At 43.5% G+C, this 69,709-nt stretch overlaps 6 protein-coding genes and 1 pseudogene across 20 annotated transcripts; 4 read left to right on the top strand and 3 right to left on the bottom strand.

Moving 5' to 3' along the window:
• LOC100827848 overlaps positions 1–10,449 on the top strand; it is a 24,095-nt pseudogene extending 13,646 nt beyond the window's left edge.
• LOC100827546 (ATP-dependent DNA helicase PIF1-like) lies at positions 3,732–4,577 on the bottom strand. The gene has a single exon (XM_010231722.1). It carries the CDS (start codon positions 4,575–4,577, stop codon positions 3,732–3,734), a length of 846 nt encoding a protein of 281 aa, XP_010230024.1.
• Positions 10,450–15,422: 4,973 nt separating the features above from the next.
• Positions 15,423–21,656, bottom strand: LOC100827607 (ylmG homolog protein 1-2, chloroplastic). 3 transcript variants are annotated; one of them, XM_024457243.1, is made up of 2 exons: positions 20,990–21,656; positions 15,423–15,771 (listed from the first exon to the last, which is right to left on the bottom strand). In XM_024457243.1, exon 1 carries the CDS (start codon positions 21,511–21,513, stop codon positions 20,992–20,994), a length of 522 nt encoding a protein of 173 aa, XP_024313011.1. In that variant the 5' UTR covers positions 21,514–21,656; the 3' UTR covers positions 15,423–15,771; positions 20,990–20,991. The 3 variants fall into 3 exon arrangements, with proteins under 3 accessions (XP_024313011.1, XP_010228265.1, XP_003557462.1); XM_010229963.3 differs by lacking the exon at positions 15,423–15,771 and adding an exon at positions 17,065–17,353 and having other exon boundaries at positions 20,990–21,655; XM_003557414.4 differs by lacking the exon at positions 15,423–15,771 and adding an exon at positions 17,511–18,019 and having other exon boundaries at positions 20,990–21,652.
• An 8,339-nt stretch (positions 21,657–29,995) lies between these two features.
• LOC100827305 (protein WVD2-like 2) lies at positions 29,996–35,779 on the top strand. The gene is made up of 7 exons (XM_003557413.4): positions 29,996–30,228; positions 31,602–32,034; positions 32,650–32,735; positions 32,976–33,072; positions 33,165–33,236; positions 34,087–34,197; positions 35,089–35,779. The coding sequence occupies exons 1-7, from the start codon at positions 30,140–30,142 to the stop codon at positions 35,359–35,361; spliced, it is 1,161 nt and encodes a 386-aa protein (XP_003557461.1). The 5' UTR covers positions 29,996–30,139; the 3' UTR covers positions 35,362–35,779.
• Positions 35,780–41,167: 5,388 nt separating this feature from the next.
• Positions 41,168–51,028, top strand: LOC100826935 (AUGMIN subunit 3). Of its 3 annotated transcripts, XM_003561287.4 has the most exons (19): positions 41,171–41,603; positions 42,229–42,265; positions 42,459–42,562; positions 43,453–43,648; positions 44,157–44,223; positions 44,360–44,463; positions 45,191–45,230; positions 46,999–47,053; positions 48,120–48,251; positions 48,590–48,659; positions 49,096–49,153; positions 49,244–49,299; positions 49,386–49,541; positions 49,649–49,760; positions 49,845–49,986; positions 50,196–50,271; positions 50,359–50,454; positions 50,569–50,720; positions 50,799–51,028. In XM_003561287.4, the coding sequence occupies exons 1-18, from the start codon at positions 41,425–41,427 to the stop codon at positions 50,695–50,697; spliced, it is 1,809 nt and encodes a 602-aa protein (XP_003561335.1). In that variant the 5' UTR covers positions 41,171–41,424; the 3' UTR covers positions 50,698–50,720; positions 50,799–51,028. The 3 variants fall into 3 exon arrangements, with proteins under 3 accessions (XP_024317114.1, XP_024317112.1, XP_003561335.1); XM_024461346.1 differs by having other exon boundaries at positions 41,168–41,603; positions 50,196–50,454; positions 50,569–50,703; XM_024461344.1 differs by having other exon boundaries at positions 41,170–41,603; positions 50,196–50,454.
• A 3,309-nt stretch (positions 51,029–54,337) lies between these two features.
• LOC100826792 (c-Myc-binding protein homolog) lies at positions 54,338–56,500 on the bottom strand. Its single transcript, XM_003557412.3, has 5 exons — positions 56,291–56,500; positions 55,635–55,707; positions 55,498–55,546; positions 55,175–55,298; positions 54,338–54,758 (listed from the first exon to the last, which is right to left on the bottom strand). The coding sequence occupies exons 1-5, from the start codon at positions 56,291–56,293 to the stop codon at positions 54,699–54,701; spliced, it is 309 nt and encodes a 102-aa protein (XP_003557460.1). The 5' UTR covers positions 56,294–56,500; the 3' UTR covers positions 54,338–54,698.
• Positions 56,501–60,346: 3,846 nt separating this feature from the next.
• Positions 60,347–69,448, top strand: LOC100826621. 11 transcript variants are annotated; one of them, XR_729780.3, is made up of 8 exons: positions 60,347–60,492; positions 60,593–60,789; positions 62,241–62,351; positions 62,431–64,661; positions 66,711–66,783; positions 66,929–67,088; positions 67,271–67,381; positions 69,014–69,448. XR_729780.3 is itself a non-coding variant. In XM_010229962.3 (7 exons), exons 1-6 carry the CDS (start codon positions 60,390–60,392, stop codon positions 67,076–67,078), a joined length of 2,865 nt encoding a protein of 954 aa, XP_010228264.1. In that variant the 5' UTR covers positions 60,347–60,389; the 3' UTR covers positions 67,079–67,088; positions 67,271–67,641. The 11 variants fall into 11 exon arrangements, 2 of the variants coding, with proteins under 2 accessions (XP_010228264.1, XP_003561334.1); XR_001405639.2 differs by having other exon boundaries at positions 67,268–67,381; XR_001405640.2 differs by having other exon boundaries at positions 66,704–66,783.
• The last annotated feature ends 261 nt before the right edge of the window (positions 69,449–69,709 follow it).

The following is a 69,709-nucleotide window of genomic DNA, read 5'->3' as shown; positions in this document are numbered from 1 at the left end:
AAGTTTGAATTTCGGTGCTATGCTCATACGCCAGAATTTTTGTCAGCTTAAAAGGAAAGTGTTGTGGCCGGCGTGATTAAAGAAACAAAGGATTTCACGCAGGGAACAAAAATCTTGTTATCCAGAGATTTACTGTACAAAACTTCCTCTCTCGTAGCCTTCCTTTCCGAAAACTTCCTCTCTCCCACGGGCAGGTTTTTAGGAAGGCATCTAAAACGTCGTCAGTTATTAAGGGTACCACGTTTGTCTAGCAAATCTTAAATCTTTCCTTGGTTATAAATTGAGACGGGATTGAGACGGGATTTGTGCTGCTGCTCTTAAATCTTTCCTTGGTTAAGGGGATTTTAGATTGAGGCCTTACAGAGTATATTTATAATTTTTTATACCATAGTTTGGGATTCAGTAGCTCGAAATTATATGTAGTTTTCTTTAAATTAAGTGGCATGTCAGCTAGTTCACTGATAGTAATAGTTTGGGATTCAGTAGCTCGAAGTTAGGTGCCCGTGCGTTGCAACGGAATAAAAAAAATGATACATGTGAGACTCAAGTACACTGCCATTTCATGTCAAAGATATGTATATCAACATTGTTTTCTCGACATGTCAAAGATATGTATATCAACATTATTTTCTCGACGTTGATGCAAAAACAGTCGATTCTACTTCTCATTGTTTCTTTTTGACAACAACCAAACAACCCCTTTGAAAATCTTGGAGCACTTGTCAAACAAAAAAAAGGTTGATACTGTAGCTTCAACAAGGTTCATGACTTTGTGCCTCCTCCTCCCGCCCCTTCTCGGCGTCCACTATATGAACAATTCATCACCAATCTTCGGCTGTAGGAAATATAAAAGATTCTGAAAAGCTAGTAAATGATCAAGTGCAAATTATAATTGGCTTGGAAACGAGTGAGTCGACTAAATATGAAGAATCATGTTTATCTTCATACACCTATGGGCAGTACATATTGGTTTTACATGTCATAGATCATGAAAGACGAAGTAAGAGAAGTCATTACAGAAATCCTAAACAACTATCCATATATAAGGATATAAAGTACCTCTAGTTACATTATAGGAAAATATTTATCTGTATATCTTTCCGTTTATGAGGTAAATATGGCGACCATTCTATTCATCAAATAATAAAATAGTACAATCTTTCAAGAAGACTGAATACGGTTTGGTTCACAATAGCAATCTTTCTCTTCCTTGTCGTCCGGCTCCACCTTCCTTTCTCCCCTTATCTTAGTTGGCGCCCCATCTCGTTCCTTCCATACTATATGACTATGGACATTAACTTGCCATTAAAGAAAAACAGGAATTCTGGTGCATTAAGCCATTAACTACCTAACTTTTTTTTTCAACTTTGAAGCAAAAACCAATTCTCAGATGACTACTAACTTTTATTGCTTCGAAACATGCAAACCTGGAGAAAAGGAAAACGATAGTTATGCAAACCTGGATGTGGATGTGGTAAAAAAAAAACCTGGCATATATATGATATTGTGATGCGTATGGACATTAGAGCACATGTATAAACTTCCTGGCTGCAACAGACATGCAAACTTCTAAAAGGACAGATAAGAGACATGGAAAATCCAGAGGGTCATTAAGACAAATGAAAAAGAATAGGGCATATACAGAGGATTGTCAACTCTGATGGTTGATCTTTGTTAAGGTCTGAAAGATGCAATGAACAAATACGTAATCTACCATGTCATGCCAAAAAAGAAGCAAGGACAACTCAAACTAAAACCCGGAACTGAAATCTGTACACTCACAACTTCAGAAAGGACAATTTTATTTCATAGTTTCAAAAATAGCTATCTTTATATTCTGGATCTTTATATATGACGGTTTCTGTACACACAGACACACTATGTCCAGTTAAAAGCATGGTGAAACACATAAAAGAATCAGTGACTTATTATGGAATTACCAGAAGTGCCAGTTGCAGCTCTCTGCTCCTGTGAACTATTTGTTCACTGCTCTGAACTCTAGACAAGATAGCTTATGTCCTCTGCTTCTCATAATTTCAGGCAACATGAGGGAGTTTTGTTACAACTTTAATTAGTCTAAGAAGACTGCAACTTGACAAGTTCTTGTGAACAGCTTTGTTGACATGGATTGCTAAGTAATTTCATGAACTGAGAGGAACCATATGATTTTTTGCAGGGAGCTAACAGAAAGAGAATGACCAGTAGTGAGAAGATGGGAAGCATGGATGTTCTTTCCAGTTATAAAACTGCAAGTTTGATCATGAATAAGCTTAACATGGAGAAGAAACCAATTGAGGTGAGAAGTGCAACAAATAAGTGAAAATGTATGACTTACTGACTGGAACGAAAACGATTGCTAATCCACATCTTTACTATCTTTAGAGGGCTTACAATGAGATCATCAACATGACCTGGAGATACCATTTGCATTGTAATCATATTTTCTCTGAAAGGACACGTTGTAACTGAAAGGACATGTTGTATACCCGTGCAGAAACTGAAGGGTTTTTCTTCTTCTGTCAGGCAGCAGACTGTGTATATAAGTTGTTGGATCCATTCATGGTTACGATGATGAAGGTTCTGGCGAGTCATGTCATGTGTGTAATTACCAGAATGGTAAGACCTTACTCGTTTTTTATTCTGCTTGGCAAGATCACACACTAATCACATGATTCGGTTTTTCAACTGCAGCAAAGAGAAGAGCTGGAGCAAGAGAAGTGCACTCAAACCTCTGCCGGTTCCATTCTAATAATCAAGCTGCTATTATTGTCTTTCAGGTGCCTCTTCTGTACTTGGTATATATTTTATTGCCTATTTCTCAATTCTGTCTGAACCTCTTAGTCTGTATGGTTACACAAAGAATTTTGCTACAGAAATACAGTAGGCTAAAACGCACGGGCACATATAAACTGAATTGTCATCAACCGTACATAGAAAGTAACCATGTCAAACCACTCCAACTTGACCCGGAAAGGACACAAAATAATAACTATTAGGCCATGCAACATATAAGAAACGAGAGAACATGGGAATTAGAATCGGGTACATTACAGGCAGCATCAAGCATCGCTCAAACAATCCACAAAAATGACAGAACATACAGCAACACGGGTATGAAATATAAGTATAGATGGCTGAACTCAAAACATCTAACATGAGAAAATGAACAGTGTCAGCATACATGTTGAGGCCAACAAATTCGCAAGGAAGAAATCTTTCAGCGACAATATAGTAAAACCAACCAAAAAAGTCATGCTGGAAAGGAGATGCAGCAAGGCAGAAACCAACATATTAAATTGAATTGAATGGAAGCTGGTTATTTTCTTTCTTATCCATCATGCAGTGAGTACTTCCTTGTACACTATGTTTTTAGTGGTGGACACCACTGACATCTTTTGTTTCTTTGGCTTCCTTTTGTATGACTTGTTCGTATTCTCATCATCCTGCACGGCGAGGATCTTTATGTTCCCTCTTGCTGTTGCTCTGGACAAGGCCACATACAACTGGCCGTGGGAGAACACCGGGTTCGGTAGGTACGCGCCGACAATTGGTATGGTCTGCCCTTGTGCCTTGTTGATGGTCATTGCGAAGCTCAGTCTGACCGGGAACTGCTTCCTCTTGAAACGGAATGGAAACATGTCATCGTTGGAGGGGCAAAGCGGAATCCGGGGAAGGAACACCCTTTTCCCGTGTTGCTACCCTACCACGATCTCGGCATCAATTGCATTTCTCTAGAATCCCCGGACTATGAGCCGTGTGCCGTTGCACAATCCGTTAACCGGGTCAATATTCCTCAGCAGTATGATGGGGCAGTTGATCTTCAATTTAAGAACATGCGGAGGCAGCCTGTTTGGGGTAAGTGAGTTCAAAAACTCGGGAGGGTAGTAACCATGCGGATCATCCTCCGCGCTGTCAAAACTATGGTACACCATCTCCTCTCCATTGAAACACTCTATCATTCGCATGTTTATTTTGTCGACGCAGTCGTTCTTCGTCGAGAGGATAGCTCTGGAAGTAATATAGTTCGGGTCGGCCATGCTGGTGTTTAAAGCCGGGAACACATGGTCGATCAGCCTCTCTATGTCACTCTCCTTGTCAGTGGATGGCACACAGACGTCTTCAGGGAGCTTTATGTTTCCTTCTTCATCGGCCTCCTCGGTGCCATTACCGACGTGCAATAAGAAGTCAGCGAACCACGGGTCGGCTTGAGCCCTCATGTTTGTCATGAGCTTGAGCTGCCGCATCTTCTCCCATAGATAGGAACTACGTAGGCTCACGTCTATTATCTGACCCCGTGTGCCCTTCCTCACAACCGGAAGCACCTGCCTGAAGTCGTCGCTGAACACGACAGTCTTCCCGCCGAACGGCCGGTCTCGTTGGCCCATGATGTCGCGCATGCTGTTGTCTAATGCCTCGATCGCCTGTCGCTTGGTCATTGTGGCCTCGTCCCATATGATAAGAGAAGCCTTCGATAGTAGCTTGGCCGTGCCACTCTGTTTTGTGAAGCTGCATGACGCGCCGTCATCAATGGTCAGGGGTATCTTGAACCTCGAGTGGGCGGTCCTCCCTCCCGGCATGATGGAAGCAGCGATACCCGCAGTTGCTTTAGCCACTGCTATCTTTTTCTCACCTCAGAGCTTAGCGAGCAAGGCCCTATACAGGAAAGTCTTCCCGGTGCCTCCTGGCCCATCAACAAAAAACACTCCTCCAGCACCGCTGTCAACATCTGCCAGTATCTCATCGCAGGCGGACCTCTGCTCTGCGTTAAGGGAAGACGCTAGAGAAGTGTCTGCCACGTCGACCTGGATATTGGACTCCTCGATTATCTCCCTAGCCTCGCCCCCAGTGTCGTCGTATGTTTCATCAATACTCGGAAGAGGGAAGGACGTTATTTCTTTGCCCATGGACTGCAGCATGCCCCTTATTTCAAGCAATACCTTCTGCTCTACCTCAATCGGGCAAGTGAGGGACCGTCTGAAGTCGTCTGACATTCCGTCGAGGTGCCTATCCCAGAGACCACGCGGATCTCCAGGCTCACAGAATACCAGAATTGTTGCGAACAACCTTCGCAGCGATGATGGCATAGCCCACTGTTCCGCCTCCGTCAGGCACTCGTCGAGCGTGTTGTCGGCCTCGATAAGACCCCTCCTTTCGGCGGCCTGCCGAAAGGTTGGACATAGGACGCCATCAACTGTTCGTAGGTCTTCAAAGGAAGTAGAGCCTGCAACATGGTTAAGCAACACCCTCAGATAGTATCTATCTCCCTCCGCCGGATGGGCTGACACGATTCGGCCTACCTGGGGCCATTGTTCCCTTTCCTTCCAATACTTTTCTGCTGGCACCCATCTGAACCATTCTGGAAAATCCTTGTACAATATAGTTCTTGCCTTCTCGTGTATTTTGTTGGCCTCAAAATACTCCGTTAGCATCGACTTTGATGCTTTCTCCTGCGCGGCCACATCTCTTAAGGTCCTGATTTGCATTGAACGACACCATATGCATACCCGGAAGAAGAAGCGGCAGCTGCAGCACCGACGGATTGTTATCATGGAGGTCGAACCCAAAAATCCTCCAACAAGCTTCTGGCGGGGTAACCCACCTCGCGTCAACATATCTTTTAATCTCGTTGATGTTGCCTTCGCTGTCAGGCTGTTCCCAGTTCATCGACGTGCGATCCCCTCCCTTGTAGATGTACTTGTACAGATACTTCACCGCGCAGATGCTGGAGCACACCTCGACGTTAATGTGACAGTTGAACATACGAAGCAGGTAAGGGTTGTACGGCACGACCCATCTGTTATCCAACGTATGGCCTCGTACACGAGCGGTGCGACCGTTGTCCCGCCGACGATACACTGGATAGGAGTCTTTCCCCTGCATGGTAGTACCGTTGAATGTTCTTGGGTATTTGTTTTTACACAACCCGTCCTGCATGCACACGTTCTTGGGTTTGAGAACACCACACGGGCCATGCATCATGTGCTTGACAACCATGGCGTAAAGCTCTGGGTACTCTTGTCTGGGAGCTCGGCCGAGAATAGGCGGTCATATTGCTCAGGCATCACGAGCTTATATCTGGAATCCATGATTAGCAGGAAGTGGGCATGTGGGAGGCCTCTCTTTTGGAACTCGACAACGTAAACATACGCTTTGACAACTCCAAGGATGTGTTTCTTCAGAAACATCTCCTTTAAGACTTCAAGCTGGGCTCTAAATACACGAACGACAAGATCCGGTCGGTTCTGAGGAGTCTAGCCAGGCAACAACTCTTTGACAATCTCGTCCCAATTGGGGTTGCAGGTCATTGTCAGGAAGATGTCCGGCTTGCCGTACTTTTGCACCAACGCCATTGCATCCATGTGCCTTTGCTTCATACATCTGTCACCCCCTTGGAATGACCGTGAGAGCACAATTCTTTTGCCGATCTGGCTCGCTCGAGTCTCCCCGGCTGTGATGCTATCAACAACTCCTTTGTACAGGTCAGCTCGAATCAGTGGCTGGTTGTCCCGAAACCATTTCAACCTCGTGCCCTCGATCTTTATATACATGTCAACTGCGTACTGCTGGAACAGCCGTGCTTCGTGCAGTATCGGGTTGAATATCGCAGGTCGCGTTTGTAACCTGTAACAGTAGTAGTCCCCAACAGATACACATAGATGGTGACTTGCATCTGCGTAATAAAAAAGGTGGGAGGAGAGTTATAAATGTAGTATAATGCATTAAACAAACGGATGTGCTAGATCATGTCGTGAAGGCCAACCTGAATCGTTGTTGCTAGACGCCCTTGAACGTTGGGCAAGCTCCCAATTTACGCCTCGTTTGGGTATGTTGGGATGCCACCCGAGCTCCCCCTTTGGGAAGAATAGCGGGTATGAGAGCGGGTCATAGCAGCCTTGCGTGGCTCATGTATGCCATACCTCTCGTTGTCCCCATACAGAGTTATGCTGCGTTGAAACCTCCTCGCCAAGTCGGTGCCCTCCACCTAGATAGCAGCCACCTCTGAAGCAATCGGTGTGTTGTATGTCCGTTGATCCAGCTTCTTGTCAGTGTTTAGGTCGATACGGTACTCCGCGAGGCTGCCCTCACAAGCCCCTAGACTCCTAAAAGTCTCGGAGTAGGGGTTTCCTCTCATGATATTGGCTACCTTCTTGACCACATCTTGGTCCAGTATCTTTGTAGCTCTGTGCGATGAATTAGACTTGGGTCGTCGTCGTAGAAGTAGAGTTGTAAATGTTCTGACTTCGACCCAGGCCCAAAAGAATGCACATTATGGTAAATTGTTCCGTGAGCCGGAAACGTGTATACCCCAGATCTCATGTCTGTATAGTTGTTGTCTAGACTGACGCCGAGGGTCGTGAAGGAGAAGTGACTGTTGAAGTACCGAATGTTGTCCCGAAAATGGCGCGAGTCCGCATCAGCGCTAGACCAGAGCCTCATAAACTCCGGGTCCTGATCTGGCACCTCGTAGGTGAGCTGTATCTTTCCTCCCCGACAGCAGAAACCATCGGTCTCGTGCTCACACTTCTTGGCTTTACAGTGCCTGCAGGCGTCGACTTGCTTCAGGCTATGGGTTCTTTCGGGAACGTTGGAGTAGACGAAATCAAACGGGTCGATGACATTGCTAACGGGAGAGTCCCCCAAAGGCGCGTCGATGTCCATGTTTTCGTCATTACAACCTGCAGGTGTAGAGATAGAGACATATATTATGTATATGACCATTTGACACAACATATAACATCGAGAACAACAAGGAGGGGGCGTACATTCAGCAGAAAAAATATAGTACTCAACATCCATCAAATCATCGGAAGCGGCATCCCGGCAGGCGTCCTTGTCACATGTTACACGGCTAGAGGGCGTTCCTTCCTCGGCCTCCATGACCCGCTTGAGGAAGGCGTCCACGTCACCTATTAAACAATCTCGGTCAGTGAAAAACAAACCAAGGATCCTACGAAAAGAACTGGCCATAAATGTGATCATTACCGCCAGTTCCAATGGTAAACGTTGGCGCTGAAGCCACGTTTGTAGCTAATTCCGGGCAGGGGTTTGCAGTTAGTTCCGGGCAGGGCATTGCTATGGATTCAGGGCATGGTGTCCCTATCCTAGTTGCCAGTGTCGCTCTATATCGTTCCCTTCTACGGGCACTGCCTGATTCCTTTTCCTCTGGTGTTTGATTATCCCGACATGATTTCTGTTGCTCGCTTCTTCGGGCATTGTTGGCCTCCTTCTCCAAGGCTGTTTGCTTATTCCGGCGTGATTTGTGTGCCTCCCTTCTCGCCACAAGCTCGTCGGGTGTCAAACTATTCCGTCGTGCTCTGTCTCGCTCCCTTCTACGGGCATTGATGGCCTCCCTTTCCTCTGGTGTTTGCTTATCCCGGCGTGCCTGGTCTCGCTCCCTTCTAGCCTGATTTTTTTTCCTTTATGTTTGCAACATTGTCGACTGGAGCATCATGTTTCTGAAATTCCTGAATGCACGAGGTACCTGGCAGTGTGGCCTGGTTTAGCTTCGCAAAACAGAATGGACTAGATGATAAACTACAGCACTGTAGACTATTTTGTTACCATTTAGAACAGGGACACACGGTGTTGCATCCTGAAATGTGATCGTACTTTGTGACGGATGTTGAGCTATCAATTAACAAAACAACTATATCCGATTAGAATTATATACTTCGTATAACAAGTTGCATTAGAATCCTATTGTAAGGAGTTGGGGGTCTGAAGATATATGTCAGTAATATCTGCCCGCTTAATGTTGTTTGAAATCACAATGTAAACTACAAATCAGTCGCCTATATTCTGGTGAAACATGCGTGTTGACAGCAATGGTATGAGAAATTACCTTGATCCGAATCGGGGGACTGAGCACACCTGTTAGTAATATCTTGCAGAGCAGCACGGCCATGATTAGCATATCCAACTTCAACCTGCATCCTGTTGTCTGAAGGAAAAATATCATGCAAAGTCAGGGGGACTGTCTGTTACTGTATAGATCAGAATTGGATAAATATCATGCAAAAATGCAAACATGCAAACAAAAAGTAGGCTGTCAAATTATATGTCAAAACTAAGAAACGTAATGATGGTTAGATTCGATGATGTGGAGCAGAAAGTCAAACTTCTGGCCTATACAGTAACAGACAGTACATTAGGAATCTGAATTTATCCAATAAACTACAAACCTGCTTTGCATGAATTCATTTGCAATGTGTCAACTTATTTCAGCAGTTCTTCCTGGGATTTCTTCTTCTTTAGGGCAATCAAAGCTCTGTCTCTCTTCTTTTGTTGAACCAACTGCCGTGCAGCTTCCTTTTCTGCTTCAATCACCTTCTCAAGCTGGAAGTGAACCACACATAAACATAACTCATCAGGACCCCCTTAATTGTGGGGCAGATTACAATGACTTGATGCAAGACAAGCCAATTAGTCCAGTCAACATAATCAAACACTTCACTACGGCGCCACAAAGTACATTCACCTAAAGCTTAACTAATGGGTCCAAACTTCTAGCCTATACAGTAACAGACAGTACATTAGGAATCTGAATTTATCCAATAAACCAATAGTATGATATTTTTGCATGATATTTTTGATAGATATGAATTCATGCAAAGCAAAAGATGGCATGAACTTTCACTGATGTATTTCTGAGACCTAGCATGTCAGGTGAACTAAAGCTTGCACCAGGAATGTACTGACCGTTTGTTGTTTGATGTGGCCAGGCCGTCGATGCCTGCACCAGCGGTCGCGCTCAGCACTGCTGCCGCTGGAGACGCTCAGGGGTCTGGTGCTGGGGGACGTGCGTTGATTAGCATGGATGGAAGGTGGAGGTATTTTGGGGGACCAGCGTTGATCAGGGGTTGATGGGGGACCAGCATTGATCAGTGGCAATCATCTGGGGTCGTGCATTGCTGAAGTTGGGTTTGGAAGGTGGAGGTAATGTGGGGATGGGAAGATATCAGGTCTTATTTTTTATATGCCCACAAAGGTAACGGATTGAAGGGAAGCCCGCGAAGCTGTTATGATCGGTAAGCCCGGGAAGGGAATCGGTCGTGGTCGGCCATGCGTGGGGGAGGAGGAAAGCCCAGAAAGGGGATCGGAATCGGTCGTGCGTGGGGGGAGAAGGAGGACGTACATAGCACTAACTAAACTGAGAATTAAGTAGTAAAGAAATCTGCATGTATGCACATAAAATACGTACGTACCGCATGAATGCAGCGACCGTTAGCCATGTCGACGGTCCGGAGGAGATAAGATGAGCTATGAGCTAGCGAGCAAGGGAAAAAGACTTTTGTGTAGTAACCCGACGTATGCCGGGTACATATATACATGACTCTGGTCAGGCCCTAGCGCAGATGGATTCCATCCTTTGATCCATCACCTTCCGGGAATACTTTGTAAACCTTCCCTAAAAATTCCATTTCATTTCCTAAAATATTGTTTCCATAACGTCAGTGTGTGCAAGATTTTGGTACGATGCGTGCGTAGTTCTCGGGCCTGCCCCGCGCACGAAAACAAATCCCGCGCGCCACTCCCTTCTTTCCAATCCCGCACGGAAAAACTCCCAGTCTCCAGGGACGTTGACCTTATTGTGGATACTAGATATTACCATCCATGAAATTCTTGATTGATTTTGTAGAGGATATGATGGGCATTCTTGTACAATGGTAATCTTACGTGAATGATAAAACTATTTACAAACTCGATGGATTCCTTGCAGTCCATGTATTAAATCTAAACTTTTTTTAGGGAAACCTAAAACTGTTTCTTCCATATGTTCAGTAGCTAGTCACGCCCGAGAACTACGCACGCACGCATTGTACCAAGATCGGTGCACACACCGCCGTTATAGAAACAATACTTTACTAGGAGGAAATAACCTGGAGTATTTACGGAAGGTTCACAAAGTATTCTCGGAATTGAAGGTGTTGGGTTACCCACGGGATCCATCTGCCTTTAAGGGCCTGGCCGGAGCCATATATATGTAGCAACGCGTCGCAGCCGCCACCCGCGTTACTACACCATTAAGCTGGTCTGATCTCTCCGGCCTCCGGACCGGCGACATGGCAGGCGACGATGAAGGCCCTAGCGCGTGCTGCATTTGCCTTCGTTCGTTACGTACTTACTCTATGTGCATATATATATATATATTGTACAGATTTATTGTTTTATATATATATATATATATATATATATAGTACAGATTTATTGTTTTACGGTGGAATCGTAATTGAAATTTTCGACACATGGAATTTTCTCGAAGCAACTCATGGAATATGTAAGATGTTTTTTTGAAAATTATACGGTGTAGCCTCTCTTAGTTTGCGTCGATTGTATAACTTCCTAACATATGTAACTTTTGTTGAATAAGTTTGTTTTGGAGAACACTGATGCATGATACACACATTGTTATTAGGTATAGGTATGAAATTTGACTGTTGACCAGATGAAAAAAAAGGAGTTGTCAAAACAACTCACTGTGTATATGTATGTGTGTGTGTTTTGTGGCTATGCCTGAGTTTCCAATTAAGGGCCGATCAGGTTTAATTAATGTCATCGCATTCATATTCTTCTTGTCTTGAACGGCCTGCAGGCGTTTAAAATCATTTTCTGCCTGCTGCTGGAGGCGGCGACTGTCTTTCTTGTGCCCAAGATAATCGACAACACCAAGGACAGGCTGATTACGATCATCTGTTTCTCGCTGGTGCTTTTGCTCGTCATAATATTTGCGTGCTATGATTTGTTTAAAGCCAAAAAAGGGGGTTAACTGATTGTAATCCGTACGTACGCCAAATAGCTTCTTTTAGATATTGGAGGATTTTGTCTTTTTTGTTGAGTAATGATATGGGAGGATGCGCAGCGTTATAGTATCAATTGTTACCACACATGGATTCGATATTTAGTCGTCTTGTATCCTCGAGTCGTATCCCTATGAAGCTAGACACAAAATACACCTGTTTTTTTTTTTGCTGGAATAAATACGCATGTGTTGATCAGGTGATTCGGTTATTGTTGATTTCCAGTGCTCAAATTTACTTTGATCTGTTTGGGCTAAATGTTTCCTTTTCTAGAGTGGCTAATTGACAGATCACTCTTTGTGAATTGTGAGATAAGTTACAACACTTTGCCACGTGGATAACAAAGCACGCTTTATTAGTACTACCTCTCTTTCTGAATGTGAAAGGCCATGTTTTTATGTAAAGTCAAACTTCTTAAATTAACAAAATTTGTAAGGAAATCTTCCAACATTTACAGTGGGAATGCTCATACATTACTTTGGTTGTTTACGGAATTAATTTTATTGAACCAATCCATCATAATATGTATTTTCATACTTCCTCCGTCCAACATAAGATGTCTCAATTTTGACTAAATTTGAATACATCTATACACTAAGTCATGTCTAAATACATCCAAATTTTGACAAACCTGAGACATCTTTTGTTAGACCTAGGAAGTAGTATATACTTATTTGATATTCTAGATAATGTTGATATATTTTTCTATAACGGAATTTATAATGGGAGAATGCACGCTTTGTTGAATACATCTATACCCTAAGTCATGTCTAAATACATCTAAATTTTGACAAACTTGAGACATATTTTTGTTGGACGAAGGGAGTAGTATATACTTATTTAATATTCTAGATAATGTTGATATATATTTCTAGAACGGAATTCATAATGGGAGAACGTACGCTTCGTGGTCTCCCCGTGCAACGTCAGCTGTGTTGTTGAGCTACTCACGGTGGTGCTCCCTGGTGCAGTTACTTTTAGTGCTGACATAAAAGGCTCTCCACTCGCGTCCCTCGTTCCGCGTATAGCGCGGCTGTTTTGTAGATCGTAAGGGCGGAGGGGTCGAATTTGGGGATCCGCCGTCTTCCAGCCATGTCCCAGATACCATTTCTTTTAAAGAGCTAGCTTTGACCAAACACGTCAAAATTTTAAGAGTTCCGGCCAAATTTATACAAAATACGAAAAAAATATCTACTCATCGTCGTTGCCGTCCAGCCAGGCGTCATCCTACTCCTCGCCGTCCTCCTCGTTGTTGTCACCGAGATTGATGGTGACGTCGAGGTGGCGCGCGTGCTCGACCTCCTCCTTGTTCTCCGCTTTGGACCAGGCCATGTGTAGTCGTCAATCACCCTGCGCAAAACCGAACCGGAAATCGAAAACCAGAAAAATAACCGAGACCGAAATTTCGGTTTTTCCGATTTTCGGTTTCACGTCCGGTTTCAAGAAAGCCGAACCGAATGACTTTCGGTTTTCTCGGTTAGAAACCGAACGATTTTTTGTTAAACCAAATTAACCGAAACCCACCCAGCGAACGAAAAATACGAGTGACTGAGGAGGCATACTCCCGACCTGTCCCTCTTGACAACATATTGTAGTTTCGCGTTTGAATTTACGTGTGACAAAACGTTATGTGTTGCTCAAAAATTCACGTCAAATTTGGTTATTTTGGTTATTACCGAAACCGAATAGTTAAAACCGAAACCGAACTGTATTTTTATACGTAACCGTATTAACCGAAGTATACAAACCGTGTTAACCGAACCGCACCGAACCGAAAAACAGAACTCACACCCTGAGTTGTCGGCGGCGGTGGGGACGGTTTCCATGCTCGCCTCCTCCGAACTCCCCCGGGTCGTTCGGCGAGACGGAGCTCCAGCGCCGTCCGCTCGTACTCCGGCAGTGGCGTCCAGGGCGGGACCTCCTTCTTGGGCCGGACGAGGTGGAGGTGGCCGTGGGAGGAGACGGTGCCTGACGGGCACCATGCTCGCGGATGACGAGTGCGCCGCCGGAACGCGCGCGCGGCTTCTCCTCGCCGGGCGCGTCCTTGACCCAGAGCGCCAACAGCGAAGTGCGCGCCGACGAGGACGCCGACGACCAAGAGGACCCGGAGCGCGGCGTCCAGCGGCATGCATCCAGCCGACGGTGGCTGCGGGTACTGGAGGCAGGGGGATTCGCCGGCGGTGATGTGCTCTGCCACCACGTCGGGCGTCCTCCCCGGCAGTCCCCACCAGTGCCGCCGTCCGGCAGCCCATCGCCCTTGTAGCGAGCGAGGTCCTGCGCGCGGCGGTGTCGTTGCCGTGATCCCACTCGGCCATGAGGCACTGCTCCGGTGATATGAGCGGAAGAAAAAAACTGAAAACAACGAATTTTGGGCACGGTTGGATTTGTTTGGGATTCAAAACACGTTCCCAACCAGGGCCTTGTGGAATAAAAGACTTGGAAAGAATTAGTACAATGTAAAAAAGACAATGTCAGTGTATTAGCGTATTAGTACAGTTCGATGTTCCAAAGTGGGTTCCCCTCCTCGTCGATGATGAGCGGCAGTGATGGTAGAATATAATCCCTCGGTCCCGAAAACAAGTAACTCTGATTTATCTGGATTCACATCTGAGTTTATATATACACTAACGAGTCTAGACATATAAATCCAGACACATCCGAGTCACTTATTTCTGAACGGAGGGAGTACTGCGTTGGTTTGTTTTGACAGTTTGTACCAACAATGATCGAATCACCCGATCAACACATGCACGCGTATCTATTTCACTCCAGCAAAAAATATGTGATACAACTCGAGGCAGATCTAAGAGACTAATTAATACGACTGACTATCGCATCCAAGCGCTAACAATCAAATACTCACTCCCTCCTATTTTATGGGGCGTCTTAATTGATTCCTATAGTCCAGCTTTAGGAGGCGTGTAATCTTTTTTGGTGTTTGGATACCAAAAATGTCCTAGTTTTTCTATTCCAATCCTACATGCATGTATCTCTAGTCTCCCTTCACACGCTCTCTCTTTCTTCCCACCCTGCATACAGTGCACACACCGCCTCTCTTTTATTTCAAGGAGCATGCTCAAAAATTTATGCTCCTTGAACTCGTGGGACTTCAACTCGTGGAGCATACACTGCACACACTGCCTCTCTTTTCTTCCAAAACTTGGTCCCACGAGGTTGCTTTGGTACTCCCTCAGTTTCAAAAAAATTGGCACGGCTTTTAGTTCAAAGCATGCCAATCTTTATGTAACGGAGGGAGTACCAATGGAGAAACTACTATGACTCCTAAATTAGAACGAAGGCAGTACTAACGAACCTAAATTCGGACGGAGGCAGTAGTAACGAAGGAATCACAGCATCCATACCATTACTCAAAAAGAAGCTACTTCCTCCGTCCCATGAGAGAGATGTTATACGTACGACAAAATTGTTACTATACTTGTATGATTAGACACAATCAGTTGGTGGGCCAAACAAACCAAATCAGCAGGTTCAATAGAAATCACACGGTCGTAGTAAAATCGTACAAATCATTTGTCGTATCATAACTCTTGTCGAAATATTACATGTATCTAAACGTTTTTTAGAAAAAGATACATCCATTTATAGGCAACTTTGAGACAAAAATTATGGAATGGAGGTAGTATTTGACGTACTTATGGATTAAAATCAGTCCTACTCCCTCCGTCCAACAAAAGATGTTTCAAATTTGTCAAAATTTAAATGTATCTAGATGTAATTTAGTGTATAGATACATTCAAATTTAATCAAAACTGAGACATCCTTTGTTGGTCAGAGAGAGTACTTATTTTGTGGGTTTATAGAAATCATAGCACAGAGCGATAATGATCGACAAAAGCCCCAACGACACAGCGACCGTCACAATTATCCTGGCCACGGGATTATTGGGGATTATCTCGGGCCCAAAAAGGCAAAGCAACACCTCCAGCACCACGCAGATGATGATGCACAATGCCTGCATGAAGTTCAAGACGAGAAGAATATTAATTTAGATATTATCACGAACCCGAGCTAATTAAAACAAATTGACAACTCTCTTTTTTCAGTTGGCCAATAGTCAAATTTGCATAACAATATAACAATATGTATGATGCATCTCAACAAATGTTACGCATACGCTAGTAAGTTACAATCCACGCAAACTAAAACTGCAAGAAAAGTTACTGCAGTTTCATAATGAGTTGCTTCAGAAAAATATCTAAAAAAAATTTAAAAAGAGTCCACTGTAGGATAACAAATCTGTATCTATACCTCGCAAAAAAAAAAATCTGTATATTTATATGCACATAGAGCACGTACATACCGACCAAATGCGACTGCAGCACGTGTCGCGCAGTCCCATGTCGCCCCGGCTCGGAACTAATGGTGTAGTAAGTAATAATGCGGGCGGCGGCTGTTCGCGACCTATATATGCTGACTGCTATCGGGTTGCTGCATATATGTATGCCTCCGGCCAGGCCTTGGAGGAAGAATGGAAGATGAATCCCGTGCTTGATTCATTCACCTTCGGAGCAAAATTTGCACATTTCATGGGAATCATTTCTAACCTTCCGTAAACAGTCCATGTCATTTCCTAAAGTATTCATTCCATCACGGCAGTGTGTGCGCAGATTTTGATACGATGCGGTAGGTGCCTACTTAACTCTCGGGCGTCAGCGAACATATGGAAGAAAGAGTTTTAATATATGGACCGCAAGTATAGATAGACATATTTGTAGGAAAATATTTTTAGGGATCCCAATATTTTATCCTTCCGCATGCATCCTTGTATTTGCTTTTGGATAGAATAGGAGAAGGTGGGAAATCAATTAGTCCAGGATTTTCCGCGGCCATGATTTTCGTTGTGTTAATGTTTAGAGGGGCAACATCTATACCGTAGAATACTCAGATTTGGAAAGAACTAATCATGGGTCTAATGAAAACTTTCATTTTTTTTGAGTTCATGAAAAATTTCATTTATTGGCCCGCCCCCGCCCCCGCCAGTGGAAAATGGAAGCAATCTGACAGGACCATTTTGCCCCATTTTTTGAGTTCTTGTGCGCTTCAAATTTATGTACGCGGGCGACATACATGCATGCATGTGGTGCCCAAATTCTCTGCCATAATAATCAAGTTCCACCTCATCTGAACTTTAAAATGTTTTATTGGCCAAACAATTCTTACAATTGAAAATCTGTTTTCATTGTTTAGCTCTTTCTGACAAAAGCTTCAAGACAAGATCCTATTTTGATATGCCGACAAAAAAAAGTTTAGATCAAATAGTTAGCATGCAGCTATATGCGAATTAAAAAATGATTATATCAAATTTCAGCCAGTCAATTTCACAAGCAATGCTTGGGATGGCCTTCTCGACAAAATTACCATCGTTAAAAAAGAATCAGATGAGCGTAGCACACATTTGACATGCGTCAGCCCTCAGCTGCCTGAAAAAACGTTGAGATGGCGTTGGAGCCATTTTTGATATGTCTCAGCCCTCAGGTCCCAATTAGATGCTTCCATTTTTGAATTCTGGCCATGGAAGAATCAGTTCTGCCACCCTAAGATATAAGGAATCGAGTTAGGCAGCTGGCTGCATTTTCCAAGGAATATACAATCACACAGCCCCAGGACAGCAACAGGTAATGTAACATGCATAGGAAACTTATGGGGCGGCTGTTACATAAAGCTCAAACGAATAATCAGGAGTCTCAACTCTAAACCAGAACAGAACAAGTGCATTTGCAGGCAAACACATTTGCCAAGTCAGAAAATAAGATGGGAATACTCATCATGATGAAAAGTAAAGAAGAATGAAAATAAAGCACAAAGATCAGAGAGCATGCATAATTGCATATGCATGGGCCTGTGCCTGGTATTGTTTGGGATTCCTTAGAAGTCGTGACAAATTGTTCAGGACCTGTTAGCTGAATATCTCCGAACAGATGTGCAGATTGTACCACGATATAGTAGATGAATTTGGTCCCGGAACGGAGCAGAATTGCAGATTGTATCTAGCACATATACTACTTGTACAATCCTTCAGTACTATTAATGACAGAAGCTTTATCTAGGGAGCTACAGTTGTCTACATAACAACTCAAAATAACTCAAACAGTGCTATCTTCGCATTGCAACTCTGGTTGTCCAACCAATCCAGCAACGACCCAAAAGAAGCATGTGCGCACATAGTAGAACCTAACATACCAACCACTACCCTTCAATTCCTGCGACATCATACTACATTGTAAATAAGGATGACAACAATAAATTGTTTCTAACAAATAAAGTATTTCATGGATTTGGGATTAATGCAACAGCTGAAAAAGAACATGAGATTTTCGGCAGCTGCGGTAACAATAATTTGAATAAATTAACTGTATTTTCTATCTTCTGTTGATTACAGAAATTCACAGAAAAATATTTACTGATCCTATTTGAACCTCTACCATTAAGTTACAGGGGCAAATATTTGGGCTCTAATATGCACAATTATTACCAGACTGTCAATTTGGTCATCCCACCTTCATACCAAATGAAGATTTATAGTGTTTGACCTACCATATGTTTCCTTTAGATAGTCTCTACTTATAAAGCAGCCAACTTTTCTTCTCTAAAACCACCACACAAGACGTACAATAACCAAACACAATATAACAGCTATCATTAGTCTATGGTTTTGTCAATTGTGTGTTTAGCAATTTCATTTAGCGGACTGTACTCTGCCACTCCCTCACGGCGGATTTTTTTCTCTCTCGAAACACCACCTCCTCGCGCTGCAGCTCCTCAACCCCGCCCTGATGCCTCATCGCACCGGACTCCTCCTGCCCCATCGCATCGCAGCTGCTGGAATCCTCCTGCCCCGTCCCTACACAGTCCTTGCGCCGCCACAGCAGCCACGTCCCTCCCACGCCGCCGCCACCTGTTGCAGGCAGCACCACCGCAACCCTGTCCCTCCTTGCGCACCTCCGCCGCCGCGGCCACCACAGTGTCCCTTCGTCCACTCCCTCTCCATCGCCGAGACCCTCGCGCACCTGAGCGTCCCCAACATCAAGCAGTCTGCGAGCATCCCAGTAATTGACACCATCCGCATGGTCGCCTCCGGCATCGTGCTCGACGGCATGGCTGTCGCTGCCAGGGATATGAGGGTCATGGTGTCTGCATCGTTTTCTGGTGTTGACCTAATCATGGACCAGAGTTACTCCTGCAGCTCCTGGATCGATACGATCTCTGACGGTGGGAATGCTTTGATTCAGTCATTCAGATATAACCAGCAGCCTTCATACATTACATTGGTTGTTTACTTCCTGATAGAGGTGTCTAGCTAATAGGTGGTTCTGTTGTAATCAAATTCAATAATGGTTGCCAAGGAAGCATCGTCGAAATGTTAATGCTGAGAAATAAAGTTAATTCAATACTCATGGGAAAAGAAAATTTGGTAACTGAGAACTAACTCAATACTTGTCAGTTTTACATGAGACATGTATAGATTGCAAGTATGGAAGCTTCCTCTCTTCTGTAAGTAGATGGGTACCTTATGAACTGACCAATGGACTGATAGCCTATGTGTATTCTTCAATCTTCAGTACAACCGTTTTTACTGAATTCTGATATCTTGGTTGTTTTATGAAAGCTTCAATGAAGCTATAGATACATTGGCTACCTATTAGTAGCAGCATGGCTGCCTTTGTCTTAAACTTCAACTGAAGTTAATTCAATTATCTTTTGCACACAGCATCCAGGATCAATAAGGTCAGGTCTACATTATTTTAGTTTAATGAGGTTTATTAACTAGACTTAGAGTCTAGCTCGTATAAATCACTATGACACTCTGCTTTCTATTAGAGCCTTGTATGCGTTATAATGATTGAATGCTCATGTTCATTTATACTTTTTTGTTGATGGATACTTTAGAAATTTTGACTTCAGGCAAAATTTATATGCCTTAAATTTTGGAACAAAGGGACTACATATTATTGTTGAGCAAGTGATTTGCGTGTAGAAAGAGCAGAATGAGGCTATTCCTTCCTTGAATGTTAGTTACCTCATAAAAACTAATATGGTAATGAACCTGGTAAATATCAACTTTGCTTCTCACAATTTTACAGAATCATTTGATGAGAAACAATTGGTTTCTTGTTTTTTGTCAAACTGCAAAGATTTGTTCTAACTGGCTTCTATGCATGTCGTTGAGAGGACATGTGTTGTTCTCCTCCTTGCTCACTCATGCTCTCTCTTAAAGATAATTGTGCTGCAGATTTTGAGTTTGCGTCAGCCTCATGAGGTTTCAGGTGCTTGATTTGTCGGCATTTAGTCGTCGCCCTCTATAAAATATTTTCTGACAAGACTCACTTCTTGCAGTCTGTAGTTTTGCATTGCGAAGGTGAGAAGGCCAATTATGTATAGGGTCAATAACGTATTGCATCCCTGGGATTGCAACATTGTAGACTTCCATGGTGCCGCTCAGAATAAACAGTCTGGGATAATTTTTTGAATGTGTCATATGGGCTAGGAAAGAGGTAAATTGTTTAATTGCAAGTGTCCAATTTATGAACTCGAGAATGCCATCCTAAGATGTTTAATTGCAAGTGTTGAACCAGAAACTTATTACGTGAGCTGCACAGAAAAGGAGTTAGTCAGTTAGTTTGCTTTTCCGCTAGGCGAGCGTTTTGATTTCGACCCCACGAAACTCTTATTTGTCATTTCGACCTGTTGATTCTTGCAGGGGCAGAAAGAAGGGAAACAACGGTGGTCGACATGGACAGAGGCGAGATACCAACTGGCTGACTGGCATCCGGCTACGCAACTGTACCCCTCTTTTCTCCTGTGACAATGGTAGTGGCTACCTTAGTATGGTGAACCGGAGAACCCCAATGATCCCCTGGGACATGCATAATCTTCTTCTTTTTTAATTCCTTCGATTTATGCGGTTATTGTTATTGTATTACTCCGTAGCAGAGTTGCCAGAATTTGAAAGCTCACTTGAAGATTTGCACATGAATACATTTCTCTCCTTACTGTTATTATAGGGTAGCACATATGCAACACAACTAATCCAACATGTCATCACTGCAAGTGCAGACCATATCGATCCAAAAACATCCTACAACTAAGATCACTGACTCAAAATCTGATTAAACTACATAACTCATGGGCGCGCAGAACAACCATAGCAAGAAAAAAGAATCGGCACATACCATCACATGCGCGGCTGTGGGCGAAGGATCATGATGAGGATGTCGATGGCCATGAATGCGACGAGCGGGCTAAGGTCGAGCTTGCGGCCAAACACGGGCGGCATGACCTCGCGGCAGAGGGCGAGGAAGGGGTCGCAGAGGTCGCGCAGCGCGGAGAAGGGCTGCCGGTCCCAAGGGATGTTAGGGAACCAGGAGAAGAGCACCCCGACCAGAAGCACCTCTCTGTAGACGCCCAGCCACCGCACGGCCGCCGACATCGCCGCCGCGATCGGCGGCCGCAGCGGCGCGAGGTTGATGCTCCGCAGCCCGACCTCCAGCGCCGAGAGCGGGGCCAGGAGCCCTCCGACGGCCGATGCCGCCACCTGCGCGGCGGCACGCGGCGGCGGCGGGGATGCGCGGAGGCCGCGGGGGAGGCGGAGCGAGCCGGGAGCTAGGGTTTTGGCGGGGAGGAAACGGGTGGCGGGGCTCGGGAAGGGGCGGAGCAGAGGCGGCCCCGTACACGGGGACGCGAGGAGGGCGTTCATCCTCGCCGGTGGGGGTTCCGGAAGGTTCTAGAAGGATGGGGCGAAGAGGAGGGGAGGTCGGAGGGAGCAACGCCGGGAAGAGAAGGTCGCGAGGGGAAAGCCCGAAAGGATAGGGAGGATTTTGGTGGGCCCTGCTTGTCAGAGGAAATACGATTCTTTCGAGTTTTCGGTTAATCTAACCACAATACGTGCGCACTCTTGGCTTGTGCAGCGGATTTCCAATTGAGCTTCTACGGCTACGTGGAACCCGAGCATGCATGTACAAATGTTAATTTGTAGAGTAAATCTGAAGTTTCAAAATAATTCATCTCCTAAACCATTAATCCCCAATTGAAAATCCGTTTTCACGTTGAGTTCGTCTCAACAGGGGCTCCAAAACAATACCACATTTTATTATGTTTTGACAATATATTATTTGAAATCACTGGTTATCAGATTACACTATCATGGTTACCATGTTAATAATTGGTTCATTAATAACGGTAAAAGGGCATTTTGTCTTAGTGTTTTCATGTTGATGAGTTATGACAACATGCATGATTTGTGGATTTATAGTGTGTGTTGAAATGTTTCAGAATTGATATCAAATGACACAAGATGATTCGTCGACTCTCAAAAAGAAAAGAAGTGTAGAGAGTTCAGCGGCTTTCCGGTTTGTTTTGAGTCATAGAAACTCCATACTATTAAGAAAGAATTCACAAGAAAAGGTTTAAAGTGAACCTATTTCACGTACACTAACTACATTTTGCACCCATATAAAATTTTGCACCCATATGAAGACTATCCCAGAGTGTGAGAGATCCTGCGTCAAAACCTAAGTTATGGCTTTCTTGTACTGCAAGTACATAGTACCTCCCCCTCTAGAGCGGTGCATCGCAGGTGGCCGAAATCGAAACATGAAGCTCACGTTCTAGTCAGGCGCTTTCTTTCTTTTCAGCAAGGTCACCACGTTTGATTTTTTGCCCCCGCCATCTTTCCTGCACTACCTCCTCTGTTAAATATAAGATGTTTTACTTTTGTCATAAGTCACCAAGTTTATCTATAAGGTCATATCGTTCCCTCAACACAAGAAAAGGGGAAAGGATATTCTCAATTTTCAGTTTGAAGCTCAAAGTTCATACATAGTCCAAGCTAGCTAGAATTAAAATAATAAAGAAATTTGTATAGATGACAAATCAGAAGAATTTTTTTTAGGAATTAATAATACACAAGTACAGTAAGGCTTGCCCTTTTTCAGAGAAAATTACGCAAACCACCACATTTGAGGCAACTGTTTAGGAAAACCACATTTTTCTTAATTTTTTTCAAATTACCACCACTTTTGAGGCAGGCTGTACTCCCGCGCACTGACTCGTTGGTTAAGTGCGTTTTGACGGAATTCCTGACAAAGGAACCCACATATTAGTGCCATCGTGTGAAAGGGCATTTCTCTCCTAAGTGGTTTTGGTGGTGATGACAACGTGTTTTGTTATCTAATCTTATGCTAAGCATTTTAGGATTTATAAAAAACTCGACACAAGATGAATTGTGGACCCTCAAAAAGGAAAGAAGCGTAGTGGTATTTAGCGGCTTTTTCGGTTCATTTGAGTCATAGGACATCCGTACTATTAAGAGGGGATCCACAAGGGAAGTTAACGGGTGAATCAATTTCACGTACACATCTACACCAAAATGCACCCACTAAAAAGCCTACCCAATAAGGTGTGAGAAGAAAACATTTTTCAGTGTGCTGTTATGGCGTTTCTGGTTCACAGGCGGCGGAAATTCCAGGTGAACTTCCGTCCGAACCTCCGGGTGCTCTCTGTTAGTCCCAGGGGATTATGCGGAACTTCCGGTTGACCGGAAGTTCCGGCTATCCAGCGGAAGATCGGCCTATCCTGACCAGTGCCTAACGGCTAAATTTTTTGGGGACCCCATTTATATACCCATTCGTCCCCAACGAGCAAACTGAGCAAACAAGCAGCCAAGAACACCACCTCTCACCCCAAGAACACCTCAAACTTAAACCTCCAAGATCTCCCTCCCTAGCCACTCATAACTCTTGATTCTTTGAGAATTGGACGAGAAGATCTTGATCTAGGGTTTCACCAAGTCAACAAGTTGACTCTACTTGTTTTCTTTGTGGATTTCGTTTCTCTTGGGTTGTTGGGAACCCTAGACGGAAGCGGTTACCTCAAGCTCTCCCTTGGTGATTGAGGAGCTCGGGGCTTGGATTGGGAACCTCCGATTGAGTTGTGGAGTTTGCCCCAGTCAAGTTTGTAAGGGTTCGGCGTTCGCCCTCAAGGAAGCCATTAGTGGAACTCACCTCACATTTGTGGTGTTGTGAGCGCTCATCTCACCTTTGTGGTGTGGTGAGTTGGAGAATAAAGTGAGCCTTCGTGGCGTCTCTACCTTTGTGGTAGAGCACTCCTCTAAATGGAGACGTACACCGATCTCAATAGGTGGAATTCCGCTGAAATCTTCGTCTCCGCGTGTGGTATCTTTTCCCCTTTACATTCTTGCTATCTATTGTTGCTTCGGCTATTGCATTTCATTATAGGGTTGCATTCACTTTAGAAAATCTAGTAAACCCTAGGATTAAGTGTTTGTATCTTTCAAGAAAAGAAAAAAAAAGGTATTGTTAGTCACCTATTCACCCCCCCCCCCCGTCTAGTCGACCATACTGATCTTTCACCGTGGCGCTACGTTGGACAAGAACCTTCTTTGTGGATCTGCTCCTCTTCGTGGTTGCCATGCTCCATGTCCGTGCTCCTGCAGTCCACTCTAGTGTGCAGGGCTATCTCGTCTGATCCCTGCCAGTGCAGTCCACTCCTTTATCCTCGACTCCTCGCTAGCCATGGCCAATTCCGCCGAATAGCTCTGCTCTTTTTCATGGCTGCCATGCTCCTGCTGCTCGACTTCGTGGCGCCCGTGCTCTGCGCCACCGCTGCCGCCGCTCTCCCGCTCGCCGCCTCCGTTCGCGCGCGGCCACCGCCGCCCTCAAGCTCGCTTGCCCGCCTCCGTCCAACCGCGGCTGCCGCCGCCACCCTCAAGCTCGCCACACCTGCCTCCATCCGCCTGGTGGCGCTGCCGGTGCTCAGCCCCCCTTGCGGTACGAGCCCGTAGAGGTACGAAATCTCGGTGAGAGCAGCGCGTGGCGAAGTAATGCCGCCCGCGCACTTTGTAGAGATTTTACGGGCGGCGACCCTAACACCCACTCTTGAGGACCTTTGCATACTACACTACTTGGGATATCAAACTTGTGGGAACTCAACACTTTATTCACTATTTCAATGTTGGTACAACACTCTCTTTAGTGGCTACCCTACACACAACCCTACCATGGTAGCTCACTTCTCTACTTGTGGTGATTGTGGTACACCTATGAGGTGGGGAGCACCCCTATTTATACTTGTACAAGACCATGTGGTACATCCCACTACAATTCTCTAGAATACTCTACATGTATTCTAGTTCTAGAGAATTCTCACTTATTCTTGAAACTTACCCTAATTAGGTCCTGCCATGATAAATTGCAACACTCTTCAAGTAACCTCTCAAGTCCTCTAGAATATTCATATCCTCTCTCATGACACTAGATGGCTCCTTGTAAATATCTTCTCCTCTAATAATCCAAATTATTCTGGAATCTTCTCAAATATGCATAACCAATTCCCAACACTCTCCGATTATCCAAAGTGGTCCAGAATATTCTCAAGTATGCATTGCTATTTCTCAACACACTTCCTTCTCTAGAAGCACTAGTCGTCCATGGCCGCTGACCTAGCCGCCTCCAGATCCGACGAGGCAGGGCTGCAGCTGCCGTCTGCGCCCGAGGACGACTTGGATCGCCCCGAGAAGGTGCCGCCCCCCGAAGGCCTCAGCTTCCTCCGCTGCTGCTTCGGCGCCGCCGCCTACGAGGCTGCCTCCCCTTTGCAGCCCTCCGCATCCCCCTTAGCTTGCTTCTGGATCCGTTGTCGCTGTTCCTCGCTGCCCCCGACTTCTTCCTCTCATCTACCACGGTTTCTCCGATTGCTTCGCCTTGCCTGCTCGTCAGATTCGTGGGAAGAGAGCATGGCATCGAAGGAGTGGCCGGGGTCGGAGGGGATGACGAGGGCAACGTGAGAAGAGACATAGATGAGGGAAGGGTTTAGTCCAGGTCAGACCAAAATGGCCAGCACAGCACCACTCTGGCCCTGAAAAGTGGGTCCCACCATCAGATTCGTTGTCAATTCGCTTTCAACCATGAGATTAGTGGTCGGCGTAACGGGTAGCGTCAAAAGCGGTGGTGATTTGGATTTTTTTTAAAAGGTGGTTTTCCTAGACATTTGTCCAAATGTGGTGGTTTTGTGTAATTTTCTCTTTTTTTTCATTTTTCAATACATTCCGAATTCTCAAGTTAGAATTGATCTTTTGACCGGTGCATCGTAATCATGCATGCATGCATGATGCATGGTTGGTATCATGGTGACTTTGATTAATTTTGACCATGTTTTTGGACCCATGTTGGTTCCTATTACACCACATTCAGTTCTATCGATCCATTGGTTAATGAACTGGCACACAGACTAAAAATTTGTCGATGCTGCACGCTGAAGATTAATAAGCTGCATTTGCGTGACAATGCAAACGGCCGGGACTACCGGATCGATGTAGACTTCTATAAAAAAATGTCTTATATTATTTCTTCACCTAACAGCAAGATTGGATTGGGATAAGAGAGGCTGCAGGCATGCCTGCAGCCTGCCGACTAGAGAATAACCATGGAAGCACGCCACGCAAGAAATTGGATTGGTGAAAAAAAATAGATTGATTATTTTGATGAGCAATGAAGTTGTACAGACATTTCAATCAATTTAATTGTTGCGTGCATATTAATGGATTATCATGCTTTGCATGCACTTATTAAAGCATTGTACGTTAGTGTGGAAAATCAGCAAAATGCATGTGTAGTACTGTACTGCTCCTCTATTAATGAGCAGTGTTTGCTTGAATGTGTAGCTTAATTTGTCCACCTTTTGCTGTTCTACTACATTTGTTGTACCGGATGAGTAGATGATGCACGCGTGAAGCTAATTAAGGGTCCTCATGAGTTATAGCTTTAGAGCCTAACCTTTGCCTAGCAAGCAATTAATGTTATATTTATTTATTTTGTTTCAGCATTTTGTCCAGGATTTGAAGAACTTATTTGGATGGAACACAAATATACCACACAAATTAACACCCATTTCGGAGGGGAGGAAATTAATTAAGCTAGCCAGGGCATGTCATGATCGATGCTTCCATAAAAAGCAAAAGGTGTTGTTTACCTGCCTGCATGCATGATGTGAGAAATATCCAGTGCATGAGCATCGATCCACACTGCAAGGTAGAGATCAGATGGGACAACATGGAGGTAGATGTGCAAGGGAACACATCAGTTTAATGGCCAGAGAAAGAAAATCAAACCCTGCCCCTGCAATGTGCTTGCTCTAAGGGAAGCTAGAAATAGGGATCATAATTAAGCAGAGTAACAACAACCAAGTGTGTGTCAATTCAAAGCCCACATTATCATGATAGCCACCTGACATTAGTACCCATCGGTTGACGTCCCTTTTGGATATGCGGAAAGGTTCGGTACTTCGTCCTAATCAGGATATGTAAGACGCATTAATTTTATTTGTGCCAAGCAAACGTGTTCCTATATAATCCAGCTAGCGTGCTTGCGTGGCTGAATCAACAATTTCACAACCAATTAATGGAAACAAATTGGTTTACTATTTAAGCTAGCTAGTATAGTTAGATGGCAAAATGCATATTAGTAATTAAGTAATTTATGTTAAAAGTAAATAATGATCAAATGAGCATATTTTGAGACCGTTAAAAGTCAAAAAGCTTTGTCTATAATTTGAAAGAAACTAAAAGAGAACTTTATTTGTTTCAGTGCATGGTTACACAAGCTGCAAAATTGTTATGCTTATTTCTACTTTAGCTCTCATTTCTCCTGAATAATGTTCTTCAATCATGACATACAGAGAAAGAACTCAAGAATATGCTACGTACGTACTACATGGGCCGGTTGTATACATAGCCTGGACCCATAGCGTTTTTGTTCAAAGCATAGGACATCCAGGACCATATTTGTAGTTGTTGTATAACAGTGTATACCCACTACCCGTAGAAAAAAACCAACGAAAATTCAATAGCGTCAAGTATACATAAGAGTCAGGTATGAAAAGGAAATGCTACCATATTTCAACTAACTAGTACAAAACAGGGAAATGAAATGCTAAAGGCTTCAGATGAGTACGTGGTACTAGTATTTTCTATGCGAGATCTAATTCACATCTGAATTAAATATCAACGACTTCACCAAGAAATGCACCTCTTCTAAGGGATGCATGTATATATAATTTGGATTGCTTTGGTTTCTTGAACAGTTAAATTGATCAAGTTGATCTCAGGCTTACCAAAAAAATAATCCCATGCCGCAAACAATTAATTTCAATATATACTCCGTATATGTATACATGTAAATATTTGTTTCACCTGATTTTGAAAATTGTATGTACATATTTCCGTACATACATGCAGGAGTCGGTTTGGAAGATTCTGGAACTTCGAAAAGACATACTCCCTCCGTCCCATATAAAGTGACTCAAATTTATCTAAACATGGACGTATCTGTATATTAAAATACGTCTAGATATATATAATAAAAGGTCACTTAATATGGGACGGAGGCATGAGACGGAGGGAGTATATTTTTTAAAACAAAGTACAAGGGCAGGTGAGCCCAAGCTGATCTAGCATGTACGCATAAAACATCAGGACAGTTACAGTTGTATACTCCTGCAACTACTCCCCGTAGAAAAATCAACATGAATTAATTCAGTGACATCAGGTACATAGTCTTTTATACGGAAGAAAATGTCGTATTCTCCGTTACTTTGAAGCAACTTTGAAACAGTTCTGGTTGCCTTCTTAGAAAGATACTCTACAGGTCATCAGATTGCAGGGACAAATATGCTAAGCTGTAACAGTCCTCAGAGTGCAGGGAAGATATGCTAGCTGTAACAAACCTCCATCACGATATCCATTAATTAATTCATTTCCAAAATGTATTATCTTCCGGGGTGAAAACCTCAGCCCATTCATAAACTGACTAACTACTCCACATAGGTGTTACATGATGGCAAGCAGATCAAATTAGCGGTTAAGAATGGAAAAAAAATATGAGTTTGAATTTAGCTCACAAAAATCCTGGCTAATTGCATTTTTAGCACCCATGATGCATAGCACATATATATGTCGTGGGAAAAAGATATCTTACATATAGATTTCTAAACTCATAAAGCATGTTATCAAACCAAAACCGTAGGGATCGGTGAACTCACGATAAACCTATGGATCAATCGACTGCACACATTTTCTGAAGCCGTGCCAATATATTTATCGGCACAAGGTTAGCAAAATTGTTGGCGATGGGCACATGAATTTGGACAACAACAATGTGTAGAGATCCCAATAATGCCCCCCCGATCCGACCTCATTTTTTTTCTCCTACCCAACATCTAAATCCAAAAATTTCTTCACAATCTTGCCGTTCGTAACTCTCTCCTTCTCTCCCCTCTCACAATCTTTAGCTCAAGATCTAGGCGTTACTGAGGAGAGGTTCGAGTTTCGAATGCTCGGATGTGGGTGTGGTCATCACCCATGTCCTTCCGTGCCATCGTCAACCTCGAAGAAGCACATATTTTATTTCCTTGGTATTTCTTATGAAAAATGTATTCAGGACCTGAAAGGTTATTTAGTCAAGATTTGCGATGAGTTTGGTTGAAAGTTGGTTTGCATCAAGTTCTTTTATTTTTATTTCCCATAGTTGATATTCTTGAGACTGAAGCCGTGTTTGTGGGGTAAAAAGCTTCAACTTGCAGAGTGAAAGGTTAAAGTTTTTTTTTCATAAGTGAAATACGGAGGTTAAAGAGTGGGAGCTCGTGGTGTTAGGGCATAAGTTGCCCTCTACACCACTCTTTTTTTTTTGGTGGGAAATTTGCTTTATCACAAATGTGATAAAAAGTTGGCTAGAAAATAAACCGAGCAAGGGGCTAACATGCCACAACTGAGATTACAACCAAGCACTTGCTCACTTGTGTTGTCTACAAGTCTAGCATGATCATGCACGCAAGGTAAGGCATCAATTCGGGTTATACCTCCCAACCAAAAAGAAATGATAGTAAACGCTTACCAACAGCGAAAACACTATATTTACACACGGAGAAAATCGACTAAACACTATTTACGCTCCAAAAAGTCCAAAGAAAAAACACCTGGAAAAACTCGTGGTGGCCAACCAATAAATGCCACGTGGCTAGCCAAAACAAACCATCCCCAGCCGCTTACCCGTTTCTGTCTCTACCCCTCCCGGGCGGTAACCTCACCGCCGGGCCCACCTGCAGCGCCCCCCGCCTCGCCCCCACAAACAGCCGACCGCTCCTGGTCGTGACCCACGCCCAAACGCACGAGCTCACACCAGCGGCAGCGAGAGAGAGGGGACTTGGGGAGAGGGAGAGGGAGGGAAGCTAGCGGCGGGGCGCGGCGGCCTCGTCGCTCACGGAGGGCGTCGGTGGCAGGCTAGGGAGGGAGCGGGGCGGCCAGGTGCCGTTCCATGGCGGCGGCGGAGGCCAACGGCGGGGGAGGGGACCCCGCGGCGAGGCGGCGGTGGGATCTGCCCGGCAAAGGGGTCGACAGCAGCATGTAATGGCGCTTCGCTCTTTTGTCTGGTGGTCGTGGTGCTGTTGGATAATTTTTTGTGGGTGTTCTGTTGATACTGGTTGCTGGATTTGGGTGGCCTAGTGAACGATTCTGGCGAATTTTTTGGTGATTTCTGCAATATTTTTGGTTGGTTTTTGCTAGCTCGGGGTGGCTAGGGTTTCGCGTGTGCAAGGAAAGCTTTGGCTTTTTTATGTCATCCTTACCAGTCAAATGCATGTTATTTTGTTACCAAATAATGGTACTAGGATTTGTCGGGGCTTTAATCGCAATTTTTGTTCGCGTCAATGACGAGCGTGGAAATGGTTTCCGTGCAACCAACGCGTTTTGGAAGGGTGCGTTCGTGCGGATCTTTAAAAATAATTCGTGCAGATTGAGGCTTTGACTGCAATCATTAGGTGTGTATTTTTGAATTTTTGTGAAATGATACCTAATGGGTGGGCCTGTGATTGTGCTAGAAATTCATGAAGACCTCTAATTTATTTACGTGGTATTGAATTTAGTGGTAGCTAACGATATACGCCTCGTGTTGTGCCTTGTAGGCATTCCTTTTGAAATGCAGATCATGCTGTTTCTATGCTATTTGTTGTGACCGTAGTGGCCATGGTGTTAGTATTGTCCTGTCGAAATTTTAAATTGCACCCTTGGAATATTGTATGGCGCCTTGAAATACTGTTGGTATTTATTGCCAGGTGAACTTTTGTTCCTATAGGTAATGGTTAGCAATCTTGAATATTCAAAGTGAATTTTGGTGTTTTCTGCAGTGTGTAGAAAACTAGTGGCTCTCTTGAGGAGTTCCGGACCTGTCATAGTTAATATTCTAGGAGTTGGTTATGGTGACACCTATGTAAATTAATATATTGCCATTAGGAATTCCTGCTGCTAAGCAAATAATACAGTGTACTAGTTCACGGTTGGAAGTTGGAGGGATGAAGAGACAGATCCCCAATGCACCGAATATCTTCTAGTTTAGATAAAGTTCTTGATTAAGACTTAAGGAATACATGTGTAATACTAATATTTGTGATTTATGCTGGTAGGAAGTTTAAAATAATAACCTGCCTGCTTATGATTGCCCTTACCGTAACTCTTGTTTAGCAAATTAGCATTTTAGTATAGTTGGAATTCTTCTGCTTGCAACAGGGCATAGTTGCTTGCATGTCATTGATAACTCATATGATTGACTGACTTGTTATTATCCTAGTTAATTGTAAAAATGTAGTTGAAGAGCTACATTTGAATTTTTTAACTCTATGATTATGGATTGTTATTTTATTCTCTCTGATTTAAATTAGACGTGGCTTCCAGGCACCAGCTGCACAGTCTTACATGTATTTATTGTTTTTAATTTGCTGCAGACCAACGGGGAAAGAGGTTGTAGAAATGTCCACAGATGAAGAATCAGATTGTGTGGTTATATGTCCATCCAATGGAAAAGCTGATAACGAAGAAGTTATGAGTGGCAGCCATGATGAAGATTCTCTGAAAGGGAAAGAGGCCCCTTCTCTTATAGGCTCACATATGGATAGTAGTGCACAGGAAGACCTGCCCGCAAGTCGTTATTCGGCGAAGCTTATTGATGAACAGAAGTCTTCTCTTCCCAATTCACCAACAAAGCCTGGTATAACTGGGCAGAAGGGGTCTAACCATACTGTTCCTCAGCCATTTTCTCTTGCAACTAAAAGGAGGGTTTCCGGAGAAGTATCTTGTACTTCAGTGTCTCATTCCACCAGCAACGGAGAAAAACTTTCTGACAGAAGTAGCACCTCACCGGCAAGCATGGCTAAGAAGGTATTTTCTCTTGTTTGCATCATACTATGCATGCTTCATCTGCATCTTTGTCACACTAGCCCAATACCCATGCATTGCTACAGACTTAAAGGCTATATGTTTAAAGAGGATGTTGTACTGTCATTTTCTGTGACCTCAGATCAGATAATTCATACCCACAATCATCTCCATGATTTGAAGGCGGTAGACCACTGCCACCAATTACATCTTTATAGGAGTAAAGATAATCTCATGTGTGTTGTTGTTTCTTTGAAGAAATCTGCTGATTCCTTGTCGTGCTCTTATTACCTTGAGAAGTTTTTAATAGATAGTTTTGCGGATAGGCTCTTTCGTCAAAATGGTACCAAGATATTTCCTTTTTTTATTGGAATGGTGTCTTTGGACTATCTTCAACAGCTATCTGTTAGGAAAGAGCTGCCATCTTTATTTTTCACACTTAAGAGCATCTTGACTTTGTTTCATCAACCTGAACCTCCACATCAGACTTCTTATCAGCATAAAAGTCTTTTCTGCTTACATGGCTGTGGTTCTGAGTGGTACAAACTGTCGTAAGCTTTTCTAGAGATGAAATCAGGCTGTTCTGTTAACGCAAAGTTACTGTTTTGTGGATTGCAGAGTCCATCGCTGACACCCAGGAAGCCTCAACAATCTGACAATACTTCCCACAGTCAAGAAGAGGACTCATATTCGATTACTTCTTCGTATCCTTTTACCCAGACCAGACATTGTTGAGTTTCTTCTGTGGGCCTTATTTTTGTCATGTTAATGTTGCTTCCAGTTACATCCACACTCTTACATGGCTATGTCTGCATCTTGGTTAACAGTTGTTATTTTAACCCCACAAAATTGCCTAGATAACAAATTTTTCAGATGTATTCATAACTGATTGCATGGATTGCAGTTTCCTCATTTATATTAAGCTTTTCCTGAGCTGCATACAGAACTGTAACTTCAGCGAGAGGTGGAAAAACTAAGAAGACAACAGTTCCTGTTCCGCCTACTTTTATATGTGGCAACCGTGCTGAGAAGAGGGGGGAGGTATGTATGCCATTTCAGCGACTGTATGTACATGCCATTTGACTTGGTTATCAAGTCTTGAGAATAGTAATAATATTTTCTGAATTGTGCAGTTTTACACAAAATTGGAAGAGAAGCGCAAGGCTTTGGAAGATGAGAAACTTGAAGCAGATGCAAGGAAAAAGGTATGGCTTATTTTGTTTATAGTATTCCTTTTAGTTGCCTGGTTGCAATTTTTCTGTTTCTCCTTTTTCATGGAGCCATCGGAGCAGTGGCATCCTGAATCATGTTAGCTGGGTACATTCCTATTATATTGGAAAGATACAATTGATACAATTTTAAAGTATGTTCCCTAAAGATTCATTTTGTACTTACAGTTTTGTCTTTATGTATGGGATAGCAAAACTTTACAGCTTGCATTTGGCTACTTGGTTAAAAATAATGATTTGGGATATGCTTGCAGTCTCCTGGACTCTTGGTAACTACAAACTATTGGACAAACATGATGATTGTTTTTCCTCACAAGCATCCAAGTGTACATAGTGTATGGATATGTCAAGCAGCTAAATAAATAGACTCTCCTTTTTCACGTTAACCCTGGAAGTCCTCCAAATTTCCAATGCCATGTATACTTACATGACTAAGGCAGGTGTCATGTAACTGGACGTGCCTCTTGCTGTGTTTTGTACTCCCTCTGTCCCATATTAACTGACTCAAATTTGCCCATATATGGATGTATGTATGCTAAAAAGGTGTCTAGATACATGTAATAGAAAGTCACTTAATATGGGACGGAGGGAGTATGACTTTGCTCTGAGTATGGCTTCTACCGTGTTCTTAGTGATCCTATTCCTACAACACAGCTGGGACAAACCATGTTTTGCTTGTAAGATCTGTTAATTAATTTGTTTTCCACCAATATGATGAAGAAACTCATGCACATTGAACCTGTTTATATGATATTTCTATTGGTTCAAATTCGAACGGTTTGGTATCTGTTGAAAGAATTATTTCTCATTTGTGCCACTTCTGTAGGAAGAGCAAGAAACAGTGCTAAAACAAATGAGAAAGAACCTGGTTATTAGAGCAAAACCCATGCCAAGCTTCTACCAAGAGGGTCCCCCTCCAAAGGTTGAACTTAAGAAGGTAAGGTCCCTCGTTTTATCTTGCCATGATATCTAAAAATGTGTTATATATTATTTTCAACTTGGTTGTAACTTCTGAAGTATTTTAACTTCCTACTATGCAAGATGTGTCCTGTTAAATAGGAACATATACATACCATGGGTGACTGAGATTATGTGATGTCTTCTGTTTGTTTCACTAGTTATTCTGCCCTATTTTCTAAGCCGTGTAATCACTTTGATTCAGTTAGCACTTTTAGTACAATGGTTTGTTTGGAGGGAGAGAGGGTTAACGATTTGTTATCTAACATATTTTATAATACTCGCGGTTTCATATCTTACAAGCCACATATTAATAGAGTAATTCTTGGTCAAAGCTTTGTCTTAATGAAAGCTAATATGCCCTCTTTCAAGGAACGGAGGAAGTATTTTCTTGATGTATTGGTACACTACACACATTATGTATCTGCTTGAGACAAAATGATTATCCTTTCTCCTTAATGTATGTTATCCATTTACCATTGTAGTTTTTGTGGTTAAGCATAATTTTAGTTGCAGCGGTAATTTGCTTTTCTAAACCCATTGCTGTTCAGAGGTTTCCTATTTGATTGACTTGATCAACAAAACAAAAGAGTTTTTCGTAGTTCGTACTCAATAACAGTTCATTGCCCTGTTCTAAAACTGGTATGTAGATTGTTTTACTAAACATACAGTCAAATACACTATATCTTGTCTCTTGCATTACCGAATTGTAGCTAGTCTAAATGCACTATTATGTCTTCATCTTAATGCTGTAATGTTGTCTGAAGAAGCACTGGCATGCAACCTGCAAATTCGACTGGTGATAAGCAAGATAAGTATGCCAGTCTTTAGCACATGGTCGTTAGTCTTCATCTTTGCTGTTTATTTATAGGTGCCACCAACACGTGCCAAATCACCAAAATTGACACGGAGAAAGAGCTGCAGTGATACCCCTCTTACGCCAGAGGGAGGAAATAGCAGTGCATCATGTTGTCGGTTGCATCGTCACAGCATCGGGAACTTAAAAAATGGTAACAGTGCTGCTCAGTGTTCTCCAAAGAGCTCTCCAAGGACTGGAGCAGCTACGAAAACCAGAGCGACCAAGTCCACCATGAAGAATGCGGGTCAGCCAGGTGGTGCTGCGAATGTTGCTGTACGGACCTAAATACAATTCTCATTGCCATGCCATTTTTCATTCTAATTTATACCTCTCATCACCAGAAGACAGTGTTTGTGTCCCGACAACATGTGTGTTGGTTGCTGGATTATTTTTGCATTCTCCCTGTAAGAACCTTGGTACTGAGAGCATGTGATGTTCGATGTTGTAAATTTCATGAGGGTTTTGTAAGGGGTGACTGAGTCTGTTCTTTCTGCAAGGGACTAATCTGGCAGCCGATAAGCTGTTGGAATGACATTGTTGATGTTGTACTATGGCGGATGGCACTGTATGACATTGTTGGTGTTGATGTATGGCGGATTGCGCTGTCCACAGATCCTATGGTGGTGTATGTAACCAGCAACTTATTATGAGCCAAGGAATTGTGAATGTTTGGATTGTTGCTAAATACATCCTGAGTTTCATCTTTTCGGAACAGTTGCGGTTTGAATTCTGGAAAGTAAAATGTTGAAATGGTAATCCATGTATTGGATGTTCTCATTGAAGACAAAAGGTCCAAACTAATACAATCAGGTTGGTAAGATCTGATGTTGTGCAAAATTGACCCTGCAGCTCCTCTCATCTTTCCTGAATTTTTTCTGGTATGCATGTGAGCTAACTGAGAAGCTATGCGAAAGGCAAACTAACGTCCGACCCACTGTAAAACAGCGACAAGTATTTAGGAGAGGGAGGACATGAGACCCTGTGGAAACAAGAAGTGCTACTCCAACTCAAACAGCGTGACCTGTACAATTCCTGCAAGATCAAAGGCCGCAAATCAATAGAACAACGGATTACTCTCTATCAGGTTCAGTGCGCGGTCGAGTCAACTACCGTCAGAAAGCTAGTTTAATGCATCAGAGAGTTAGGCCCTTTGCCATGATGGGGAGCACGATCGGTTGGTTATCCAGTCCTCCAAGTCTTGATTCAGCAAAGTCCATCCGATCAGGCGGTGGAAATAGTAAATTAGGCCATGTTTTGACATCTGAGACAAGCAGCGCCTGCACGTAGCTCTCCGGCTTGACACGCCATTAAAGGTTCCTGGATCGATCGCTCTCTTTTCTAAGAAACGTCCGGTACAATTAACTTGGAGTAGCATTCTCTAATCAGTTTAGCCAAGAGTTCAAACTGTGAAGAAAATGTGCAATAACTTTAACAATTTCTCATCTGTGGGTAGTGTTATGTCTTGGACTAGCGATTATAAGATACATGGTTTCGGGAAAGCATAATTACCAGGGCCTGGTACCTACCGGTGCTCCCAAGTCCCAACCAACGAGAAGCCAGGACTAACGTGGGACCAACCAAAATCAGGAAAAAAAAGCACGGTACCTAGCATTTTCAGCGGTAGCACCTAAAACAAGGCCTAAATCATGTTTAGGAGATTTCTCCTAAAATTTTCTAGTCCCTATTTCTGATCGAGCTTCGGTACCGCCTAAATTCCAGCCCCTATTTATTTTTCCTTGTACAATGACACATGGGACCCGTATGTCAGTGGAACATTCTTCTTTTTCTTTCTTCTCCGATGGCACAACAGCGGGCACGACCAAGGCAGAGCAGGCCGGCTGCGCGAAGGCAGAGCAGGGGCGGCGGGCGCGGGCATGGGCGACGAGGAAAGGCGGGCGCGGCCTTGCGTGGCGGCGCGGAGGCCGGCGGTCGGGGCCAAGGGGCGCGGGTGCAGCCAGGGCACGAGCGGCACGGAGTCGGGCGGCGGCGCACCGTCGACAGAGCTGTGCGCCAGGTGCGGCGACGGGGGATGGCACGGCAGGGAGCGCACGAAGCCAGGGACGCGGCGCGGCCGACGGCGTTGGAGTTGGGGGCGGCCCGACGCTAGAGTTGAGGGGGGGGGGGGGGGGGGCGCTGGAGATGTGGGCGGCCGGGCGCTGGAGTTGGGGGAGGCCGGGGGCGGCGGGCTGGCCGGCGACGACGGAGGTTGGCTAGGGGAGGCGAGATGCAGCGGCTGAAAGAGGAGGCGACAGGCTAGCCGGCGGCAACAGAGGTCGGCCAGGGATCGTGGAGGAGTGGCAGGAGAGAGAGAAGTGACGTGGCAAGAGCAGGGGCTCCCTTGGAAGCCTCAGGAATGAGGGCCAAGAGGAAATACAGGGGTCTTTCTATTTTCGTGATTTAAACAGAGAAGCAAGACGTTTTTTTTTTCATCGGTCTAAAAAATGAGCAGGGGCTCTGCTGAAGATGCTTTTAGTGACATGGCCTGGTTTGCACGAGCCCTAACATAGCTAGTCAGGAAAAATAATTACTACTCCCTCCCTTCACGAATACTCGTATAATATGTTATAGGTTTGTCTTAAGTCAAATTTGTTAAAGTGTGACCGAATTCGTTATCAACATCTACAATTCTGAATTAGTTTCATTAAATTTGTCATGATGTGTATCGTCGTAGTATTCTTATTTGAAATTGCACATGTTCACATTATTATTAACATCTACAATTCTGAGTTAGTTAAAGTTTAACAAATTTAACTTGGAACAAAGTTAGAAGATGTTATTTCAAGGAGCGGGGGTATCATGTGAGCTACGTGTGCTGATACACACTTAATACTCATCCTTGCTGCTAGCCGTGATTAGGTACGGAGTACTACTTTTTTGACGCTAACGAAAAGTCGAAAAGTGCACCCACTTTTTCGTTGCTTCCGTGTGGAAGAAATGCATTTAGAGCAAACTGAAATTGGGCGTACTCACGCCGTTCCATAAAAATTGCCGCGGCCTTGAACTAAAGTTCCAAGCCGGTCAACATGGATCGATCATCGATGGTATCCGAGACAAATTAGCATCATTCCGTTAATTAAATGTCAATCAGAGGAGGAGTGCTTCCAAGGCAAGACGTCTCTCTTTCTCTCTCGATCCACTAATCCACGCAGTTCCACACGTGCCCCAGTACTACACTGCACGTGCGCACAGGCATCACTACGCTGAGAGTGTGTAGCTCCTGATTATATATACTTGCGTGTTGCGTCAGGTACTCCTGAGCTACAAATCAAGTTAGAGTTGAGCTAGCTAGCATGAAACCCATGGCCGCAGCCGCCGTGATTCTTCTCCTTTTCGTCCTGGTCTTCTCCGGCGGGTCATCAGTGGCAGCGGCGCGGCCGGTGGTGACGCGCAAGCTTAAGCACGGCGCCGGCGTGGTGCGGGTTTCTTGGACGGAGATGAGCGAGAGCTCGGCCTCGGCTCAGGCGTCCGGCTGCACCAACGGGAGCGGCGTGGGCGGCGGCATCTGCCACCCTCCCGCCGGCCACTAGCACGTACATGTACCTCTACGCGCGCTTGCCAAACGCACTGCGTGCATATATCATCGATCGATCGGGGGATTCGGGGTCGCGATTCCACCTAGGATTGTAACATTGTTGTTCATTGTTGGACGGACGGGATCATATGTACCGTGTGATCGATCACTCATCAGATCAATCTCGTCGCACGTAGGAATGCATGTAGGATCGCACCTATAGGCTATAGCTCGTCGGTCGAAAAGTATTCCTCACTCCGTTTCATATTAGTGCCGTACTAGCTCTGAAAATGGTGATGTTCCAGGAATCGACCAGCGTGATCCGATCAAACTGAGATCAAGATTGTGGCCTCGACGTGTGAACCGGTCGCTCACGTCGCTCCTCATGCGGGAGGAGGCCAGGGGGCTAACTCTCGCGGCCGACGGCGGCGCCGGCCGACGGGGCGATTCAGGTGGTGTGGGCCTCTTCTCCGACGGCGCGGAGGCGTGGCAGTGGGCGCTGGGCGCGGGATCTGGGACTTCTCGCCCGGATCCGTTGGTGGTGGCCGGTGGAACCTGCAGGGCGGCGTGGTGGCTGGAGCGGGACGTGCGCGGGCGCGGAGGCATGGCGCGGGATCTGGGGCTTCTCGCCCGGATCCGTCCGGTGGTGGCCGGTGGAGTCATGAAGGGCGGCTGGTGACCCGGGTGGCGGCGCTGTATCTCCCGCGTTGCTTGATTTCTCCGGTGGTGGTTCGGATCCGGCTGGTGCGAGCAAGAATTGGGGTCGTCATCTCTGTGGATTCTTCTCACTTCAGTAGTGGATCGCCGGCATGGTCACCGTGACCAGTGCCGGAGCCAGCCGAACATCAGAGACTGGGCAAAATAGATGGTCTTCTTCTAAGCTAGATTTTGCCCTTAAAAATCTGCTGATTTCATGACCATGCTTCCTTTGCTCTAAAGAGAGTTTAACAGGGGAGCCCGGACAGCTGCCCGGGGTGGCCGGACGGTGCCGACGCCCCTGACCGTGACAGTTCCTGGATGGATGCGGAGTTCGTCGTCATGGGCCAACGATGATGATGCATGCGGGCGTCTTGACTTTCTTGGAGGCATCGTTGTGGCTTGACTATGACTCATTCCTCCTCTGGCACCGGGGGCCGGCAGCAGCGGCGTCACAACAGCATTTTTCTCTCTTGGGAGCGTTGTCATGTGGCCTTGGAGCCCTTCAACGAGCATGGTTGTTGCAGGTGATGGTGCTGGCCCCTTGCCGGGGCGTTTGGCTTTTGGGCACTATGTACCCCTCCGCAACGCACCTTGGACAATCTTCTTCTTCTTCGCTGGCCTGTTGTTGCTCCACCTGTCGTTTCTCTCTTGGCATGATGGTGGTCATGTCCGGGGCGGTCCTAAGGTTGCGTTCCTTCTTCGAGAGGCTTGGCGGCAGGCATGAAGCGAATGTTGAGGTCAAGTGCACGGCGTCTTCGTCCTTTGGCTTGATGTTGTGCATGGTTTCTGATGTGGTGGCAACTGGGTTCTAGGTCCAAACTAGCTTGGGTCGGTGGTGTGGGTTTTTCTTTTGCCACTCGCTGGCATTGTTCTTGCCGTCTTGGCATTGTACTAGCCTTATGAGTCTTCTTCTTTAATAAGTGATGCATCCGTTGAGTTGCATTCTAGAAAAAAAAGATTGTGGCCTCCACTATTGTTAAGGCTGTATGGTTTGGTTTGCGCGCTGGCTAGTCTACACAAACTTGAGGCCGGTCTCGACCGTCAATAGTGATTTTGTCAATCTGGTTCTTGGAAACTCCGACTTTCGGTATATGTTGTGAGCGCGTGCATTTGGTGGGTGCGTGTGTCTACGATGTAATCAGTTCTCGAAAAGATTTATGGCATGAATGTTGTTGTTTCGGTGATCATCTTGATGGTTTAGCGTTTCAACACACATCTCGCATGTATTCTTCCTTTGCGGGTGCTAATAAATATATATATCAATACATGTCTCTAATGCCTCCCTTCTTAAATTTGCGTTGTTCTAACCTGCCAATAAACAACCTTGTTCTAGCTTTGTTATAAGTTAAATATATATATATTTTTATAAATTTAGTTAATCTTTATGAACTTTGACTTAGTACAAAGTTAAAACATGTTATATCTAGAGACCGGATCCCTATCCCTATAATAGAAGCAGCATCTCTTTTCCCCTAAAGTTCCGTCCATGATACCACACTCGTGCTTGGCACATAGAGCTTGCCTTTCAAGAAACTCTTCCTGCAAAAGTGAAATATTGAATTTGATTGGAGGACATCTGTTCACTCAACTTCGCAAGAAAGCAAACAATCATCCATACTCTTTCACTTTTCTTTCGAGGCTAAATGCTGACCAATTTTGTAATGATATAGTAAATGTCCATGTGTACAAAACCGCCATTCCAAACAAAAAATAATCATCAGAAAGGAAAATAATAATCAAACTTCTCATTTTGGTACAGGTGTGTTGTGACAAATGTACCACGAATTGTAATGATACCGGTGAGTTTGGCAAATGACACAAAATTACGGTGTCCTGACCTGTGACCAATTTCCCTTTTTTTTTAACAGTACTTTTGTTTTTCTCCTTGCCTCGTTCATAACCGTTTGTTCTCTAACACTAAAACACGAGATCTGCCAAAAAAAATGTTAAAAAAGAGTTAAACACGAAAATTGTGAAGTTATTTTTTCCGAAACCAATATTTTCAGGAAAGAAATTAAACGTTTCCTTTCAAATAAAAATGTATCCCGTATATCTCGCTTGACTCACTCCCCGCTCGGGCCCACTTGTCCCACACCCTCTCGTTCCCGCACGCATCAATCAACGCGACGCCACCGGCGATGAGCGCGAAGCAGCTCTGCGACGCCCTGGCCGCCGCGGGCTTCGACGGCGGCGACCCGCTCGACCCGGAGAGCCTCGACTGGGCGTTCCTCCAGGGCGATGACTCCCGCCGGATGTTCGCGTGGATCGCCTCCCGCCTCCGCCCCGCCAACGTTCTCTCCGCCTCCGACCTCGAACTGTACGGACCAATCCGCCCCGCCGACCCTCTCGAAATCTCTCTGATCGTAGCGTGCGCGCCAGAATGCAGGGTCCCGGTCGCGAAATTCGACTAGCCCGGGTGGTGATTCGTACGTGATGGAGGGGTGCCATGGGTCTGAAACTCTGAATCGTGGGAGGCGTACTACCGGGGTGGGGTTTTTATTTTTATTGGCTTGAGAAGTTTGGGGGTTTGGATTTATGCGATGGGCAGTGCAGGGTTATCTGTTTTTTTTTCTTTTCTTTCTAGAATAGACAGGTGTATCATCGATTAAAGATAGAAAGACTGCCACGCGGTTACATGCCCTGTGGGCGGTCATCTGTGAAACATTCAGAAGGGGAGGGGTTGGATGATAAGATCACACAATTGCACTGTCTGCACATGTATGCTTTGGGAATGTGAGAGACAAACGGGGTTATACCATGAAACGGGGTATAATTAAGCTAACAAAAAGATAACTAGAGTTTGTTTACATGAAGATTAGTTGCCGATTGTGATGTTAAATCCCAAATTATCCGGTGTTTTATGTTCTACTTCTACATGTGTTGTTGTTGGTTCTCTTGCTTCTTAGGCTTAACCTGGTTATCTTGTTTCATCAAATGTGCAGGTACGAACAGCTTGAACTAGAAGGGAAGCATTTAGAGGTACTTAGATTTTAGCTCCATGTGTTCAGTAAACTTAGTTGGACTGTGAATATCTTGGTCGTCACTAAAATAAATTGACCACTACTTCTTTTACAAATTGTCCATATGATGCTAATTTTCTGTTGCGAAATAATTAGCTGTCCCCAGTGAGATATATGCTCCTGGCCCTAGCTAACATGAGTACCGTTTTTAGGGGGAGGATTTGGATTCCGCTTTCGACACTATTTCAGCATTCTCAGAAATTGAAGAGAACCAGGAAGACACATTTCTGTCTGAAGAGAGTCTGGAGGACATCCGGTATGCCATGTCATCATCCTTGTGTTACACAAGAACTGAATCAGCTAGTTTTAGCCTTTATGTACCCCTATTCTTTTGAGTTGCATTTCCCCTTCACCATACCATCACCAACGCTTACAAAAACAGCATGTATATACCTTTTCTTCTTATCTGGAGATGTCTTGCTCTTGTTTTCTCTCATTACGTTTTGTTTTATGTTACTGTAGTTATATTTAGTGCATTTGATTTTGCATATGTTATACTCCCTCCGATCCATATTAATTGTCTCAAATTTGCCCAAATATGGATGTATCTATGCCTAAAAAGCATCTAGATACATGTAATATTTCGACAATTAATATGGATCGGAGGGAGTACAATGGAAGCATTGCCTAAATCTCTGAGATGCTAACTTCAGTAACATAGACTCTTACATTGAATCTGATTGAGAACCGACCGTAACTCAGTTGGATCAGATGGTCTAGTGAGTTATATGATAGTCCATACTAAAAAGTAGGAACAGTAGGATTAGTCCACAAGGTTTGGTCCATGTTAGCACCTAATTTAATGTATGCCACCATAATTTTGGCAAATTTGAAAAATGCCATTGCATTTCTCATCTTTTGAAAAAAAATCGTTCTATTTTAGTGGCATTCTTTGAAGAATTTGCAGTGGTATTTTTCAAAAGGTAAGATTGCAGTGGCATATACTTCCTCCGTCCGAAAATAAGTGACTCGAATTTGTCTAGATTCGCATGCATGTATACACTAAAACACGTCTAGATACATACGGACAAATCCGAGTCACTTATTTCTGGACGGAGGGAGTATAAAATTAACCCTTAAAATTATTAAAAAACTTCTGTTTTGATCTCTCCATTAACCAAGATTTTTCTTTTTGTTTTCTTCTAGCGACTCAAAACTTGCACTTAGAGTTGAAGTTTCTGATTTGGAAAAGCAGCTTGCTTCTCTGGAATGGAAACTTGATTTGCTTACAGCTCAAGCTACCACCATTGCCCAGGGAAAGAAATCCCGAGCATCTGCTAAAACTAGTGCAAATGGACAACTTACAAGATTAGATGAGAAATTTGCTAAGAGAAGTTTAGAGGTAAAGTGTTCCTTTCTGTTGTCAACCTAGAAACCAGTAAACCATAGTACAGTCCTTGTCCCTTGTTGTACATTTGTTAGATAACTGGAATCTGCATTTCACATTAGTCTGTCATACTACCCATATCTGAACAGACCGTGATACCTCATTGTCTAGTCTAATCAATTGGAGCGTGGAAATATTTTGTAATTAACCAAGTAGATAGCTATCGTTTGTGGTTATTTAAGGATTAGAGACTGTGTTTATGTTCACTAAAAAAGATCCAGATTAATACATGCTGGCAGCGAACATAGTTACTGGACTGCTTGCTTACACAAATTTCTATATCTGTTTTAGTTCTCTTCCATTCGCCTCCCATCGCTATGGCATTACATGACTAGGTGTAAAGAAGAGACTGGTTCTTTCTAATATGTTATATTATATTTTGGTGGGAATTCATTGCAGTAATTTATATGAGAACAATGAGCTTGCCCACAGTTCATTTTTATTCCTTTTTCCTTTCTTTTAGACAAATGCAGTTCTTGGAAAACTTGCTGCTAGCACCCAGGAGTTATCTTACTATCACTCAGAAGCTGGTATTCATGCTTCCCTTCACATGGATATGCCATCATTTTTAACCAGCACACAGAATATCATATCAACAGATGCCTTTTTTCATTTTATTGTCAATCTTTCAGCTAGCACTACATTTCATTCTATTCATTATTGCAGATATTGGCATTTACCTATCATACTGCGATTTTCAACCTTATGTAATTAGTAACTTGGCTTGTAGCAAGGAATTGAACAAATGGTTCACTAAGAAGTTTGAGAAGGTATGTTTCCTTCCTGATCTTCTTAATCTTACATTAACTGCTTTATGTTAACAAAACTTGCATATATTGTTAAAAACTGTATATGGCCATGCGTATGCAATCTATAACAGATTGGACGAGAATACATTTAACACTTCTTTTTCTCTATGGCCTTATTGTCATGGTGCTAGAAATTTAAGGTACTTCAATGACTTGGGCTCAGTCATGAATTTAAATTTCTGATAAACTGCAGAAATCAGAAATGTGGTTCCATTCTTAGAAAATGCAGCAGCATTCAGCAGAGAAAATTGGTCTCTGGTGGAATGCTTACAAGGTCCATAGGAGTACAGAGCCGTAAATGGCATTAGCTTGAATTGGTTTGGTTGTATGCCTTAGTCGCTAAGATTTGCATGTTCTGATGCCTGTTGTAAACTATTAAAGTGAATTTCACATATATTTGCTCCTTCTGCTTTTCCAGTCATTATGAAATTCAAGTAGTCATCCCTACCTTGATTGAATAGTTTGTACGGAGTAACATGGAATATTACCATACTACAATATTTTCATGCACCATCATAATTATGTGGACAGCATATAACAAAACCTGGAATTATGATTGACTACCATGTAAAATGAATAACTGGTATGGTTTTGCATGAGAGGCTAAATTTACTATTTAATGGAACATCGGACATTAATTTTTCCACCTACATGCTGAGCAAAAAAAAATATGATGGGGGTATTGCAGGGAGCTCTCCGGCTTGTTGGCAATGAAGACATGTCAAGAGGTGGGGATTCTGTCACTCGATCCTTATCATATTAGAATTCCTACGTATACTATCTCCATACATTTTACATATGCTCTCTTATTTTCTGGTGCAAGTAGAAGACGATAAATGCTTTGACATTTATTTCTTGCATTATCTTAGTCTTACCTTCAAAAACTCTGGGTGAATCCTATCATGCATTGTATTTATGTTATTCTAATCTATAATATCTATAAAGTTGATCCCCACTATCTTCATTAAATGTTTGCAAGCTTGACATGCAAGGTGTCCACATCATCGTCCACATCATGCACATCATGAGCATACAAATTGTTCATATCACCATCCACATCATGTGTTGTAGACCATTACAAATCCATTTTGGTGGTCCTTTCGAATTTAATATTTTGATACATATGATTTTCACCTTCACGTTGTATATAAATATTTACCAAATACACATATTTTCATGATATGCATGTCAATCTTTCTAAGATCTGCAAATATACATATTTTGATGTTCATGTACATCAAAATTACTTTTATAATAATGATATCTATAAAGTTGATCACCGCTATTTTCATTAATTGTTTGCAAGCTTGACATGCAAGGTGTCAACATCATGCCCCTCATGAGCATGCAAATTGTTCACATCACCATCCACATCATGTGTTGTAGGCCATTACAAATCCATTTTGGTGGTCCTTTCGAATTTAATATTTTGAAACCTAAGATTTTCACCTTCACGTTGTATATAAATATTTTAGCAAATACACATATTTTTCATGATATGTATGTCAATCTTTCTAAGATCTGCAAATACACATATTTTGATGTTCATGTACATCAAAATTACTCCTATACGTGTTATGAACGATAAATCGTTTTGTCCTACATATTCATATTTCTTTTGCAAATTTTTTTCTTTTTTTTCTAGAATATACCCGGGCGGGCATATCATATATATTGAAGAAGAAAACTGCGATGCAGTTACATGGCCGCGAAGGCCAAATATTTCTTTTTCTTTTGCATTGAATCATATTATTATCATTTGTTCCTAACAATATATCTAGATGTGCATATAGAACTTTCCGCAGTAACGCGCGGGGAATCACCTAGTACATTCCAACATTTAAGTCAAAGACAAGTCATAGGAAGTATATAAATAATTTTCCATGTGTCCACTCCACATAATCTATTATGGAAGAAGGATATGTTGTCATAATTTAATTCCGTTCCAATTTAGGGGCCCACATGACTGAACTAATGTAAACTGATCATGTTATTATATTTGATACCTTAAGTTCTCTGCTATGAATGTCATAATTAAGTAACCTATTTGTTTTGTGAACGTGCATTATTTAGATCGTATCATGAAATTTCTCATAAGAACTCAATTGGCTTAAATGAGTTTAAGTTCTGATCAGAGCTACATTATCATGTTGGGTAGAGAATGGATCCAATAGCTTGTCCAAATTTCGAGAAGAAAAGATTTACTCGTTCTTTCTCCCATTAGAGGGTACGAGTGGTGTAAACAAAGCTTTTTATATAAAGGTTACACAAGCAGGATTGTTAACGAAGAAGATATGTTTCTTCTCCATTTAGGTCCATGATTGGATTGGCTGTTATGAACACTATGATTGACATCTTAATAATATGTATACTTGGATTGGGCTTCAACATGAAGTCATACTCAGTAATTCACGTACTTTTCTTTTAGATGTGGGTCAATGACTTATGCCAGAGTTGAATTGAAACAATAACTGCTTTCCCTTCCTTTGTGTACAGGAGACCGCGAAAAGCCTCATCATTTTGTTGTTGAACTGACGCGAATTAATTCAATGTATGTATTTAGACCTGGCAATCACACTGTTTTATTTCCTTTTTGGCCTACTAGTGAAAATTACTGCATCTTCAACATTTAGAATTCTCTTAATTGTTTACGAGAAAAAAATGGCTGCCATCACCTGTCTTTTCTCCGCCCAACTGTAAATTTTGATGATTTTTTATTTCGCAAGAAATTGTCGACACAATTCTTTTTGAAGATTAGTTCATCTTCCATTAGGATAAGTTGGAATTGCTGAATTTTCTAAACCATTTCCTGAGCTCAGCATCCTAGTTTTGAAAACCGGACGGGTCATCGAACCGGTGGAGCCTCCGGTTCGCTGGCCGGTTTAACCGGCTACAAATAAAATAGAATTCCTTCACAATCACAACGTGCGGTTGGACGGACTGGCTAGCACGCAGGTCCGTGTGACGCATGCGGGAGATGCTGGGATCGATTCCCAGAAACCACACCTATTTTTACACTAGATAACGAGGCCCACACGTCAATAGTTCGAAGCCCATTAAAGCGAAGGCCCTTTGGGCGGTCAGACCGCACCCGGTTTTCATCGGTTCACGCGAAAATCGGCTGTCCGACCGGGAAAAATCCGGTTCGCTTCCTCGTCCGGTCCACTGTGCTTAATAGACCGCTGAGACCTCCGGTTCCGGTTTTCTCCGGTTCAACCGCAGGTCCGGTCCGGTTCCTAAAACTAGGCTCAGCATACATTTTTGTCTGTGTCTGCATATCAACCTCCCAGAAGTTGATGCAATTCTGAGATCAGTTTTGGAATCCCCACTTACATCCCCAACCTCCCCTATGTGCATATGTACATGTGGTTATTCACCTTTGTTGGCACAACAATTATCCATGTGACACCTTGCTGGAAAACTATCAGGAAAATTTGACATTTATAAAGAGATAGACTTACCCAATGTGTTTCTTCAGTTAGCCTTAGCCACATGACATGAACTCAGATTTATATCATTCATGTTCTCATATGCTGACTTATAATCACCATCAAAGTGAGGATATAGATACTTTCCTGAAGAGCTTTTGTCTACTAATGCTATTCATGTGTTAACAGATTTGCTAAAAGTAAAAGACAGTACATAGAAGCACAAGTAGAATATGCGAAGGAGGAGGCTATACTCTCAGAGCTGAGAGCTCAATTGGCATCCCAGCAGTCATATATTCATGAAGACATCCATTCTCTAAGGTATGTAGGACATGAGAAACCTGGAATTGGACAGTTTCATTTTGAAAGTGGTCCCATATTGAAGTAACATGATACTAATATATGAGAGTATAACTAACAAGGACAGAGTGTGGTCGTTATTGGCAACGTCTAAATGAGCAACTTCTTGGTTCCTGTTTTCACTAATGTTTTTACTTGCTTTGAGTTTTGGCATAACAAGTAGAGATTGAACAAAATCATCTAGAGAACACTTATTTAGAGTCCACAGATGTTTTCCTATTTTATGGAGTGTGATAACAAGTAGAGTAGAGTTTACTTATGCATGTGTAGTATTGTGGATTTTATTATTGTGTCCTCAGGAGGAGAAACTCTGAACTTACCGAAGAGCTTAAGGATCTCTCTCTTCAAGTGCAGGAATGCTTATCTGAGGTAAATTATATTACACGACTTTTGGTTCTTGATATATCATAAACCTGCCTAAAGATTTTCCGCCATGGGTGCTTCAGTGTTGTTAGGTTGCACTGCTTGATGCCTTGGTTAATGTTCTATTCATATCAAATATATGCTTTGTCCATAAGATGTCCCAGGCTCCCAGCCACATAATAGAGATATAAGAGAAAATGGTACTCCCTCCATCCCGAATTAACTGACGTGGATTTGTATAAGAATCTATACAAAAAGTTTCTTGGAAGAATTGTTTATTGATGAATTTGTGTCCTTCGTCCATAGTTCTTACTGCCTCCAGTCAAATTTCGGATGCCGTTGTCACTTGTTTATCTATCTTATACTTATCTACGATATTTCAATTTTATTTGCCTGATTGTGTAAAAATTTAACATTATCTTGTTATTGTCCTTTTCCCTAGACTGTTACAAGCTTGTGTGCGGACCTTGCTCGACTTGAGGGAGCAAATATGTTGCAAGGTGTGATGTTCGCATGACTCAATAAGCATTTGAAAATGAATTGCACTACCGTGTGAATGGCACTTCGTATTCCTAACAATGTCCTTCTAGGAGATCATAATTTGAAGGTTCATCGCCAGGAATGCTACATAAGAGAGCAGAAAACGGTAGCTTTCAGCTGTTTTGGACTTTTGGTATAAGCCAGCCTCCTATTAAATTAAGTGATGATGTAGACGCCTCTTCTTTCTTGCAGTTCATCAATCATCTGGTTAATCAGATTGCTGCTCATCAGTTTCTGAAGATAGCTTACCAGCTTGAAAGACAGTCAAAATTTTTGAGCGTCTATTCGTTGCTGAAAGCTATAGAAATGGAGCTGCAGAGCTACCTATCAGCTATAAATGGTCGCCTGGTACTGCTTGCTGATTTTTTCTGTTGAGTTCACGACGTCGTTTAGCTTGTCATTATTCATAATCTGTACATTTTTACAAAGTAGAGTATATACTGCACAATACGTAGGACCGATATCATCTAATTGGTCAAGCCGCGTCTGACATGATTGAAGAAGGTTCTGTTGATGACCGGGATACTTTTCTCCATGCTGTGCGGGATATTCTTAGCAGTCACTCAGGTAAGCTGTTTTCCTTTTTTTAAATCGTACGGTATTATCTACCATAAGTTGGGATAAATTCAATATTCTTTCCATTTTCTGTAGGTGCTCAAGCAATGACGCCAACATATGTTTCAGCATATGCTTTGGTTGAGCAGATATCAGAGCTGGAAGACGAGCTCCACTACCATCAGCATGAGCTTGAAAATGTTCTTCCTCGTGAACGGGGCAGATTCATTGATGAACAGTGAGTTGTCCTCTCAATTGCGCCCAGCAACTTTGTTCCCTACATAAATTTTACCATTCTTCAGTGCATTGGGTGGCTGAACCTTCCTTATTGCACATTAGCAAGAGGAGGGTCATGCTAAAATTGAAGTCATGTCAACAAACTCCTACCGGTAGAATTACATGTTAGACCTTCGGTCCAATCATCCATGATTTTTCCTCATTTTGCAGATCTAGGATGATTCAAACACTGGAGCAGATTATATATGTACCCCTTACACATATGCTACCAAAATTGACACCATGGGTTTGTATCTTCTCATTTGTCTACCCTTTCCTCTATGCCCTTTGTACTCCGTTCTTCTGTCAGTTACTTCCCCATGTTTTACCACAGCCACTGGCGCAAGCGCTTGAAGAATTAGAAATGGTCAACCAACAAGTCTCTGCTTCTGTTAATGAAGTAACGATGGCTCGAGATGAAAAGGCCAAGGTGCTTTGCGTCTTCTGTCCCTTCCTCATATTTCTAGCACTCAACAATTCTAGCCTTTTAGATGTAATTCTGTTTGTGGATTCAGTCCTCACTCATATTTACAAATTTTTGCAGATGTTACAACAACCTTCACGCAATATGCAGCAGGAAAGACAAGTATTCACTGACTTCTTCTGCCACCCAGGGCGACTTGAGAATCAAGTCAGAGAGCTGAGTTCCCGTGTTAGAGCAATCCCGGAGTAATCTTGGGTAGGGTGGTCAATAAGGTGACTGCATTCTCTTTTTGGATTCACAAACTAGTTACCAGGTCTTTTGTTAATAAGCTCAATCTGATTTTCTTCCAGGGTTTCACATGTCTTTACATCCTCGGCGTTGCAAAATTAACGATTGTTAAGCTTCCAACTTTTTTCCTATTGCATCCATTCAAATATACGCATCACAGTGCTCAGAGAAAAGGAAAGAAAAAGAAAACCGATGTACATAATCATCTCATCTGATCTTGCTGCTTGATTTTGTTTAGCATCCTTCCAGGAGAATGCATAATTCATATATCCATCTTCATCATAGATTTTTTTTTTTATGATCTCGTTTCATGAAGTTTCTCCTACTGGTTGAGTTTTACACACTTTTGCTGTAATGCTGATAAGAAAACTCAACGCAGTAGGAGATAATGAAAGAATTCAAACCATTTGGAAATTTTTCCTTTTAGGGGCTTTTGCAGACGTGAAGGGATGGAGGAAATGCATGTACAGGAATACTAGTGCGATTATATATATGTAGAAAAGCAGAACAGATGAATTGGTCTTGAAATGTGTTTGCATCCTCCACATGAATCTGAAGAGAATCATTCTAGTCTACAGCCTACAGGATGTTCGATTGCTCATAGGAAAAACACAGTATATGGTTAGTCTGCAAAACAATCATTTGGAATGGGGTGGGTCGGGGCGGCCGCGGGCCGCGCGATTCCGCCAAATCCGGGGAACCAGACCCAATAATCCAGTATATGATTTCTCAGCAGAAGTTTCTACCGCCGGCCGCTCCGCTCAAGGTTGCTCAATAATCCAAACAGAAAACTACCCGTGCGGAGCCGACCCAACCAGCCCCACCTCAGAAGCAAACACATCCGGGTGTGTTTGTTACAAGACCAAAGAGATCACGATGGCATCCCGTCCATTTCCACGACAGGATAACAGGAACGAGGAAAAAAAGAAAGGGAAGGAACATTTGCTCTCTAGCCTTATAGCACGACGGGTTAAAGTTACCACGCTCACATAACTAAAGTTGTCACTTTCAGCGGGGCAAGTTGTCACTGTCTTCCCGCTAAATTTGCCTGCAAAAACATGGCAGATCACAGCCATGTATTTTCGATCGGACGATCAGCAAGACGTTCGCTCTACGAGGCTAGGAAGCGAGCGTTAGCTCCTTATAATTTCTGAAAACAAAAACAAACCGCCACGGTCGCACATGACACGTAGCAGCAAGGAGAAAGTGCAAATACTCCGTCTGTTGTAAGGATGACACAAATATATAAAGATATGGAATATGAAAGGTTAAATTTTACTTCTTTCGTTCTTAAATACTCTGTATAAAATGTTTTATCTTTGTTCTAAGTCAAAACTTCTTTAAGTTGACTGAGCTTATAGAGATATCTACCAACATTTATAACCCTAAATTAAATTCATTAAATTTATCGTTATATATTTTCATAGTATACATATTTGATATTGTGAATATTAATAAAAAAATTCTATAAACTTGTTCAAAGTTTATAAAATTTGTGTTAGAACAAAATTAGAACGTCTTATATTTAGAAATTAGAAGGGCCAACAGAGGCCCAAGCAACCTCCGGGTTACCATCTTTCTACCGAAATACGGAGTAGTAGGGCTCATAAGACATTTGCCAATGGCATCCAAGGCCAAACGTTGGGATCACAAAATTCAACAGCTCACAAGCATGTGCTCTCCGAGAGCTGCTTCACAGCTCAGTTTATTGCTCGGCTCATTTGCTTGTCAGTTTTTGAAAGTTATCCACCTCATGCGACATTTTTTTTTCAAAGAGTTACACGATCAATTTTTGGGGCCTCCTCGTCTCGCTTGCTTGTCAGTTTTTGAAAAGTTATGAGAGAATATTTATGTTCCAACATGGGTGGTAGTTTATCGATAGGCTTTTGTAATACCAGAGTTTTCAGTGTGCAATGTGTTGATAGCGTGTTGCTTTTGCTTTGTTTATTTTTCAAACCTTTTTTCACTTCGTAATAATATGTGCTATGTGCATAGATCAGGGCGGTGTTCTCTTGCATTATCAGATAGAAATACGAACCGTTTCCTTCATCATCGTCTGTCAAGCTTCCCATAAAATTTGTGGACCCTCAGAATTGCATGTATATTAGGCCTATTTAGCCAGCTGGTCCATTACCTGCACCAAATGTATCTATATATATCCCATAAAATTTGTGGGTCTCCAGAATTGCATGTATATTAGGCCTATAAAGCCGGCTGGCCCATTACCTGCACTGAACCTATCTATATCTATATCTATATCGATGTAAAAAATACGGACCGTTCCACCTTTTTTCCTCCCTTTTTTTCGTCAAGCCCTTGAGACCCACCTCGTCCGCCCGCCCGCAAACCACTCCTTCGTCCGCTCCAGACGACCGAGCTCCCCTCTCCTGGCGCAGCCCAATAGGAGACCCTTCCTAATCCAACAAAAATACTTCCCTTGATGCGACGGAGAAAACACAATTAAAAGCCCAAAGATATCTCTTCATACATTCGACCTTACTCTCGTGCTTTGGTGATGCTCGTTATCTGTAGGTGCAACGGCAGATTGATCCTGCGATGCAGCATATGGTCCAGCATGCGGTGCCTCCTTCCATCCGAGAGCGGGTGGCTCTGGAATGCAGGCTCCATCTTGTCATACACCATTTAATTCTAGAAAAAACAGGAGAACGGCCTCGTTCTCTCAGCCCTCATCCCCGCCGTGTTGATCTGAGCCACTCTGACTCAGTTCGCATCCCACTGGTTCCTTTCGGACTGAGCTCGTCTCTGACTAGGTTAGACCCTCACATAGTAACACTAAGATAGGCAGAGCTGAGAGGCTCTTAGGAGTTCAAGTAGCTAGCCGGGGAGCCACCCCCGGCAACCTGTAAACACCTTTAAATCAATGGAATCCAAGGACAAAAGCAGGACGTAGGGTATTACACCTTCGGGTGGCCCGAACCTGGGTAAACTCCTCAGTGTCACACTTCGTGTTTTCGCCACGTCGGCGATCACTCGGGAGCCGCTACGACAATGCGTGCTAAGGCGGTTCAGCCGTGATTATGGGGGATGATTGAGGAGGGGAAAAGGAAGGGAAGGGCCATGGGATACGGTTCAGAGCACCTGGACGGGTCACGGGCCGATGAGGCATCGTCAAGGGCGGAGATTGCGGCGGCCGGCGCGTGTGTGTGCTGCTTTTGGCACGAGGAGGAAGACGAGCACGGGCGCTCGTCCGGGTATGGGCTAGGCGCTCTCGGGAAAGCTGATCCAAGAGGGAGAACGGGTGTGGCCCAAGAAGAAAAAAAAAAGAAAAAAAAGAAAAAAAAGTGGCTTGCCTAGGCTGTGGCAGCGTACGATCATTCTGCTAGTTATCTAAAAAATCCGTTGAATGGTTGGATTCACCTATGAGTCTAAATGGGCGTCTGTCAAAAGATAAAGCAAAGGACGACAAAAAAGACAAGCACAAACCGAAGAAGAAATTGATATCCTCTAATTTATTTCACAAATTTGACGGGAGGTAAACTTTTGGCATTAGAAAACCACAACAGCATTGCTTAGAGCAAAATTCACTCTTTGAGTAGATCCTTGTTCATACGAGTCATCATGGCAAAGTGACAAGTTCAGCTTCACTTATGAAGGTATAGAAAGTCAAATTTGTTTCATAAATTTAACAAGTTAAAAGTTTGGGACGTTGTAAAACCACAATAACGTTACTTTACAGGAAAGCAAATCTCGCTATTTGAGTCGATCGTCTTTGATATGAATCATCATGTCGCATGTCGAAGTTGGAAGTTCAGCTTCACAGATGAAGGTGTCGGAAGTTCCGAAGGCACCGATGTGAGTAAATTGTGATACATGATACATCACAAGTTGGAGATTAACTTGGCAAAGTTTAACCAAGAAATGTTTTCTTTTTATAGAGCTTGGTGATCCTTAATAGTTTACGAAAAGCCATAGATACACTGCTTCATGGCACATTTACAATGTCAACACCCGTTGTCTCCATTCCAGGGTGCACCGTTCTTCGAATTCTTAAGTTCCTCCAACTGCAAAGAGAAAGATAGATCCAATGATCAGATATCCGGTTCCATTTTTAGCAAAATCATCTTGCAGTTCCCTCTCCCTTTTTTTAGAAAATAGAAGGATCATCTTTCCGGCCTCTGTAACATGTGATGCGCAGAACCAAATTTTATGTAAGTGGCGTCCAAGGCATCTATGCTGAAACCGGCTTACGGAATGGCAACACTGGCAAGCCTTGTGAGGAAAATTATCTTGTGGTTTCCTCCTTTAAATACAAACTTTATATTGATTTGACATAGCAAGGTAACGATTTCCTCTAGGAGCACACTTATACTGAATATTCCTGTGGCAGCATCACTAGCCATACACAGGAAATTTAGAATTCTATGTAAGCAGATAAGAGTAACATAGCATTTGTTGCAAATGTAGTAACATAGTTTACCTGTCTATTTGTTTCCTTGTGGGTCTCTAAAAGCTCATTATACTTCAACTGCAAATCTAACTTCTCAGCTTTGAGCTTTTCATAGTCAGAAATCGATGGACCACCCAATTTCTGCTGAACAAACCTAAGATCATATACCAGCATCTTTAGTCCTAGCATGAAATCTGATACAAACATTTTTCTTGACATTTTTAGGACAAATCAATAAGCAAATGCAGATCATTCAGCCAAGCTTCTATTTCATAAATAACCAAGGGAAATCATGATACTCCTTGTTTTAGATGGATGAAAACATAAACATGACAAGATTCAAATGAACTCACTCTACTGCAGATGATGGCTTGTCATTCTCTTCATACAACGCAACAAGAACTGAAGAAGGACAGTAACAAATAGATATAACTAGCTGGGCTGCATAACCATCATTTACCAAGATATACACAAGGAACATAATACCAACCTTTCGTGAGAGTATCAAGCACGCCGCTGGATTCAAGATACTTCCGAAACGATTCTTTCTTAGATTCTCTATCCTATAAAACCCATAACAGTATTATTCATAACCACCATTTGAGAAGTAAATTGCAGCATAAATATGTTTATTTCCTCTTGAAGACAAGTTTGCCTTCTTGTTTACAACATGGTACAAAAAAGTACTTGTATGAAACAATCTTTCCTCTTCCTGCTACAATTTCCAAGAAAATAAATGAAAGCTTTATTATGGAAATTGGATCAAAGTTCTTAAGCTGAAATTAGTCGAGCTACGCGATCAAATTCCTCCGGGCAAATTGGAGAATAGTTCACCAAATCTACCTCCCAAATTGCACATCCGGCCAACATTAACAAGCAGCGGACCATATTGCGAATTCAATAACAGATACAACCTACTATCCAGCAACACTTCAAAAGGGGAACGAAGCCCCGAACTCTAAACTACACAGTGATAGAGTGAATTAATACGGCATTTGACCATTCAGTCAGTCTATGCTACATTACAGAACCAATGTGGCTTCTCATCCAGCACAGACACACCACGGATGATGATTTTGTTAAATCAGAAGAAACGCGGCACTCTTCAATTATCCAAGAAGATGATGGAAAGAAGAAGAAAAGTACCATCTTTAGAGCGGATCCTGGGGAGGTCTGGGAGGAAATCTGGGGCCGAGCTCGCGCCGGGGGGTGGGAGCAGGGAGGGAGTAGAATGGCGTGGGCGGTGGGAGTGGTGGCCGCCGGATCTGCCGCCTTAAGTTGAGCTAGTGTGCTATCCTGTACCACGGCAGAGTTCGAGACTGTGGACCTGTGGTGCTCCGAAGCAAAGCTTTACGTGAACCCGGTCTACGGTTGACAGCTTTTTTTTCCGTCTCCTTTTGTTAGGACGGTGTGCCGGTCGGTTGCAAACAGATTGGTGCTACCAAACCTTAAGGTACCACCCATGTCGTGCCCTACCATATTTATCAACCACGTGTCCATTCCTTTTTCTTAATTTTTCTATCATGTGATTAGTAGTCGGTGTAGCATTTCTCTCTCTCCTCAAAACGTGTCTCGTCGATCTCTCTGTCACAACGCTCATCTCTCTTGTCCATCTCCTTCCTGGCCAACAACTAGGGTATGGCCACCGCCACCCGCAACTCCGGCGACCTCGTCACCCCGGGTTCATGCTGGAGGCGTTCGGCGGGGGCAGAGGAATTCGAGGACGACAAGCGCGGCACGAACATCATGGTGTCAATCCCCACCAAAGACACCTTTCGCGAGTTTTCACTTCGGCAACCGCCTCCAGTCCCTCCCCACCTTCTGCAAGGCCATCGTACTCCGCTACCACGGAGCTCGAGGTGCTCCACCAGCAACACCAATTTCCCCCACCGCAACCTCGCAAACTACCTTGTCTCACTCCTCTCGTGCCTGCTGATGCTCCTCCGCTTTAGGTACCATATGGGAGGCTAGGTCCTGTTGTTTTACTTGGATCTTGTTGTCTCTTCTTTGAATTGAGAACGCGGCCTATCTAAACTTTGTTTGATCTATTGTTATTTGTTTCTTGGTGCTTTAGGTAATAAACACTCCACTTTACAAATTTTATGAACTCAAACCTCTTTATTCATTTGAGACCACAATTACATCGTGTAATAAAAAGACACGATGCAAGATGGAGGGGAATGATACAAAGACGTCACCGGAGAAGTTTTTGCCAGGGCCACGAGCTCATGGGCCGCTTTGTTTGCCTCCCTCGACGAGTGAGCGAAGGAGATCCTGACGAAATTAATCTCGTGCAAGGTGGACGCAGTTGTCGAAGATAGCAGCAGCTGTGCCATAGTTCTGGCCCTCCTCATTCATCGCCTGCATAATCTCCATGCTACCCGAACAAATTATCAGACGATGGCAAACAGTAAGCGTTGTAAGTTCTAGACTCCACACGTAGTGCATGTACTTCGTTAGAGAGCACATCTTGCACGTGCTCAAGCCTTCAGTTGATCACAGATACATATTCGCCCAAGCTAGCACGAATATTATCTGGATCAACATAAGCATCCACATCGAGTTTCACACAATTCGACAGAGGCCACACCCAGCCATGTTGTTTGATACTACCACTACCGAGGGGACGATGCTCTATTTGTGAGGGTAGTTGAAGAGACCATGCCGCAAATTGTTGAAGTCGGCAACGAGAGCCAATAGACGGCGCTCCTGATTACAGAAAGATTTCTCCTTCAATAGGATAATGTAGGGTTTTGGAGGCCCTGATTAGGGTATTTGGGAGCATCCTTTGTGTTTTTTGTGAGATATTTGTTCAATGCTCACAGATTTTGCCTTTTTTGTATAAGAGGTGTTGACATTAATCTTGAACTTGCAATAGGAACATTTTCACATGTGACAGTCCTCTCGAACGTTTCTGGCGTGATGTGGCTGCCATCGGAAGGAATTAGTCCCTCCTGGAGCGTTTTAAAGCATATCACTAGAACGATTTTATGATGTTTAGCGTGTATTTTGTGAGTGCTTGAGAATTAAATGTTTATTTTTTATAAGCTTATGGATTAATACTCTACCGTATTTGACTCTTTTTTCCTCTATAGGGAGGCAGCACCAAAAGTCTTCTTTGCAGGGTGACAATTTGTTATATGTAGCAGTAACATTTTTGCACCATTCGATTAGGGGAGATGAGCTGTGCAGGGCTCAGGGAAGGCGGAAGAGAAAATGAAAAAGAAGAAGAGGAGAACAACACATCCGGTCTTTAGAGACAACTATGCTTTTAAGGTGGTACAACTTGTCTCTAGTTTTATCGCAAAGGTCTGTGGCGCATAGAAACACGTGTTGCTTCTAAGATGGGAAACCCACATAGCTCTCTTATTCAATCTCTTGATGCTGTTACTCTGATTTAATTTGTAATAAAACTTCTCATGATGGCTTTCCCTTAAAAAATGAGAAATAAATACCATTTAAAATGCAATGGTTATTTTAATGTTTAGATATTGAAAAGTGAGACCCATAACTACTTTGCGTTTTGGAGGCTGTCTTCAAGAGAAAGAGGCACCTCTAAGTTTAAGTTTAAAGGTAGCATAAGAAATAAAAAGCCTTACAGCTCATTTGGTTGGGAGTAATTAAAAATAGGGAATGAGAATTAAAGGTGATAAGAGTTTAAATCTGTTGTTTGGCTGGGGGTATCGGGAGTTTATAGGGGAAGGGCAAAAGAAATTAGGGTGTGGAACTTCTCAATTTTTATTCCGTGGGGTGAGGATGGTAATTGTGGGAGGGAAAGGGAGTTGAGATTAAACTCCCATTCCCCTTCCCTAAACCTTGCCAAACATGCAGTTAGTCGAAGGGATGCTAGACGGGCATTGAGCTTCCTCGTTGGGCGAAAGCCAGGACACTATGGTAGTGGCGGGATCACAAGGCAATGATGGGAGGACGAGGAAGGCATATTGACGTGCAGGCATGAGATAAAAGATCAATCGGAAGAACACGGTGATGAGGGCAAAGGAGAACTCATCGCACAAAGAGGAGTTGCAACAAAAGAAGACGTTGGTGGGAGAGAGGAGGGACTACAGGCGTCGGCAGGGAGAGAGGAGATGAGAATGAAGAAAACACACAAAGGGCACGAAAGAACATCAGTAAGGTCCGTCGACTGAATGGCTGCATTCAGTGGTGATAGAGCACGTGAATCTTCCCCTGATGTATGCAAAATAGTAATAGGAGATTGACGAAACTGCAAAAACCTTTGCTAGCCAGCTTCTAAGATGCTCCCTCCGTTCCCATAAGAATGTGATATTAGCTTTTTTTTAAATCTATTTCAGTTTAAGTGGCCTTGAGAGTTTTCTTAGCCAAATTGCCCCTCTGCACGGCTAGGCTAACATGCAGCAGCAGTTAGTATTTCTGCTGTACACCAAAGCGACGGCCTCTTCTCTCTCTTTTCAACTGGTGCATGCACTATAGCTTTAACAGCTACCCATGTGTGCATGCTTAAGTTATTAATTGCAGCAAGGGTCAAAAACAATCTGGATCAGTTTTCTTGGTATGAGTTTTGATAGCTAAGATGACATTCTTAAGGGAATGGAGTAGAGCTGACCGGATCTTGATGTAAGAGCATCTCCACTCGTCCTCACATAAATTGTCAAGCGCATGGTCATATGGGGGGCGCCGCACAAGCAATTCGTTTGGGATGGAGCCGGCACCCAGCCGCACGCTCCAAACGTCAGCCCCCCAGATTTGTTTTGTCTCACCGACAGTGGTGGCCCCTGCTGCTTTTCAGCTTCAGTCGACCCCCCCGCTAGCCCCCCTGTGAGTATGGAGTGGCCTGGGGGCGCCGGCTAAACTCTTGGACCGCGCCGGCTACGTTTTGGATTTGGGGAGTGAATTGGGTGAGTTTTTCAGCGCCGACGCTCCTATTTGACGTTTTGGAGGCCTTTAGGGGACGGCTGAAGATGCTCTAAGAGACTCCACGGTGTGTGTGTCAAATAGAGATGCCAAAATACTAATTTGGCATTTGGCACCGGATCCCTCCACTGTGAACTGTTGCCAAATTGTGAAAAGCAGAAACCGGAGTAAGCAGGTAATCCGGTCCGAACCAGGGATTCATTCCAAAATGCAAAAGGAGTAACTGTAGCAGGAGGTGCATTGAGATCCGCCATGGGCAGTCGACGGCTACCGTTAGATCTTCCTCCGACAAAGTGTCTCCTTAAGCCAGCAGTTTTGCACTTTGCTCCCCAAAACTTCTCCTTTCCTCGCAATGCCGCCACCCTTCGCCTGCGCAACCGCCTCTCGCTTCGCCGCCCACTGGGTCGCCGACGCCCTCGCCGGCGACGATGCCCTCGACTTCTCTGCCATCACGGGTACGCTGAGGGGCCCAATCGGTTCCTTCACTACTACTTCGCCCCCTTCCCTTCGGTGTGCCTCAATTATCTCACCCCCGGATTTCCTGGTGCCCGGCAGCGCTGTTAGACGCCTCGCCGGAGACCCTCACCGGCGCCCCGGAGTCCGTGACGGAGCGGGTGGCGCTCCGGTGTCTGCAGGAGCTCGCTGCCTCCGCCGCTGAGGGCCGGGCTGCGGCGGCGCCAGCGCCGACGGGGATGCTTAGGGTTGACACGGCTCGCTCTTGCGAGGACTTGCTGCTTGAGATCGTCGGAAAGGTAATTACTGCCTGTGCTGCGCAACTAGCCAACCATGTAGAAGCTCGTGCTTCTGAATTCGGATTGCCCTTTCGTTAAATTATATTTTATTCCGTGCGGAAAAAATAATGTTTGGTTGACCTAATGGCTGATAAAAGGTATTTTGTTCAGTGGTTCATGTGGGAAGATGATCCCATCATTTTGGGAGCATTTTAAGGAACATGAGATAGTTACTGTTAGCCTTTTGGTCTGTATGCTGGTTGTAATTGTGCTGAGTGTATAGTTGGTCATTTGATTATGTCATCAGTCCTGTTCAATGGTAGAGACTGGGAATCGTGTTTCCAAAATTCAGCAAGATGTACATTTCCTGATAAACTGGTTAGAACTTAGGAGATTTGAACTTTACTGTTGATTCAAGACACAAGAGCAATCCTACAGTGAGGTTTGAAAGATGTACTCCCTCCGTCCAACAAAAGATGTCTCAAGTTTGTCAAAATTTGGATGTATCTAGACATAACTTAGTGTATAGATGCATTCAAATTTGGAAAAAATTGAGACATCCTTTGTTGGACGGAGGGAGTATGTTTCTTCAAGAAGAAAACAAAACAGCTGACAGTGTGTGACAGAGAACATTATTTTGCACCTACTTATCAATATTGTGATAGTTATATATATATTATACCATAGTTCTGAGTAATCAATACACTAATACTATGCAAATGCAATGTAAATTCAGAACCTTTAAATATTTCGTCCATACTACCTGATATTCCTACCTTTGGCGCTTTTTAGAACATGACTGCTACTCCCTCTGACCCTAAATTCTTGTCGTTGTTTTAGTGCAAATTTGAACTAAAACAACGACAAGAATTTAGGATTGGAGGGAGTACTGTACAATAATTGGTCCCATCGTCTTATGCATGTCTCATGAATGGTTCTCGGTTGATTATATTTCTGCATTTGTTTTAGTAATTGTTGCATGATTGCTCCGCTAAACACTGCTATCTGTGAGACAATGTGTTATGTCTATATGAGTATATTATAGGGGAATATATTTTTATCAGCAACTTTCTCTTGTAACCTTGCCAATTGTTCGTTTGTTAGCACCGATTATTCTCATAAAGTTGTGGCAATCATAAAAAAAGTTATTGTGAAGTTCAAAGAAATTACTGTTTCGATGCTCTAATTTAATTTATGCACAAGCCATGCCATGTTTCTGTTATTCATCACACAAGCATCCATCCACATCTATTGTGAAAACTTCATAATTATGTGTGGAACCTAGTGCTTATTGTTATTGATGCTTCTTTGTGATATAATGTTACTTGATTTATCACTTGGTGAAACAACCTTCAATTCTTCACGTGCCTTTTTTTTTGCAAAAGAAAAGATATCTTGCAATTTGGTTATCATCAAACTGTTCTGTGTTAGTAGATAAATTGTGTTGTGTTACATGAATATAAGTTTTTCAGGTCAGATATCCAGGAAGTTTGGAGAAGAATAGGTTCCCAGCTTTCAGCCAAGACATCCAAAACATTATATTTTACAAGAAACCTACATTGCCGGAAACTTGTTTTCAGTTGGTATGTAAAAGAGATGTCTTCAAAAGTAAACATAGAAAAAGATTTACTCAGCATATTAAGTTACTTGTTTGATGTTTAGCTCAGAGAAGTGGACCCAGAGATTGAACGTATGGCTCTACCATCCCCCCTGGAGCGGAATGGTAACAACAAACATGATGATCAGTCCTTGTGCGATCTCACCCATGATCATGTAATTGTAGACAAGCCTAGGCATCCTAAAGACAATGCTAAGTTTCCACAAGAGAATTTAGCAAATTTACACAATGAAGTTAACGCAGGAAATACCCAGAGGGATCCAATAGAGCCAACAGCTGATTTTTACCAACCATGTAAATTGGACAGTAGCTGTTTCGAACACCTAAAAGAAGATAGTCCTACTAATGTGGAAGGGAATATGTCAGTTGCAGACATGCCTGCTTCAGCTAGCAGCAATGGAGCTTTGCAGGAAAGCATTACTGAGATGTCAAAGCAGGACACAGTGGATCACAGTACCATGGTTCAACCACAATCTTGTAGAGGGAAATCTCCTGATCCTGCTCAGTATGACAATGGAGAGGAACCACACGATGATGGTGCCAGTGATCAGTCATCTAGGGATCTCAGCCATGGAGGACCGAGCATGCAGCCTATAATAGCATCAGCTTTGGACAGAAGCGGTTATGCTTTACCAACAAATGCATCTGAAACAAGCCACTTGCCTGAGTTTATCACTGGGCAGGATACAACCATCATTCCACAAGCGGACAGCGGCCAAACTTATCTGGCTTCTTCACGACATGACAGCGGTGAGAACGTAAATCAAGATCTATATTATGACGGTACAAGCATTCAGCCAGTGGAAAATCCAGTGGAGAATGATTGCATTCATGAGGAACTGACTCTAGAAGCTGCTGGCATTTTACCTTCTGTAAGCTGCAACGGTGTGATTCAAGGAGATAAATATGAAACCAACCATCTGTCGGGGAATATTGAAGAGCATGCTGCATTGTTTGGACAGCCCAATGGTGGTAACCATCACCTGGAAATCTGTTGTGCCGACATAGTTAATCAAGCTCTTTATAGGGATGGTGGCATCCTTGAAGACAATATGGTCCATGGTGAGCTTAGTGTGCAGAGTTCAGGGCGCACCTACAGTGTAGCCTTACGTAATGAAATTTCAGAGGCCAATTATTTATCCGTGCAGAACATTGAGAAGAGCACAATTGATGTTCACAAATTTAATTGCAGTATAACTTCTCCAACTGCTCCTCAGGATGACAGTAGAGGAAGCATAAAGCAAATATCAAACGTATACACTGTGGTGAAAACATCATATGTCCATTCCTCAGATGAAAGTTTTAGTGGCTTTGTTGACAAGATGTCATTCTTTATCAAGGATCAAGACACCAATGGTTCCCCCAGGGGTTGTTCAGAACAAGAGTCGTGCATAAAGTGTGGTAAGGATGGTCAGTTGCTGAAGTGTAGCACCTGCTTGTTAGCTGCTCACGACAGTTGTTTCGGTCCATCAATGCCATTTGAAGACTCTACACAGTTCTGTTGCCCGGTGTGCTTCTACATTAAAGCTACTGAAGCATATAAAAAAGCAAAGAACACATATTGTGAAGCTAGAATGAACCTCACTGCTTTCCTTGGTACAGAGCAATTGGCCAAGCAACATGACGAGCAACCGCCTGCAGTTTTGCCAATAGCTTGCAGCAAGGATCATTTGGATGGATACAATGCATTGAAAAGGAAAAATAATCAACAAACTAAAACGCATACCCTTGCTCGTTCGGATGAAAAGGCTGATCGGCAGAGGAAGAAGCAGAAAACAAATGCTACAATTGATGTGTGTCCCAAGGAGTCAATGGCTGAAAAGGCTTCTTCTGTTCGGAATTCAGACGTTGAACCCATGAATAAACATTCTGTACTCCAGAATATTAGCAACCAAGTTCAGGATACAGAAAAGGAGCAGCAAGTTGAAAAATCAGTAGCTCGCGAAGAAGCTGGTAATGGTGATTTGTGTGACGGAACAACAAATTCATCTCATGGCAGATGCCGCCCTTCTGCTATAAATCAGGAAGTTAATGCTGACAAAGATGGTTTTATAAACCCTAACCAATCTGAAAATTCTGATGAAATGGAAGCGGCATCTTTTAATGAGTCTGGCAAGCAATCATTACCCCCTTCGCATAACATCAGACAAAGCAAATCAGGATTACGAGAAAGGGAGACACCAGTATCACGTAGTTCTGGAAAAGTGCTTGTGCGGGATCAACACATGCCTTCGCCATCAAGAAAAAGAAACTATGCAGATCCAACCAACTATATGTAAGTGTTACAGTAGATCTTCCTTCCCTAGCTTTGTTCTTTGTCCGTATGTATTGCAGTCTAAGTATAACCAAAAGCCTAATTGATGTGGTTTCCTTGGATTAACTAAACCATGACTACTACTCATGGGTTTTAGTTGGATTTTGGTGTGTGGGGTCTAATGGATCACAACTTCCAATGCTCGTCTTCAAACTGTTTTCATTAAAAAGAAAAAATTAGTCCATTTACCCCCCTGAACTCATCGGAAAGTCCAAAAAACACCCTGAACTCTGGAACCAGATATTTTAGCCCCGTGAACTATTGAAACCGGGCAACATGACCCCCCTCTGCCTGTTTAGCTGTGCGAAGGTGGGTTTGACTCCGTTGACTGCCACGGTGGCAAGTGAGGAAGGTGGGTTTGACTGCCATTGTGGCAAGTGAACCCTCCCCACACCCTGCACCACTGCCAGGGCCCGTCGCCATCGCCGACGCAGCTCTGCTGCCTCTGACGTTCGTCAGGAAGAAGAGGGGGGTCGAGCGTCGAGCAGCGCAGAAGCAGCTCTCTCTCTCTCTCTCCTCTCGTTCCCCAATCAAGGGAAGCCGCCACTCCACCTCTGGCTGCCACAGCCCGTCACCGCCGGCGCAGCTCCGCTGCCTCTCGTCGAGAAGAGGAGGGCGGTCAAGGGCTCCGCTGCATCGCCGCCGTGAGGAGCAGCCGGCCGCCTTGCAGGTCTCGAACGACGATGCCACAGCAAGTCCGAGGGGGGCAAAGGACTCGCTTGACCCGCCCTGACTCGACGCTCCGCCGCGTCGCTCAGAACGCTGCTGCTCTCCCCGATTTATTTGGCTCTCATGGCGGCGGTGCCTCGCGTTGTGTCGCCCTCTGGCCAGCTCGCTCCAACTATCGCACAGCAGTGGCCTGCGGCTCGATCTGGTGGTGATCTAGCCAATCTGCAGCTTCTGCGTGGTTTCTGTCGGGTTCCGCCGCGGGAGAAGAGATTGGGGAAAGAGAGAGAGAAAGTACGGGGGGAGAGAGAGTCATGCGGGTGTGGGGTCAGGGCGGTTTAAAGTGCCACCGTGGCAGGGGAAACTTGCCTTTCCACCCAGACGGAACCGGAGGGGGTCAGGATGCTCGGTTTTGATAGTTTAGGGTGTTTTTTGGACTTTGTGATAAGTTCAGGGGGGGGGGGGGGTAAAATGGACTTATTAAAAATGTTAGTTCAATATCATGGATATTTTTTAGATGGTTTGAATTCTAAATGCCCAAAGTCTTCTAAAAGAATGTTAACTATGTCATGATGATATGATGGAAAAGTCATCTTCATTATTGATTGATAATTCCAAATTCATTTCTTCGAACTCATTGTTAGTTCTAATGAAATCGCGGAGCTAAATTATACTTAATTGCATGGGGTGCTTCATTATGTCATGAGCCTAGTTCATGTTTGGAGTAGAGGTTGGTCAGGCAGCGATGGCCTAAAGTATAATGGCAGAAGGTCTGAAGGTGAAGTAGGGAAGCACTTTAGGAAGAGACCACACATGCCTCTAGGGATTAGGGACTTTGTTTTTCCATTTCAATCCAAAGTGATGGGAATGCTATGCTTATAATCAGACACTTAACCAGGATATCTAATGCAACCAATCAACTGGAGATAAGATCATATATGTAGCATCCAAATATAAAGATATGCATTCATGGTGCCGACAACTCCTCACCTTGCCTCAGTTGATCATAAGGGGGTGGCTCCTCTTTTTGCACAGCCTTCCAAATGGATTTGGCTGAACGCCACATCATGGCCCACGGCTATGACACTTAACCTTTTTTTGTAATTAAGCGATGGTTAATGGTCACAGATCATATTTTCCTCTGTTGTGTATCAATGGTCATGTTAAAATATTGTGCACACATAGGGGGATACAATCTTAAAGTTTGAGCTGTCTTTTTTTGAACCAGTTTTTATTAGCATAACTTCCTTGGATGGCCCACTTGTTGTGAAGACTTGTTTGAGGATGCACCATCTTATGATGTCTACTTTTGCAATTCAAGAACTGAGCATATCTAGTTTGCAGTTCCAATCCTGTCACACCAACTGGAAGGCGCTTGAAGCTTTGTTGGACGGAAGAAGAAGAAGTAGCTTTGAGGGTAAGCATACTTCAGTTGTGACTTTCATTAGGGGTGCTGAAATCTTGCACCATCTTCCAAGCAGGGATTTCTCTAGTTCATTGTGTGTGTATAATTTTGTCCTGATTAGCCAGGTAAAGTTACACGTGTAATTTTGCTGATCCAGGAAGCAATGGAGAAATTTACCCCACAGGACAACATGCCAATTCCATGGGTTCAGATACTAGAATACGGCCGGGACGTGTTTCACCGTGCACGCCTCCCATGTGACTTGAGGGTCAAGTGGAGAAACATGATGAAGAAAGCGGGTTCCTGACACTGGCAATGTTAGTCCTTCACTACTTAGCTCATCATTTAATCTTTCTATCAAGTATGATTATTATTTTTCTTGATCGCGAACTGTGTGGTCGTGGCTCCTCACAGTTCTCTTTTGACACATATTTGTTGGTCATTCACACTTATCCTTGCAAGGACTAAACATGTTTTATCTCCCTGGTTTGCCCAGCAGGAATTGGGTAGTCCATTGATTTCCAACTATGAAAAGTCCAAAGCCAAGTAATTGGAATTGCAGTCGAAGTTCAATGAACTTCTAGAGGCCCACAAGCTAACATGCAGACAGGTAAACCTTGTTAGCAAAATATGCCACAGTGGCATCAAATTTTGAGAGTTAGTTTTGCAACATTCATGTAGGTTTCTAACAATATACACCTCAATGCAAATTTCATTTACTTAAGAAGTGCTGATTGCTGTTCTGTACGTATATTTAAACATAGCTCCTTCTATGAAGTAGGAGTATTCAGTTAAGAATATGTTTCATGTTTTGTCCGGATTGTACAAAATTTTGCTTTTCTTCATCCTAATGATCCTTGCACTTCACCACTTGATATGTTTCAAACTACAAAGACCAACAGAATTAAGACAAGCCGGAGGAACTTTTACATGTAGTCATATAGAAGATTGAAATTTTGTCATGAACAGAGCCAACAGTACGTTTGAATACTTGATCTCTTTCTCTCTGCAGCTGGAGGAACTTGAAATTCAGAGCACAGTGCACCTTCAGTTGGAACGTGTGTTGATATTGTACAGTATATGCTTTAGTAAGCAGGGTAGCTATGCATTAATAATATATAGCGAGTCTTATAAAGTTATATGAAATGACATCTCTCTTGCACATGCTTCACTAAGAAATGTATCCAATACTTGCGACTAGCAAAGCAGATATGGAGTAGATGGTACCTGTTTTACAAAAACGCAAGCTATGGAAATGTACATAAAACAATCTTACAGATTTGATGTGTTTTTAGCAGATCTTTGGTGGTTTAGTATTCCGTTTCTGTATTTGATGCTTTACAGTAAGTATAAGGCCATCTTGGATGCTCATCTTGGCAGGTACTAAAGGTAGTTTCCATCGTTTCACGTGGGAGATAGGTGTCAAAACTTGAGCATTGATGTTTGTATGGGTACGAATAAGTCTGCAAGAAAGGATAGTCGCATTGCGCTGTCAAAAACAAAAGGATGCTTGCATTGCAATTGCATTAGAGCGTTCAAGTTTCCAATGATATTTTGTGCCTGCCGTACCTAAATACTATCTCCTTTTTATAATTCTTGTCGAAATATTACATGTATCTAGACGTTTTTAAAAAATAGAGACATCCATTTTTTAGCAAATTTGATATAAGAATTATGAAACAGAGTGAGTAGTTTTCAAAAAATACGGTACTTAAATCAATAAGTACGAAATATTAAAAAAAATCCAAGAGAGACCTTCAGATTGCATACCTACAATTTTCGCAAAGAAAAAAATATTGCACATCTAGAAAACGAAAATCATCATCAGCAAATGACCCTGCGCACCGTTGAGGAAGTTGCAGGATGGGGCCGTTGGCTGGCCATAAAGTCGAGATCGCTGACCGCTCCACCGTAGAAAGTGCTCGGTAATGATCCGTGTACTTGGCCAGCAACGCTGACGCACACAACGATCCAACGGTCAATTTTGCAGTCAAAAGGCTGCTTGACGGCGTTTCCTTTGTCTTTTCTTTTGCTAGAAACGTTGAAAATAGCGGCGCCAAAAAGGGTGCGCACGCGAGGCCTCCCTCTGCCGTCCAGGCCTCCTAATAAATGTTCTTTGAGTTTGACTCGGTCAATTTGGTTCTTGATTCGACCTCAAATCGTACTGCTGCTTTCTCCGTTTTTATTAACTGCGTGAATTCCACTAGTAGCTTTTCTCTTGAAACGTTTATTAAATCTGCAGGTTGCAGGTCTGAGGAACTAACCAGATTGGTGCTACTAGGCACGCCGCGGACGTGCGCTAGCTGCACCGCAAAAGCAAGGAATATGCCACACAGAGCGTATGACGCTTCTAGTTCCAGTTCCAGCCATCCTTGCCTGCTTGCTTCTTCTGGCCTGTTGGTCGGTCGGTGTCGCTTCCGTGAGTGCGTCTACGTGCAGCGGACGGACTGTCCATGTGCGGTGGTGCGCACCCAACGTGCCCTTTGTGCTTGGACTGCCGCCCAAGCCTTCTTTCTTTCTTTTTACCAAGCAAGCAAAGCATATCTTCTCTGAAGAAAGCTCACCGTTTTACTGCTCTGTCACCGCCGGTCGGTTAGCTATCCTCACATCATCAAAAAATTACACGAAGAGGACAAGAGGTAATAATAATACTAAGAAAAGATGGTACTGTATGTCAGAGTTTACTCTCTTCGCAAAAAAGAAAAAAAGAGTTTACTCACCTCTTTACGTACGGCGCCGCTCGACACGTCGAGCAATGGTTTAAACGGCTGGTGATGTCAGAGTTTACTTACCCGTTGTGGCTGGAGCGTACTACGCTAGTACTACTTGCAGGAAGTGGGCGCACGGAGGTCAGCAGGCAGGTGCAGTAAATTGGCGACGTGTCGACCCACGGACCGTTGCCGACCCCAGCTGCAACGACCCGGCCCCTGACCAGTCC

This window comes from Brachypodium distachyon, chromosome 1 (genome assembly GCF_000005505.3).
Source record: "Brachypodium distachyon strain Bd21 chromosome 1, Brachypodium_distachyon_v3.0, whole genome shotgun sequence".
NCBI lineage: Eukaryota > Viridiplantae > Streptophyta > Magnoliopsida > Poales > Poaceae > Brachypodium > Brachypodium distachyon.
Note: the sequence above shows the minus strand (reverse complement) of the source record. Positions and strands in the feature narration are given on the sequence as shown.

Excerpts from the sequence above, each read along its gene's own strand:
- LOC100827305 (XM_003557413.4), top strand. The coding sequence starts at position 30,140 with ATGGCGGCGGCGGAGGCCAACGGCGGGGGAGGGGACCCCGCGGCGAGG. Across the intron at positions 32,736-32,975 it reads TCATATTCGATTACTTCTTC|AACTGTAACTTCAGCGAGAG; the intron begins GTATCCTTTTAC and ends AGCTGCATACAG. Across the intron at positions 33,237-34,086 it reads AAGCAGATGCAAGGAAAAAG|GAAGAGCAAGAAACAGTGCT; the intron begins GTATGGCTTATT and ends CCACTTCTGTAG.
- LOC100827546 (XM_010231722.1), bottom strand. The coding sequence starts at position 4,577 with ATGCCGGGAGGGAGGACCGCCCACTCGAGGTTCAAGATACCCCTGACC.
- LOC100826935 (XM_024461346.1), top strand. The coding sequence starts at position 41,425 with ATGAGCGCGAAGCAGCTCTGCGACGCCCTGGCCGCCGCGGGCTTCGAC. Across the intron at positions 42,563-43,452 it reads GAGAGTCTGGAGGACATCCG|CGACTCAAAACTTGCACTTA; the intron begins GTATGCCATGTC and ends GTTTTCTTCTAG. Across the intron at positions 49,987-50,195 it reads GGCAGATTCATTGATGAACA|ATCTAGGATGATTCAAACAC; the intron begins GTGAGTTGTCCT and ends CTCATTTTGCAG.
- LOC100826792 (XM_003557412.3), bottom strand. Across the intron at positions 55,547-55,634 it reads GCTTGATACTCTCACGAAAG|TTCTTGTTGCGTTGTATGAA; the intron begins GTTGGTATTATG and ends GTCCTTCTTCAG. Across the intron at positions 55,299-55,497 it reads AAGCCATCATCTGCAGTAGA|GTTTGTTCAGCAGAAATTGG; the intron begins GTGAGTTCATTT and ends ATATGATCTTAG.
- LOC100827607 (XM_024457243.1), bottom strand. The coding sequence starts at position 21,513 with ATGAACGCCCTCCTCGCGTCCCCGTGTACGGGGCCGCCTCTGCTCCGC.
- LOC100826621 (XM_010229962.3), top strand. The coding sequence starts at position 60,390 with ATGCCGCCACCCTTCGCCTGCGCAACCGCCTCTCGCTTCGCCGCCCAC. Across the intron at positions 60,790-62,240 it reads TGCTTGAGATCGTCGGAAAG|GTCAGATATCCAGGAAGTTT; the intron begins GTAATTACTGCC and ends TAAGTTTTTCAG. Across the intron at positions 66,784-66,928 it reads AAGAAGAAGTAGCTTTGAGG|GAAGCAATGGAGAAATTTAC; the intron begins GTAAGCATACTT and ends TTGCTGATCCAG.